Here is a 72,089-nt window from a genome sequence, read left to right as displayed (position 1 = left end):
CAGATTATGATGTTTATCTCTACTTTTCATGATTCACTTTTCAAAGTACATTCATTCCCTAGGTTGGAAACTAGATGATTCCCCTCAAATTCTTTTAGTCCCAGTAGGTTTCATGAGGGGAAGTGATGGGCTATTGGATTTTCCTGTTAGACCTCCTGCAAGGGCTGGCTTAGCCCATTATCTGTCTTCCATTCAAGAATTGAGAGAATCCATATGTGACACTGAGCAAACCATTTTCTCTTCTGTGGTTGAGTTTCTGAATTTCTAAATTAGATAATTATGCTTCTCTTACTTAATTCATGGTTATATGTAGAATCAAATGACAAGTAAAACTACACTGTAAGCTGTATTTATGTGAGACATTGAAATTACTAGCACCAACCTCTTATTGACTTCTAATATTTTGCCTCAAATATTTGACTAAACTGGTGTTTATATAGGTTGGGTTCATAAAGTCATGCCCTTATCAATCTATAAATTTTATTTAATATTTTGTTAATATTTAACATGAGATGACATCTTTGTTGGCATCTTGGTAGCTAATACTTCTAGAAAATAAGTACCATGAGAATGGAGACATCTCTGCCTCATTCTCCATTTTATTTTTATTGCTCAGCATAAGATATTGCATACAGTATTTGCTTGATAAATATTTATTAAATTAATCCATCATTTAACTTGTTAATACTTGGATGAGATTGTCATTACATCCTCATTTTTAACTGCCTTCACCTTGAAATTCATGCTGCATTCATGCTAAACTGTTTGTATTTCCAAGAACACATCTTTTGTTAACATCTCTGCATTTTGGCTATACTGTTTTATCTGCAGAGTTTTACATCTGTATTTCCAATGGCAAAATTCTCCTTTTTTTGTAAAGGATGGCCCTAAAATAATTCCATGTTTTGGGGAAACTTTGTCTTTTTCCTCATTAAAACTTAATTGCTTTTTGCTTTTCCTCTCCAATACATTCTGTACAGTAATGTTCAATCATGATGTCATATTATAATGGGAGATTAAGTGTTTTACTGATATATAGTTGCTTAGTGGTGGAAGAAGATGAATCTTTTTTTTTTTTTTTTTGGTACCAGAACTAACGTTCTTGCACTTGCCAAGAAGCTGCGTATGCCACTGAACTAACTCCCTGGCCAAAGAAGATGAATCTTATAATCGTGCTTCAATGACTAGTGCAGTACCTCAAAAGTAGAACATACCCAAGAAATGTTGGTTTGGTATTTAGGTTGTAGGAAATCTATGTATTGGGTCCAGGGATATAGCTGAGTGGCATAAGCGCCTGCCTGACAGGCACAAGGTTGTAAGTTCAATCCTTGGTACCAAAAAGGAAAACAAAAGGGGGGGGGGAGGAAATCTATGTATTATTTTACATGTACTATCTTTAAAACTATTTCAGAAGCATCCACTGGAGATAATTACTATTATTATTTTTTATTTACAGATGAGAAGAAAGATTCAAAGCATTTAATTTCTTGTCCAGCATCTGAGTAAGAGACAAATCTGTATTCAATCCTAGACAGTTGGACTCCAGAGCCCATACTCCTGAAAGTTCGGCTATTAAAATAAAGATTTAAAAAGCAGAACTCTCATCTTCAGCATCTCTATTTCATGTTTCAAGATGCCAACTTTGCAGAACATTTTGTGAAAAGTAGTATTATATACAGCTAAATTACATAGAAATATTCTAGGCAGATGGATCTAGGGACCTCAAGGGAGTCAGTGCAGAAGATGAGAGCACATCACAACTGTGGCTGGAGGCACCTCCTTCAAAGGGCAGGCCTCAAGATAAAGATGGAATAACCAGGCCCACAGGCCTCCTCATATTAAGCAATAAATTGAAGGTTATACTATTATCACCATCATCTGGTCCAATAAAGTCTAGATAGACATCAGTCACCCAGGTGGGTGACCAGGACCTCCTGACCCATCCTTTCCTAAAAAGGTCTTTTTTCTTTCTTGAGCATTTAAATAACAATCTGCTTTGAATATGGTTCATGATGATTTTGCCTTATAACAAATTCCCCTTAAAGTGGCTTCCATGAATTATTGCCAAATAAATTTTAGCATTTTTTGTTGTTTGCTGTTAGAGTATAAACCCAGCAGAAATATTAAAGAAAAATTTTCAATTTGTGGTTCTGTTTACTAAATTTCTCACATGGTAAGGTTTGCAAGTTTAGGTAAACAAACTTCTACTATTGACTACGGGGAGCAATTTTCATTGTGTGACAAATATACTTTGGTTTTCTCCTGAGTTAAGAATGAGATAGTTTATTTCCATAAACTCTAGATATGTGTTAGTCCTTAACTTACACTGAAGGATAGCATGAGCAGTCCAGTGGAAAAATCTAGGACCAGAATATCTGAATGCAATTAAAGTGTGAGCCCCACAGCTACGTTGCTTCTTAATATTTGGCTGAAGGTAGTTCTGTAGTCATTGCCCTTCCTCTCCCTTAAATGGAAGTAATGAGGCTTGAACCTCTCCCTTGCCTCTAGGGAGCACTGGAGTGATGAGTGGAAATGCCCTTTGCAAACTGCTGTGAGTCTTTTACTAGGGAGATATTTAAGAAACAAAGCAGCCTCATCAGAGTACAGTCAGCTATTGCTAGGGACAAGCCAGCACTCAGGGACTGAATCTTTTCATAAAATGACGAAGATAGTTGAGAATGAAGAAAGGATTAGATTACTTCACTCTCCTCCACTGGTTATTCTTTATGAATTTTTTTATTTTTTATAGTCCCTGTAAGCTATATGAACTAATTCAAACTATTTGTTACTTAGTTGCACTTTAAGAAAACAAGTTCAAGGAAGGCAATAATCTAGTCTACTTTGTTGTTTCTATGTTCTCTGACAGATAGTAGGGACTCAGTAAAGACTTACTTGATGATAAATGAATGAATTATAAAATTTATGACACAATCTTGACTTTCCTTTATGTCAAGAGTTGACCACATTTGCTAATATAATTCCCCATGAGCTTCTGAATTTCCATAGTCAAGGAGATAATTTCTTACAGTGATTTTTAAAATCCCAACTATGGACAAAAAATAAGTCAGTTTACCTGTGATCTCATAAATCAAAATGAACTTCTTAAGGAACCTCTGCAGGCTGCTGGCAGCAGTGAAATGGGGAATGAGAATTGCTTTCAGGCTTAGAACATAATTTGTATATTTCTTTATTTTTCTTGCGACTGTGTGGCTACCCTCTCATATTTTTTGATATGTAAGTTCTATGCTAGAAAAAAAAGCTAAGAAATCATGCCATTGAGGGCAGAAAAGAAATGAGGTGCCAGTGAGAGTGCATTTTGGGTTTAATCACTTACATAGATAATTCTCATACTACCTCTAAGTATAATTGATTTTACTACCATATAAATTTAAAAGCTGAGGCAATTTTAGTATTAAGCTTCCCAGTAGCCACCTGTAGGTATTTGAGTCACCCTTCCCTTTATCCTTCTTTGGACTAGGGCCCCATAGCCTTTGATCTGGAGATGTTCATGAATTGGGTGGGAGAGATAGAGTCTGTCTCTTATTGACTGTACGTGTTCTTCCATGGTATTGAAGTGGGAAAATAGCCTTTACTCTTGAAAGATATGCGTGTAGTTTTTCTGTTTTTACTTTTTGTGAGGCTTCCAGGAAAGTATCTTTGCATACATTTAGTTGCATGATCTATATGGTCATTGTATTGCCTTTGGCCTTTCCAAGAATGACATTGATTATGTCATCCTCATTATTCAACACCCTTCCCAAGCCTCTCTATTCTTGTGGAATGAAGCCACACTTATTTTTATTGGTAATCTAACTCGAGGAGAGTGTTGTGGTTATAATCATAGGTTGTGGGGTTAAATGCCTGATTCTAATTCTTCGGTGACCTTGAGCAAATTGCTTAATCATTTTAAGCCTCCAGTTTCTTAATGCATAAAATGGGGAAAAAGTCTATTTTGCAGTTATTTTCAGATTAAATGAAATGAAAAGCACTCACTAGTGTGCCTGTAACGTTGTCAAGGCTCAGTAAAAGTTTATTTTTAGCACCTCATTCCCCAGATTGAGCAACTGAATTATCAATGTAACTCCATGCCCAACATCTTATATTTTTCTTTGGATGGTTTTTGCTCTTATTATTCCTCTCTTTTCCAAGTCCAAAATTTTCTCCATTCTATGAAGCTATGCTGCAGTGTTTCCTTTTGTAAAAATCTGCACAAAAACTAATTCTTTTTCTTTTCTCCCATAGTTCTAAGTGATTGCCTATTTCTCTAAATTCCTTAAAGAATTTTCCTGATGTGAAAGCAGCAGCCACTTGAATTGAAGATGCACTCCTGGATTCCTATTTAGGTTACTGAGCTCTGAGGACTGTTTCTTCCTCTTCTCTCCTCATTTGGCATGAGACAACTCATCTTTATACTGCTGCTTGCCCTGACCAATAAATAGAACCACCTTGCAATCATGTGGTACACATGATGCTCCATGAATATTTATTCAGTGAAAGGACATCTCTGTGTGACTACCATATATATCATTCCATTAGTTTCTTCCTAAATTGAAATGTTTCTAAAAGCATGACAGTGAGATTCCAGGATCTGTGAGCTTTGGGCATTGAAGGGATTTGGTTATATGTTAATATATTTTATGATAAATGAATTTTAGTTGGATTTGGGGATTGTAAGTGTGAGAGTGGAGACTTTAAAACCAGTAGTTCTTTTCTCCTTGATAGCTATCATTTATGGCAAATGGTAAAAATTATTGCATAAGAACCACAGTATTTTAGTATTTGTGTAGATTATGATGAATTATTTCTATCTTGCCATTATCTTCCCTTATAAGAAGGCAGGAAAAAGATCAAGTCCATCATATCTTGAAGGAAATCAAAATCTTTTTAAAAGAAGAATAAAAATGGGCTGGGAAGTTAGTTATTTACTGTAACACATGGGGAATTCCTTTCTGTATTTATCCCCAACACTCTGCCCAGATCAGTTGTACTGAACCATCAGTTTGAGGCACCCCCATGTAAAACGAAGAAAGTAGAATTCATTTTGTATGTCATTGTGAGGACTGTACTCTGTGGGCTAACAATGGTAGCACCACATCCTGCTTATCCAAGCAGGTTCTCAAGCAGGACAGCAATGGACTGAATTAGCTACCCTATGTACACAGTATATAAACCTGGTACTTCAGAATGTTATTGTCTTTGGAGAGAGTTTCTTCACGTAGGTAATCAAGTTAGAATGTTTAAGGTGGGCTCTAATACATTATGACTATGCTTATAAGGATATAAAAGCTTATAAGGAGATAAAAGACATACACAGGAGGACAGACATCCATCCTTTTACAAGCAAGGAGAGAGGTTACAGAGGAAACCCTTTCAAAATCTTGCCTTGAACTTCAAGCTTCCATAACTGTGAGGAAAAGAACTTTCTGTTGTTTAAGCCACCCAGTCTGCACCATTCTCTTATGGAAGTTATGTTGTATCTAGATATCCTCTCCAAGCCTCATGTGCTCATAGGTGGGACTTTGGGGAAAGATACTTAATGCCGACTTGCTGTTAGGAGGTGGGAGAGGTGCATTGCTGGGTGTCAGAGGTGGTGGGTCAGCTAGTGTATGTGGCTGAAGTGTGTCTCTTCCTAGCCGCTCCTTTGCTTTCTTTCTCTGCTTCTTACTGTCATTCATGAGCAGTTCTCTACCATGCCTTGGAGCCAACCAACTATTGATGAAAACCCTACAAACTGTGAACCAAAATAAACTTTTACTTCATTACACTGTAGGTGTTGAGTACTATATCTTGGAATTTAGAAAGTAGCTAAGACAGATTTTGTTACCAGAGACGTGGGATTATTGCTGTGATGTGACCTGACCAGGTGGTTCAGAAGTCTTTGGAACCAGCTTGTGGGAGGATTTTGGAAAGGTTTGAAAATACCTGCTGGAGAAGCAGCCTAGCTTGGTGGGAGATGCTGGTCAAAACTCGTAAGACTAGAATATTGAAGCTAATACAACCAGTGGAGACTAGGGTCACGATGTTTCTGTTTGGGTAGTGTTGGGGTCTTTTAGTCAGCTCTACCTTGAGAATCAAGGTAGACATAATGTGATATAATGTGAATGTATCAAGTTCACATGTGACAAAATGTGAATGACATAAAATTTTTTATTTCACATGAATTTTAGAATTATTTTGTGGAAGGGAGGGAAAGAGTAAGGGATAAAAAAATAAATTAGAATGTGTTATGTACATGTACCAACTCCACACAAGGAATATAAACATCATGTACTGCACACATACTAATAAACTTCAAAAAGAAAGAAAGAAAGAAAGAAAGAAAGAAAGAAAGAAAAAAAAAGTCTTCAATTTGGCCTGAAAGGACACTCTGGTAAAGTTCATGCCAGCAAAATGGAGCAAAGGAGAGCTTGGTTGCTAAAAAGATTAGTGTTATTTAGAAATCAAGTAGTTTACAACCGTGCAATAGGAAGGAAGTATTCTTTTATGGTTTGTGACTAGATGTTCGCCCAAAGTCATGCAGTCATGGATTGCGAACTTTTCAGAACTGACTGAATCTAGAGTTTGTGATTGATTCATGGTCCAAGAGTAGAATTAAATGGGTAAATGTGGAGGTGGGTATCCTGACTTTGGGAGTCAAGTATTTTATCTTGGCAATGAGGAAAGTAACTAAGACAGATGCTTTGAGGGTGTATGAGCAATCTGAAAAGTTCTGCTCTTTGAGGCTCAGAATCCAAAAAGTAAAAGATTGCTTTGAGAAAAAGCCCTAGGGTGTCATTCTCCAGAATGGCAGTCTTCTAGGAAACTTGCTAGTAGGATTTAGTTCACAATGCTCAACCATTAAAGTACTTGGAGGTATCTTCACCCACTTGCAAGATGCAAAAGGCTTCATCTGCTGCTCTAACTGGCAGCAAATGTTGGTGTCATCTGAGTGGTATTGGTTTTAGGTGTGTGCAGAATGGAAGAGTTGTGGGGTCTGGCACATTTCTATTCAAATCTCAAAAGACTCCCTGGAAGCACAGTTCGTGTTCCTCTAGGAGGGCAATGTGTGAAGATGTGAGTGTGAAGCTGAAAGTGCAACGATGCCAGGGTATTAGAAAGGAAGATGGAACGTCTAAGCAAAGTTGCCCAGAATGAGGAAAGCCAGTCCAAGTGAAACCACGAGGGCCATAACCATTGGTAGTTCCATAAGAGGAAGGGCACTCAAGCACTTTGAGTTCACATCTCATTGCACATGGTTCCAGGTGCTGGGCAAGGAACTACAGGACTTAATATTTGCCCTATTGGTTTATGTTTTGCTTTGTTCTCTTTCTTTTTATAGCTATTTTGGAGTGAAAAAGTCTGTCTTGTACCATTGTATGTTGCAATTGTTTAACTTTTCATTTTCATTAGGATCATTGCTAAGAGTTTGCCTTCAATGTCAGAAGAGATGTTGGAATTTTCAAAATTCTGAAACTGCGGGGAGGTGGGCTTTTGGGAAATGATTGGTTCATGTGAGCATGATACTCATTTGTGGATTAGCCCACTGATGAGTTTATAACTTAATGTGACGTTGTGGGGTACAGCCTGGTGGGAAGAGGTGAATCAAAGGGATGTGACCTGGAAAGATGTGTCTCCTTTCTTCCTCTTTTGGTCTCTCTCTGCTTCCTGCAGCCATGTCAGGAGCTCTTTGTTCTCTGCCATGCCCCTCTGCCTTGGAGCTAGTCAACAATGAACTGAAACCTCTACAAACTGTGAGCCAAAATAAATCTTTGCTCCTTAAAATTATGAATGTCAGGGATTGTGCCCCAATAATGAGAAAATAACTAAGACAGCAGTGCTGGAAATCCAATATATGTGCTCTCTAATGAAAAGTAGAAGCTCAATTGTGGTGACACCAAATACCAGGAAAGAATCAGAGTGAGGGTTGGGAAGGCTACATTTAAACAGTTTGTTTCCTAGCTCCCAGTGCCAAGGTCAGCAGTTGAACATACATTCATTCAACCTTTGAGGTCTGAAGAAAAAACAGCAGTTAAGAAGTTATGTGGGCCAAGTTCTGTTTTAGACTTTGAATATGCAGTGATGAATAAGGTAAGTATAGAGCCTCTCCTGTTATCTTCTGGTAATGAGTGATGATAATGGGTAAAGTCACCAGTCATGAGAGTTGGTAAGAAGGAATGAAGAGCCTAAAGAGAGAAGATGTAAACCAGACTAACTTCGTCTGGGGTTTGAGAAGGCTCATCTAAGAAATGCCAAGGAAAGAGAGGATGAAGCTGGGGAAGGACGGGAGGTGTGAAAGTGCAGAGATATGATGAGGATTTGAAAAGCAGCCTGCTATGACTGCAGTGGAGAGAACAAGAAGGCAAGGTGTGGAAACTGGAGGTAGTGAGTTAGAAAACAGAAGTAGCTTAATACTTTTTGTGGAGGAAGATATCAACACTAGAGCTTTCACTGAATCATCATACACATGTGGCTGGCACTGTTGACTATTATACACCCTATTAAACATTCCTTCACCTTTAAGATGAATAACAAAGAAATTTCCAAACCCATAATAGTCAGTTTTTCAGAACTTATGAATAGGACATCCACTCTTGTACTTTTTTTTTTTCCATGTTACCTGGGGAACTAGCCAGGATGATTTGAAAGAAAACTGAAACCTAGGATCTTTAGAGTCTAGGATCCTGGTTCTAAGCCTCTGGGTCCAAGTTCTTTTCCCCAGATTTGATCTTGCCTATAGGGTAGAAAAGAGATTAGGACTGATTATAGGAATTCCAGGCAATTTTGCTAATAGAAAATGAGACAAAGAGAGGGAAGAGAAATGGATAAACAAAAGCCTATCTTAAAAGGCTTTTCTGTAAGCAAACTTTGAGTTGTATGTAGTTTTCTTATTCATAATTGCCAAGGGCTTATGTTCTAGATCTTTTAGAGACAGAGCTGTGTGTCACTCTTCCCCTAAGCAGCATTTTGTTTCTAAACTGTCCCACTGTTTGGTATTTCACTTCTCTTCTAATATCATTTTTCTTTCCACAGACTCCCCCCCCCACCCCATCAACCTAGGCTTTGGTAATTGTATAACACTAGGGAGATTGTGTGTTAATTAACATTAGTCATCTCTCAAGTGCAGGATTTACTGGAGTCAAAAAAAGAGAGACAAGTGTACTATTCGGAATAGGATTTCTAGAGTCGGGGCAATTATGAGCATATTTTACATGACTATAAAGAATACATACTCAGCTGCATGGGAGTATTCTTGACCACCAAATCCGAGAAGAATTGCATAGGCCCAGAAAATCTAAGCTGCTTTGTCAGATGTTCAGTGAAGCACAAATCCATACAATCCCAGAGGATGAGCACAAATCCATACAATCCCAGATCACAAATGGCTAAGACCAGACAGATGTCCCAGGATGAATGATTTCAACAAACTTGGAAGGAAGTTAAGGCAAAGTTTCAAGGCTTCAACATGCAAGGAAAGAAAAGGAAAGGGAAGGAAAATGTAGGGAAGGGAAGGGAAGAGAAAAGAAGGGAAGGAAAGGGAAGAAAGGTGATGTAATATGTAAATTTAGATGGATAAAGTCAAATTATAGCTTGTTCTTAATTACTATTCCTAGATCAAACCCTTCATTGACACTATACTAAAAAACTAGAGCTTTATCTAAGCAAGTGAACAAGAAATATTTACACTTAGTGGGCAAGAAACAAGTTGAAGAGATGATTAATTTGTGCTTTAATCCTTCATTATCGATTGCAAATTTCCAAATGTATATTTCCTATTTTAAGACACCACGGGAAATGTATATTAACTACAGGACACTGTCTGGGCTTAAGTAATTAGGGCAATCTCACATCTGCTTAATGCTTGAGTCTTGAGTATTACCACAGCTGAGATTCCACGTTGAGGCCTGGGGCTTAGAAAGGTTTATGGACCTGTTCTTACAATCTTCTCTTATCTCACCAGGAAGGCACTTTCACCAGAAATTATTTTGAATGGCTTTTTAAAAAATGTAAATTGAAAGTAAAGCTTCATCTAGGACCCAGGCTTCTCCTCTTCTCTTTACACAAAAACCTGCTATACTTTCTCTCCTATTTCAGCTTTTATTTAGTATCCTCATTCCCTTCTTTAAAAGGCCTCCAAATTCCCCAAATCCTCTGAGAAATATTCCAAAATCTCCGTATGCTAAATGTTTGCCTGCTGGTCTGTGGCCCTACTGGGAAACAGTGGAACCCTTACAAGGTAAGGTTATTGGAAGAGGTCTGCCCTTGGAGGGGACATTAGATACAATATACGATCAAGCAATAGAGTAAATGTTTACGTTTTAAAAAATATTACCATATAAGATGTATTGCCATTAATCTTCCTCATAAAACCCTACCCCAATTCAAATATACTTACCCCATAATTCTTGTCACTTTCTGAAGCAGTTCTGAAAGTCTTCTTTTACGAGCAACTTTAATTGAAATGCTTTAGATGCCTTGAGGTATTAAATCAATTCAAAGCATTTACCTTTCATAGGCATTTTGAATTTATAGAGAAGCCAGAAGTCTAACAGTACCAAATCTAGCGAATAAGGTATATGGAGACCCCACTCCATGTTTTTGTGAACCTGTCTTCTGTTGCATGGCACTCGTATTTTTGATCACATCATGTAAAAACATGAAAAAGGACTTTGGAACTACTTCAGGGAGTGCAATAATAACACTTTGTATGTCAGGCCTTGCTTCTCTTTCTGTTTCTGGCAGCCACGAAGTGAGCAGCTTTGTTCCTTGGTTCCTGCCCCAAACCAATGGAACTATGTAAGCAATGACTGAGATTTATGAAACCATGGACCATATAGATCTTTCCTCTTTATAAGTTGATTATCTTGGTTATTTTGTCATAACAAAGGAAAACTGACTAATATACACAGCAATTTGTTTCCTCCTCCGAGAGTGTGAATGTTTTCTTGAGGAACTTTTACCTTACCTTTTAACTCTGAATATTGAAATTTGAAGCTTGAGGTCACCAAATGAACCAGGGAATCTTCCTCCCTACCTTTTCATTATCTTGGTGTAGTGATGACAGGTCTTTAGGTAGACATCTAATTTCTTCTATGATTGAGTTGTTGAGAGTATGGGGAACAGAAGTTCATATTATGCCCTTAGTGCTTGGCAAGAAAGAAATAAGATGCCTCCAAAAAAAGGGATTTTTCAATTACTAAATATCCATATAATAGATGAATATTAATGAACCTTTAATATCATTGTTCCAGGAAGATGTGGTAATATGAAAAAATGCTTACCTTTTATATGACAGAAAAACATACATAAACCATAAATAATTAAATAATCATTCTGTTCTCTATATAGGTATATTATAAAGAGGAAAAAGGCTAGAAAGTAGTACAACAAAATCTGACCTGTGTTTCTGAGCCATACAATTAGATGCCTTTTAAATTAATACATATGTTTTCTGCAGATTCTCCATGATAAGGGTATATTACTATTAAAACTGAAAGAAAAAAGGTCATGATTAAATGAATATCAGTTAGGAACCATCTTAAAAGGTGGAAAACACACCCAAGTCAGTTACAATAAAAGTGAAGCCAAGCATTATTAATGAGTTTGTGATATTTGGAGAAGAAAAAGAAGAACAAGGAGGAGGAGGAGGAGGAGGAGGAGGAGAAGAAGTAGGGTTCATAATGTTTTCAATAGCAGAAAAAATATTAAACTGATTTTCCTCTAAAAGATAGAATGGAATGTATTTTAAATTAAGGAGTATTGAAATCATACACGTGCAGTATTAAGCGTAAAACTCTTCATTAGGGTTTCTCTAGGATGTTTATCCCTCTACCTTTCAAATATTTTACAGGAAAAGATTAGACTAAGAGGATCAGAACAAGTCTTTGTTTTGGGTGTTGATGTGGTCAATCTTTTTGACGAAGGTTCTTTCAAGGTCATAAAGTATATTTTTTCCCCTTGCTCCACACTGTAAGGAACGAATTGAATCAATCTTGGTAATGCCCATATAGTTATCCCTTGATATTCAGAGAATTGGTTCCAGAACTCCTAGTAAATGTCAGACTCTGCAGGTATTCAAGTTTTTATATAAAATGGCAAAGCATTTATGTGTAATCTATATACATGCTTCTGTTCACATCATCCTTAAATTACTTATACCTAACAAATGGAAGTGTTGTGCAAGTATTTGTAATATTATGTTGTTTAAAGAATAATGACAAGAAATCTGTATGTATTTAGCACAGAAACAATATTTTTCATGTATGGGCTAATCTTGCCTAGTCCAAAGATTTGACCAAAAGTTTTTGAGCATAATATCAGTCCTCAAAAGTGTCATAAACACTGATATCATGCTTTTTCAGATTTTGGTGGTTTGAATTCTGAAATAAAGATTCTCAGTAAAGTCTGTGCAAAAAATATCCTATAATATGAAAAAAACTCTGAAACTCTTCTGTTTGGGCTTTTCATATAATGGATACTCAATCTATATTTTCTGTCTAGGGTTAGTTGAAGCCATAGATGCAGAACCAGCAGACAGGGAAACTCAAATATATTGGTCCCAAGTCTGAGTCTTAAATTACTCCATGTACTCAGGAAGCCTCATGACTGAGCATTGATTTCATCTGCTTCGTTCTTGCTGCCTCAAGTTCAACCTGTGCTTTTGGGCTACATGTTCTATACTCCTTATGTACATTTAGCTCATGAATTGTTTATGTAGTTGAAAAGCTACAAGTTTTAGTCATACAGATCTGAGTGGAAATCCTAGTTCTGTTTCTTACCCGTTGAATGAGTTTGCTTTACTTTGAAGCTAAGTGTACACTCGTTACTAACGTAGGGCCAATGGTACTTATGTCTCAGGTGACTCAGAGAATTCAGTGTAAATATTGTCTGACATTCCTAGTACAGAACTGGATACATACTGTCTCTCCTCATTTTCTCTCAGAAATCTTTGCTGTAAAAATATAGTTTTGCCTGCAAAATGGTTTTCTGTGTCTACTAGTAAGACAGACAGATATGCAGGCTTATGCATTAAAATGCCACCATAATTCAGGATACTCTCCGTTTTGAAATTCATGCTCATTCTGTCAGGGTTCAGGCTGAAATTCACTGTCAGTCTGACTGGATAGGAATAAAAGATTAAGGAAAGGGAAGCAATGACATGATCTAATTCAATTTGTATTTAGAAATACATTCATGAGTATCACTGGTTTTACTTTATTTGAAGTAGTATATAACTGACAAAATTGGGTATGTTGAGAGGATAGTTACATTATTTAAAGAAATATCGATGATATTTTAATGTCTTAGAATAGCCATATAGATTTTGGGGAAAAAAAGGACAGTATTTTCTAAATACAATTACACGTGCAAATTTGGTGATTATGCAAGAGCTATTTGTGTTTCTGATGCCAGATACCACCCTCAGAATTGCTCAGGTGTATAGCCACTTCACATTTTCTTATTTAAATGTTGGAATTTGTCATACTTTTATGTGACACTTTCATGGTTTCTTCCTAAGCAAAAAATGACCTTGGGATTTCAAAAAAAAAAAATAATAAGCAAAAAATTTTAAAAGTTTTACAAGTGTGTAACAAGGAGGACAGTTTGGGGGAGCTGAACATTAGAATTAAAATTTAGTCTGATATAAACAGTCTTGAAGCATATCTCCCAGATTCCTTGCATAATGTTTCTTAAAATAACAATTTTAAGACATAGAGCTCTTAGTGTCATTTTCCATTAACAATACTTTGTTCATTTGCTTGGTCTTTTCTCATATTCCCAGTGACTTCTAGCATCTGTCCTTCAATAGATGTTCCTTCTTCTGCTTTAGAAGGGACTGATTGGAGGGAGAGAAAACCAGAAATGAGGGAACTCCATCTTACAGAGCTATATTATCAGGCAAATTCTTATTCCTGGGGTCTTAGTATTTTTTCAGCTATAGACTGGAAAGAATAACTTCCAATTTACTGTACTAGTTTTGGGATTAAATTAAATCTTCAGTTTCCCAGTACCTGAGCAACACAATGGTCAAATACTATATACTTTTATTAGTACTAACAAGTATCTGCAAAGTTGTGTGTAAAAGAAACCCATTTAGTTCTATTAACTTGTGTTGGAATATGCTGAGCCGGTAAGGATTAAGGTGCATGAGTAGGAGTCGGGACCAGCAGATTAATCATGTCCCCACCAAATTAGATCAAGTCCTACAGAGGTTCTGGGTTTGAATCGTTCAAAACTCCAGATGGTGATTCTAAAACTTTGCTTTAAAAAAACAATTTCTACCAGGTAATCTCTTTTGAATTAAAAAAAAGCAAAAAGAAAAAGGGTCTGTTTGCAAACAGGATGAGAATGGAAGGACTGAGGTGAAGAAAGCATTTTCAGTTGCACTTAGAATGCATCAGAAGGAGTTACACTCTCCTTTACAGTGAACAGAAAGGCAGAAAATATGGTTTTCCCAGGCAAGTGTTAAAAATACAAAACGTTTTCCCCTATAGTTAAAAACAGTAACGAAGACAAAGTGCTTTGGAAAAAAAATAGCGATTGAAAACAAACACTAAGTACAGGATGGACTGTGGTTTCCCTAACTAATAAATGAATGAATAAAAAGCAAGTGAGAGAACATAGGGAGTTTGGTGCATTCACAGCAGAATGGAAATGGTTTCTTTTTGCCAGTCACAGTCACATTAGAAGCACTGATAATAACACATTGCATTTTTTATATCAGTTTGATTGTCATTTAATTGTAGGGTAAACTAGGGAGTGACTGTTAAGAAACTGCTCCTAAAATAGCCTTATGAAATCAGTTTAGATATACATTGTATCTCCTGAGCACAGAAGGAAGGAAAGGAAAATGTGAAAGTAGAATGTGATCCTTAATTAATCAGGGCCTAGTTTGATGTCTAATTTCACTGACAGTATTACCAAAGTAAGTACAAATAAGGAAATACCTGGCTAGGGAAAAAAGTGCTCTGCTGTCTTCTTTCCTATCAAAACCAACCCATTAGCATGGATTGGGAAAAATAAGCTTCAGTACTTTTTAAAGTAAAAGAAAATTCCCCAAACTGACTTGACAAAAGCACTCAGATATGCTTCTGCTTGCTATATATTCAGAATGAAGAAATGGGTGGGTTGCTTTCCTTCTTTTATCTATGAGTATTTAAGTGTTCATTCTGTGCTAGCTTCAAATCATCACTTTATGGGATGAAAGATGCTTCTTCCCTCAGCTGTAAGCTGTTATGGGTCATGGTTTGCAGATTTAGTAGAGAATTTCCTGGATGGCCTGTGAAGGTAAAGAATTCCCTCATAGGAAATTACCATTATTACGTCTAAAGCATATCTAATTCCATTTCTCACATATCTGTACTTGAAAGCACCAACAATATATACACTTTCCTGGTCTCTGGTCTACTCTTGTGCTGTAGTTCACCCTGAGTATATAAGAACTTGAGGATAAGCTGCATTTTTGACACAGAGGCACCAGAGGTTGTTTAGAACTGTAGAAGAGATCTGCACACAGTTCTAGGAGGCTGCTGGGCTTGAAGCAATCAACAAAATACAGAATTCTAAATGGGCAGGAGAATTTCACCTGGACCAGTGATAAGCTCTCCCTGGCATCACAAAAGTGAAACATCTAACTCAGATACTCACTGCTTTTCTATTGCATCTTGCAATAGTATCTGAAATTCTCTCCCTAGGCCCCTTAGAAATGAGGAGAAAAGTGCATTTGTGTTTCATAAAACAGGGAATTTGACAAAGAACTCACTCAGCCTGATCATATGGACTTTCTTTCTGTTTTCTTTTCCTTGATCCTGCTCATCTGGCACCTGTTTCCTCGTAGTCTCCTTTTACAATCTCATCATTTCTTGTCTGACAACATGTCCATGGTGGCAGCTGCCATCTGGAACAGGCTTTCCTTATTTCTCTGCCTCACCAAAACAAATTTTCAAGAGACTTTTGTCCTTCTATCTATATATTTAAATCTCCTCCCTCAACTCTTTGTGGAAATAGTCTTATACCTAAACTTAGTTCCTTCTATTCTAAAATTCACATATGCATATCTTACGTAGTCTTGAAACATTTAATTCTGCCAAAATTTGTATGTAATATTTGGATCAAAAATGCCAACCATACAGAAGTCATCATGTTTTCTATTAATCATTTACTTGTCTCAGCAGATATATCCACACTGATATACAGACTAGTACGAGTCTAAGCATATGGACAGCAGTTAAAAAGGAAAAATGTAATAATACACTTTGAAACACTCTTTGTTTTATATTTGGATAGGAAATGTAGAAATTATAAGAAAAATCATGTCTCAAACCTTATGGAAAAGGACTGATACTGTATCACCTAATATATGTAATATCATATTCTGTTACACATGGGATAAAGTAATATAGTTTTTTTCTTTATATGAACCCCCTATTAGATTCTGGTCTATAATATTTAAAATATAGAAATAATATTTGTTAAAATGTATCAATTAAAATAAATATCTGTTCCCTTAGAAATAGAATTCAAAACTTTTAGGACCTAACTTTCAAAGGCAACATGCTTTGATCGATTTATTGATTGCTGTTTCCATTGATGTGAAAAATATTACCACTGCAATTAGCAAGAACTATAAATGATACATTATTGCAAGTGTTCTAAAAAATCAGAACAAAACTAATTTATTATAGTTCTGTCTTCTTTGTACACCACATGTTGCTGAGTTAAACACAACAAAATTATCATCTTTTTTTAAAAGTGTCTACTAAAGATAAAAAGAATAAAGTAACAATTAACATGTAGTTTGTTACATTAAAAAATCTGATATACATGTTTCTATTGCCTGTTAGCTTGTTCTAAGCCTCTTTAACTATTACAAAAAAAGAGGAAGAACTAAAGTCATTGCTGAAAGGCGAACATTCAATTCAGTTGATACAACATTACAGTACAGTCAACTAACATCATTCAACAAAGGTAACAAGTCTAGTCTTAGCTTCTTGAATTAAAAGTCTGTAGACTAGATTGCTACAAAAGGTTCAGTGCTGCTTCAAAACTGTATGTTAGCTTGTTGGAGGACACGGTACTTTCTATTGATGGCTTCTGAAGAAGGGGTCATGCTACTGGTAAAAGCAGAGGGGAACCCCAACCTGTCATTAATCATTTTATTGAGCATTATAGTTAGGACAGCATTATTGAATTTAGCACAACAACTAAAATAAAATAATAATAATATAATAATCATAATAATGATAAGAATAAAAACCAAACACCAACTGGAAGCCTAGAGTTGCTGCCAGCCGTGTCAAACCCTTGCGATACGCTATACTAAAAAAAATTTGAAATATCCACCCATCCTCTCCACTCTGCCACAAACTAGCAAAGTCAGAAATACAAAAGTCTCCAACTTGTTACTTTTGCAGAATAAAGCAAAAATGTCTTTGTGCTCCTTACTACCAGAAGCAAAATATTCACTGAGTTACCACATGTAATAGCTTCTGGACGTGTCAACCTGGGTTGGCTTGGTGTCTGCAGAACCATCTTTGTCTTTCTCGCTGTCTCCTTCCCAGAGGTTAATGAGTGGTGGGTACAACTCATTTAGTGGGATTGAAGATGTTTTTTGCATATACTTTTTTAGTGAATGGTGATAGTTTTTCCTCTTAAATCTTTTGGCAATGAACACTGCAATAGATGCCAGGCTAATAACTGCGAACATGGACCCCATTACTGCAGCAAGGGCTGTACTGGTTTCTTGATCAGAGATATCCAGTGCAAAGGCCGCATTTTTGGTTGTTACATTTACGCATGACTTTTGAGTCTGCTGATGAATATTGGACACTATAAGACATACTTCATAATCTGTAGAAGGCTGTAGATGTGTCAAGTTGTATTCGTGAACATCTACTGGGACCCTGGCTGTGTACGTTATGTGGGTGTTGTCAATCTTCATGGTAGCAGATGACCATTTTAAGTTTGATGTCATGACGTTGGAATTAACTTTCCAGGACACTAAAATGGAGTGGGATTCTGTCTGCTTGACATATATTTTTAGTACCTGGGTGCCATCCAGAAGAGTTCCGTTAACTTTAATTGTTGCCACTCTAGTGTCTGCCCCTTGGACATTCTGGGCAACACATGTGTACCGTCCCGAGTCCTCAATCTGTATGTTAGATATTTCCAAAGTACCTTCACTACTTAGTTTGTATTTATCTGAAAGGGTTTCAACAGTTATTTTATTTCCAATTGGAGTGACCCAATAAATTTCAGGTTCTGGTTCAGCCATGGCCCGACAGTCTAGTAGAAGTGTTGTGCCAATATCCATGTTTAAATGATTTGGGAATGTGTCATGAGATATCATCGGGAGGCACTGTTCGCTTGAATCCTGGATTAAAACTTCCTTCACCTGTTGCCCTCTGTATTCAGGGGGCATAGCACAGAACATGGACAAGGGCTCCATGAAACGGATGTTTGTTTTGTTGGAGTTAATCCAGTGGATGACACAGTCACACCTGAGGGGATTACTATGGATACTGATCTCACGCAAATTGGGAAGGGATTCTACTGTCTTTTGGTAAACAGCATTCAAAGCATTGTTATTTAACATTAAACTTTCTAGGGCAGGCACACTTCGAAAAGCCAACCGATGGATGTAAGATAGTTTGGGGTTATTGGTAGCTTCTAATTTTGTGAGTTCAGGCAGGTTATCCAAGGCATAGCGGTCCACAGAAATGAGTTCTCCCATATTATTTATTCCTAGTTCTTTTAACCGAAGCATGTTTTTGAAGTCCCCCTCTTGGATTTTGTGAATGGGGTTTTTGTTGAGGTCTAAGAATTTCAAATTTGGAACTTTTTGCAGGGCAAGTTGAGGAACTTTGACCAGTTTGTTATCATAAAAAGAAAGGCTCTCAAGGCTATCCAGGCCCACCAAAGCATTTCCAGGAATATCAGTGAGAAACATTCCTGCCAAAACTAAGCTTCTCAAATTTGAGAGAGGTTTGAAGTTCATATCCAGAATTCCAATCACAGGGTTTTCCCCAATCATTAGAATTTCCAGGTTGGGTGTAGAATCAAACCAGCGACTATCAATAACTTTCAATTTGTTGGAATTCAGGTGAAGCCTTAACAGATTTTTTAAGCCTGAAAAGGCATTAGCGGAAATAGTACTAATCTGGTTATGGTTGATGTAGAGTTCTTGAAGGTTACTGAGGTCCTGCAGACAGTAATCAGTCATTTCTGTAATCTGATTTTCCTCCAAATGCAGAGTAGTAAGCTGGGTCAAATTTGCCAGTCCTACCTCCTTAATATTTGTAAAGTTGTTTTGGGAGAAATCTAGTTCAGTCAAGTTGAAAAGCTGCTGAAGTTCATCCACAGTTTTTGCAATGTTATTGCTCTGTAGGAGAAGCACTTGTGTGTCACTAGAAAGGTTGCTAGGAATTCTTGTTAAGCGGAGGTCATTACAATCAACGGTGGTGGCCTCTCTGTATGTGGACTGTGGAGTAAACCAGGGACGAATTTCACAAACACAAAGTTGTGGGCACTCATTGTTCAATACGGAAGACTCAGTTAGAGAAGTCATTAGCACACTCAGCACCAATTGGCAAACTGCTGTTACTATGCTTATCCTAGCCATACTGTAGGCTTACAGAACAAGCTCAACTCCTGACACTTGTGAGTTTTATCAGAATGTGGGCACTATACAGTGAGAAGCACTACAGCAAGGAGAAAATGTAAACATTCAAGCAATGTCTTGGTTGAAATGTACAGAATTCCAGAGTCCAAAGGGATAGTTTCCTGGACTTTTCAAGAGGCAGGAATCAACTTGAAGTCCTCTAACTCTGTTTCTCTATTCCAGGTATATACACAAGTCTTCATGTGAGTTACTTCAGCCAGATCCAAGTTCAGAGATGTGTCTGAAAATGAGATTAGGAAAAATGTTATGTTTATTCCATATCTTTTCTACATCATTACTTTTCTTTTTGCTAAAATGGCATAGTCACTCACAAATCTAATGTGTCTCAAATGCATTCAAAATAACCAAATGGGCTTCTAAATGTTTTTTATAGTACTGAGCTACATTCCCCATCTACTCCCTCGCCCTTTTAAAGACAAGATCTTGCTAAAGTATTTTAGCCAAAGCTAGGTTTTAACGTGTGACCTCCTATCTCAGCTTTCTAGAGTACTAAGATTATGTGCATATACCTTCATGCCTATTTTACATAAGCTTTTAAAATTTTGGGCCATCTTGTATATTTCACTATACTAAAATTAGTGACACTTTTACAATTGGGACAACATATACTAGTGGGCAAAGTCAGTGAACACACACATACATGCATACATACATGGACACTCATTAGCAATACACAGAAAAGCTTGCTGATGTCATTTCTTTAAAAACAAAGGTGATTTTAAAAACTATATATTTGTGATTCCGAAAACTTAAGGGTCATTCCTAGTGAAAGTAAACCATGATAATTTATTAAAGTCTCAGTGTATTATTAATTATTTACATGCTAGTTAATACTTCATTTGTCTCCAGGAAATTTGCTTTTTCCAAATGGTACATTTTGTTGACATATTCAGCCAAATCTTTCTAGCTCTTTTTTGGTTAAAAAGTTAATGTAAGTTAACATAACTATAAAAAGAAGACATTAGTTTTTCCTACATTCTAACAGCTGAATCTAATCTTGACTGAATAAATAAAAGAATTCTATTCTATCATACTACTAGTTTTCATTAAAAACACAAATCTATGTGATACAGGAATATATGTACATAAATATACCTTACATACATGGTTTCATTAGTCTCATGGGATTGTCACTGACAACAGCTATAAATCATGGCTATGTCACTTAATTTCTTGAAGCCATAATTTCTTCAATTTAGAAAATAAGATTGGTCAAAAGGGACCTCTCTCACAGGATTACTGAAAATTAAAGGAATCTATGTAATGCTCTTGGCATAGACTGACTGGCATACATTAAATGCTTATAAACATTAATTATATTTATTAGTATCTTATTATTGTATTTCTCATCCCTTGTATTTTAGCTAAGTATTGATTGTCAGAGGATAACTAAAGAAGGAGAGCTGAAGATATTTGATTTTTATTGCCCATCATCTATTGGTTTTATTGATTGTCTGAGCTCAAATTTGTGTAATTCACTGACTTGTAAAGAATTGATAGTTAATGCTTCCAGTTTTCTAAAAGCAATCGAGTATAAAAAATCAGGCATGGTAGTACATACCTATAATCTCAGCACTCTGGGTGTCTGGGGCAGACGGATGGCAAATTTGAGCCCAGCATGGGCAACTTACTGACTTAACAAGAACCTGCCTCAAAATGAAAAATAAAAAGGGCTGGGGTTGCAGCTTAGTGCAAAGGTCTTGGGTTCAATCTCTATTACCAAGAAAACAAAAGGAATAATATATCCAGGATTAGGACAGTCACTTGCTAACTATTAAAAGTAGAGTTAATGTGGGTTTTTCTTTTGTCATAACACACTTCATTTTTGAGTAATGAAAGAGCTTCAATCAGTAGTATTTTCTAGAAAGATTCAATTAAACAGTGCATATAATGTATTTAAAGCCCAATGTTGGACACATAAAAATCTCTCACTTTGTTATCTTTTTATTCTGCAAAATACAGTTACCTTGTGATTGACTGAAAACTATAATACAAATAACCAGTACTAAAAGTTATATAGTTTTGTCATCTTTTAGTGGAAATCAACATCATACAGTTTTTTGTTATTTTTAAAAAATATGCAGACTTTGTAACTAGTCTGAGACAAAAATCATTTATCAAGATTTAGGTAAGTCTGAGATAAAATGAATGTGTTGCACAATGCTGAATCTTTCTAGTCTTGGTGGGAAAGAAATATTTGATGATCCTCTCTTCCCCCTTCACCTCTAAATCTGATTATTTTGCCATCTATTATGTAATTGAAAAACTTTTAAATAATATAAAACTACCTAATTCCTTTATCAACAATTCTATAAAGTGAAAACATACTTCAGAGCATAGCATTTTGGAAATATCGTTGCTCTATAAATTTATTCCAGTATGTTTCTATTTAGACTAATCCTAAAGCAAGTCAAAGGGCCACAGTAAACATTATGAAAATTTCTGTCACAGATTATTCTTTCATCTTAATTCAAAATAGAAAGCCAAAAGAATTATTCTACCTTTCAAACTCTTGTGATGGAATTTCAACTAATTTTAATGTTTTGATCAAATTTAAGGAATGTCTCAGGAAGTCAAATAGATATTCAAGGTATATGAGAGACTCTTAAGACAGTTTATTACTATTGAAAAGTAGCATTTGTAGGGCTATAATTTTAATATTATCATGGTAATGCTCTATTTTAGTTTAAATTATATGATTTGAGATAGCTATCTTGGAGTATTTATGTCTTTGACACATATACACACCTTAACAAACAAATCAACTAACCAGGATAGAAACTCAGACTATCAGACTATCTTATCAATAGAGAAAGAAGACATTTTTCTCTCTCAAATCTGAAATTGACTCCTTTGGAAACAGGGAATCAAACTTGGTACACAAAAGGAGGTTTTTAAAGAAATACAGACAAATGGAACAGAGAATTCCAAAATAAATCTTGTCATATATTGATCTTTGTTAAAATGGTCTTTGACAAGGATGACAAAGTATATAATAAAGAAGGGGCAGTGTCTTCCACATACAGTGTTAGGAAAAGTAAATCCACATGAAAAGTTAATATTGGACCCTTAGCTCATAACATATACTAACATGAATTCAAAATGTATGAATGGTGTAGCCATTACAGAAAATACTAGGGAGTTTTCTGACAGAGAGAGAGAGAGAGAGAGAGAGAGAGAGAGAGAGAGAGAGAGCGAGAGAGAGAGAGAGAAATTAAAAATACAGTGTCTATATGATCCAGCAATTCCACCTTTAGGTATAAATCCAAAATAATTTAACAAAACTCAAAGTGATATTTGTATGCCCATGTTTAGTGTGACATTATTCACAATAAAAAGAGGTGAAAGTAATTCAGATACAGTATTTACTGTCAAATGAGTGGATTAAAAAATGTGGTGTGTATATATAGTTAGCTCTTGGTATGTGTGCATTTTAATTCTGCAAATTCATACAACCTGTGATAGAAAATATTCAGAAAAAATTGTACTGAACATGTATCGATGGTTCGTTTGTCATTATTATTCCCTTAACATTAAATAATTACTTAAACAGAATTTACATCATTGTATTCAGTATTATAAGTAATTTAGAAATGATTACAGTATTCTGTGCATAGATTATGTGCAGTTGCACCATTTCATATAAGGGACTCAAGCAGGTTGGAGAGGAGGAGTTCTTGCTAGATACAACCCCAAGGATACAGAGGGATGAAAGTCCATAAAATAGAATATTGTGCAGGTTTCTTAAAGGATATCTGGTCATATGCTACAATATGGATGAAGCTTTAAAAGACTACAAAATAAGCTAGTCACAAAAGAATAAATACTGTATGATTCTATTTTTATGAAGTACATGAAATTGTCAATATCATAGAAAAAGTTGCTAAATTTGGGGGAGAGTGAATTATTGTCTGATGAATATAGCTTCAGTTCTGAAAGATGAAAAATTTCTACTGACCTGTTGCACAACAATGTGAATATACTTGGCACAGTTCAACTCTATACTTAAACATGGGAGATGGGAATTTACTGTTAGGTATTTTTTATCAAAGTAAAAAATAAGTAAAACTATTATAATTCAGGACAACTTTTATTTTATTTTATTTGGCTTTTTTGAAGACGGGTCTCACTATGCAGTTCAGGCTGGCCTTGAGCTCACTTTGTAGCCAAGACTGATCTCAAATTTGCCATAATTTTCTTGCCTCAGCCTCCCAAGTGCTGGGATTACAGGCATGTGCCACCACACCTGGCTATTTAGGTCAACTTTTATCACACATAATTATATTAAACTTTGCAACAAATGAAAATTTGCTGTAATAGGGTGTTTTTTTTTTTTTTTTTAAGTGAAATGGCTTTATTTTAGGGCTGACTGGCTAAATCTGTCAAATGCAAGAAAATAAGGTTCTGGTAATTACCAAAATGATGCTCTACAAACAAGTCTGACAGTTGTAAGAAACAATCCCTCCTAAAGAATTCTCCAGGAAGACTAAATGATTTTATTGAAACTCTGACTTGTCTATTTAGTGGCTCTGCTACCTTTTAGAAACTACTTAAATTCCTACTTTGCACAACTAATGTTAAGGTGAATTATATTATTATTTAGCCATGAAAATTATAACTAAAGTCACCTAGGACTTTGGAAAGAGTCCAGCCTAGAGGGAGGCCTCAAACACTTATAAAAATCTCTGGAACTTCGTCAAGTTTGAGGATCATTGGGAGATAGGGAATGTGCCTTTGGCTTTGGCAGATATTTTGAAAGGTCATTATTATTAATCATTTTGATTATATTTTCAACTAGTTTTATTGGAATGATAGGGTCAGAAATCCAAAGATCAAATATTGCATTAGAATCAAAATAAAATCCCTGTGTAGACAAGCAAAGCATAAAACACAAAGCTCAGCTGTGAATGAAGCTCGGTGGTTCAGTACTTACCTAACAGGTATGAGGTTTGAGGCTCAGTGCTTAGCACGGCAGAAATAAAACCTCATGAAGTTCCAGCCTAGAAGTTAGCACTGTTTAATTGACAGTGTAATAATAGCAACGAAGGGCTATTTTTTTAAAATCTCAAAATAAACAAAAATACCTTTAGACATCTGTTTTTACCTGCACTCTCTGATGAACAAATTCATACCATATAGAATATGTTTTGAAATACCAGTCTTTTAAATCTCTCAGAATTCAAGCAAATACAATGCTAACATAGGATTCAAATTTGCCTATTTTCATTAGGGAATAACTTCAACTCACCATCTTCTGAGCCATAAGGTTTTTTTTTGTTTTTTTTTTTTTTTTAAATGCACTGTCTTAGTATCAGTTTTCCCTGTAGCCTCTGACATGGGGAACACTGTGGAGCCAAACTCCACCCTGTGAACTGAATTCTCAAAAGACTTCCTCCTGTCTGAGAAGCCACTCTGACTTCAGCTGTGCATGTAAGCTCTGATTGTTAATACTTGCAAGGGCTTCAAGCTTTTTTTTTTTTTTTTTTGGCTTCAAGCTTTTGAAACATAATAGCTTGGAGTTAAGAGGAATGTGGCTCCTGAAGACAGATTTGGTTTCAAATTTAGCTCTGTGACCTTGGACAACTTACTGAAATCTTATGCTTCTGTCCCCCCCCCCCCCAGAAAACAAAGATCATAAAACCTGCTTTGCAAAAGTGGTAAGAATTAGAATGAGGTATCAAACATAAAGCTTTTGGCATAGAATCTGACATATAACAAGTGCCCTAAAGATGTTACAATTATTACTTACAGTTCTGTTGTTTCATATTGAATGAATCTTTTATGGATGTTGAGAATAAAAGCATGCAGTAAGGTAGTTGAGATCAGGACAGAATGACTGTTGTGGTATAATTAACGAGTCGTGAACTTTTAGATGGTAATTGCAGGTGGAGCCAGATAAGATTAGAGCAGATTCTTTTTTTTTTTTTTTTTTTGTCTTTTTCATTTTTATCCGGTACCAGGAATCGAACTCATGACTCCCTGCTTGCAAGACAGGCTAGAGCAGATTCTTTATGGAGAGTATATTTTCCTTGGGAAGGAAGAAGGCTTTGCAAGTACATTCTGAATCCTGAACCTGCATAGACTTTTGTTTGTCTGTCTGTGTTTTTTTATTTTGGTTTTTTAAAAATTTACCTTAGGTGTACTTTATTCTTAATATTTTAAAATTAGTACATGTTTGCAGTAAACTTGATTCAAATGAGAAGAGAAACAAGAGACAGGGAAGGAAGGCAGGAGAGAAGGGAAAAGGGATGCATGAAAAACTTGAAGAAATAAATGACAATAGAGCTTTTGTAAATGGGAAGGGGAACAAGAATTAGAGAGAGCAGAGAGGGATAGAGGGGAAGAGGACAGAAAAAGAAGATACACAGACTATTCTAAAAAAAATTGTTTCTCAGATTTTTGTCCTTGATGCTTTCTGACAATTTAGATTTTTTTGTCTGATCATTTTTCAAGATTATGCTCCTGGATCACACATTTCCAAAGTCAAACATCATGTTGTGTATGTTAATGGTTGGTGATGCAGGGTCTGGATGGGAGAAAGAGCTATAAGAGTCTCCATAATTCATAAAGAGTAGAGTAAAATGTATCCCTTTACAGGCTGCTGAGGCTCTTTACATAAAAAATTGAGAACTCACATTACTCATCAGCAAGCAGTACAAAACATGTCTGAGAGGGCCAAGCAACAGAATTAGCTTGTCTAATAGGGAAGGGATTCTTAATTTTGGTTTCACCCCAGATTTTCAGGGTGACCTTGAACAAGTCAGATAACTTTTCATCCTATTTTTGTTACCCTGTGATTATACTGATAGGAAAGGTAGTTATACCTTCCAACATTAGTAGTCATATCTATCCAGACCTTGTGTCATGGAAAATTCTACTTGCAGATATTTTTTAAAGAAGCAAGTCTTCCTTCTTTCCTTTTCTTCTTTATTGTTATTGATATATTATATAAGGATGAAGTTTGATGATTCCAAAGATCTTAAACTACTTGGCCAAGCAGGTGAGTCTAGCAAAGTAGGAAGCAGTGGTTGTGAAGAAATCTAGAGAGGCAGGCAGGTGGGCACACACTGTCCCTGGAGCCCAGCCTGTTTGGGACTCTCGCACCATCGGGGTGTAGAGTAAGGGCTGGGAGGATCTGGGGTGCCTGCATCTGCCTTTGCATGTGTCTGGATGACTGTGGAATTCTAAGCAAGCAGGCGAGCATCACCAGTTCCAAAGGCCCTGCAGCCTGCGGTAAGTGCCCAGTGCACTCTGCACCAAGCGCAGCCTGCTCGGGACCCTTGAGCCTTCCAGGTGCAGTGAAGTGGCTGAGTGGGTCCGAGGCGCCCACATCCAACTCCCCATTCCAGCCACGCTCGGAGAACTGTGGAGTTCCAAGCAAGCAGGTGGGCGCACATTGTTCGTGGAGCCCAGCCTACCTGGAACTACGGAGTTCTAAGCAGGCAGAAGACCGCCACTGGTTCCAGAGGCCCAGTGACCTGGGGGAACTGGGTGCCAGCATCCCAGGAGCTGCGAACATAGAAGTGGATTTCCAACAGACCCTGAGGAAGCTTTCGAATAACACTTGAAACACAGAAATATAGGAAAATGACAAAACGAAAGACCAAATTACAACCTCAAACCTCCAGCCCATCTCAAGAAACCCTAGGAGCGATGTATACAGAAGAAAACATATGCAATACACCTCAAATATTGGACATAATAGCTACTGAAATAAACAAGCAACTCCAGGAAGCTTTAAAGGAATTCAAACGTGAAATAATCTCCCAGGTAAAAGAAGAAATGATAAAAGAAATGAAAGAAATTCTGAATGTATCTAAAGAAAACACAGTTAAAAAATTGGAGGAACTAAAAAAAAAAAAAAAAGATAGAATCCCTAGATGAGCAATATAAAAAACAAACAGAATACATAAAGCAGATGCACAGAGATATACAGGAAATCAAAAACTCCACTGAAAGCTATAAAAACCGCCTCAATGAAAGTGAAGATAGAATTTCAGATCTTGAGGACAGGATTGCAGTCAGTGAACAGGAAAGGAAAGATCTTTTAAAAATAACAAGGAATCAGGAAATAACAATTGAACAACTGCAAGATGACACAAAGAAAAACAACATAAGATTGAAAGGGATTAATGAAAAAGAAGAGGACAACATAAAGGATGTCAAGAGGATATTTAGAGAAGTAATAGCTGAAAACTTCCCAAGCATGAGATCAGAAACCTACATCAGGTTCAGTGAAGCCTACAGAACCCCAAATGGTCAAAACCAAAATGAAACTACACCCAGACTTATCATAATCACCATCCCAGAAATCCAACACAAGAATAGATTATTAAAACCTATCAGAGAAAAAAGACAGATCACTTATAAAGGAAAACCTATCAGAATCACAGCAGACTTCTCAGCACAAACAATAAAGTCAAGAAGAGCATGGAGTGAAGTATTCCAGATCCTAAAGCAAATGATATACCCTGAAAAACTATCATTAAAAATCGATGGTGAAATATGATACTTCCATGACAAAGAACAGCTGAAGAACTTCATGAACACCAAGCAACCCTGCAAAAAATATTGAGAGACAGTTTAGATACACAAAGGAAAAAATCACTAAGCAAAGCAGATAATTAAACAGAATAGAAAGATAAAGATGCAACAACAGAGAGATAACATGCCAACAATAAACCAGCATATAACAGTTATAACCATTAATGTAAATGGTCTCAATGCACCAATCAAAAGAAACAGACTGGCAGCATGGATCAAGAAACAAAATCCAACCATATGCTTTTTACAGAAACCCATCTAACCCAGAAGGATACTCACAGATTGAAAGTCAAAGGATGGAAAACAATACTTCACACAACAGGAATCCAAAAAAAAGCAGGAGTAGCCATTCTGTTTGCAGACAACGTGAACTTTAAACCAACAATGATCATAAAGGACAAAGAAGGTCACTATGTACTCATTAGGGAAAAACTCCAAGAAGAAGAGATAACTAGTTAAATAAATATGCACCAAACTCCAGAGCATCCAGTTATATAAAATAACTATTAACAGAAATGAAAAATCGTCTGGTTCCTGTTTGCTCTTCCTAGTCACCATGAACTGCAGTCCAGCCATGCCCACCTGCCTTGGAGCCAACTGAGTGTGGACTGAACCCTTCAAAAACTGTGGGTGCCATATCCCAAGTCAGAGAGAAATCACAAGTACAACCTCAGAACTAGAACTGCTGACTTCCCAGTGGAGTCGTGGAACTGTCCTTTTCGCCTGGGGGCCAGGCTCCTCTGGCTCCCTATTGGTCCAGTAAGACCAGTGGAGGTAGGGACCCCTGCCCTAGGCCAGCAAAATGTTTTGTTTGCCTGGGGCCCAGGATCCAGCTTCTTGTCGAAATCAGTGAGTAAGGAGGGAGCAGGGACTTCTGTCCCACCTGGCTGACCTCTCTACCTCACTTGGAACAAAACTTGAGGAGCAAAAATATAGGAAAATGACAAAACAAAAGACCAAAATGCAGTCTCAAACATCCAGCCCATCCCAAGAAAGCCTAGGAGCCATGTGCATAGAAGAAAATATATGCCACATACCTGAAATACCTGAAATAATAGTAACTGAAGTAAAGAAGCAACTCTGGGAAGCCTTAAAGGAAATCAAACTAGAAGTAATCTCTCAGGTAAAAGAAGAAATGATAAAAGAAATGAAGGAGATGCTGAACATATCTAAAGAAGACACAGTTAAAAAACTTGAGATAAACAAAAAGATAGAATCCCTGGATGAACAATATAAGAAACAAACAGAATATATAAAGCAGAAGCAAAGAGATATACAGGATTTCAAAAACTCCATCAAAAGTTGTAAAAACCGCCTGAATGAATGTGAAGATAGAATTTCAGACCTTGAAGACAAGATTGCAGCCAATGAACAGGAAAGGAAAGATCTTTTAAAAATAACAAGCAATCAGGAAATAACAATTCAACACCTGCAAGATGATGCAAACAAAACAAAACAAAACAAAACAACGTAAGGTTAATAGGGATAAATGAAAAATGAGGGAACAACATAAAGGATGTCAAGAGGATATTTAGAGAAGTAATAGCTCAAAATTTCCCAAACATGAGACTGGAAACCGATATCAAGATCAGTGAAGCATATAGAACTCCAAATAGCCATAACCAAAATAAAACTACACCCAGACACATAGTAATGGCCATCCCAGAAATCGAATAAAAGAATAGAGTATTAAAAGCTGTAAGAGAGAAAAGACAGATCACCTATAAAGGAAAACCTATCAGAATCACAGCAGACTTCTCAGCACAAACAATAAAGTCAAGAAGAGCACGGAGCGAAGTATTTCAGATCCTAAAGGAAAATGATTTCCAACCTAGGCTGATGTATCCTGCAAAACTGTCCTTCAAAATAGATGGAGAAATAAGATACTTCCATGACAAAGAACAGCTGAAAAACTACATGATCACCAAGCCAATCCTGCAAAGAATACTGAAAGACAGCCTAAATGAATCTAGGAAAAAACCACTAAACAAAGCAGACAATTAAACAGAACCGAAAGACAAAGATGCAACAGCAGAAAGACAACATGTCAACAATAATCCAGTATATAACAGTTATAACCATTAATGTAAATGGTCTCAATGCACCAATTAAAAGAAACAGAATGGCTGAATGGATCAAGAAATAAAGTCCAAACATATATTGTCTACATGAAACCCATCTAACCCAAAAAGATACCCACAGACTGAAAGTCAAAGGATGGAAAACAATACTTCATGCAACAGGAACCCAAAAAAAGCGGGGGTGGCTATTCTGTTTGCAGACAATGTGAACTTCAAGCCAATAATGATCAGAAGGGATAAAGAAGGTCACTACATACTGGTTAGGGGAAAACTCCAAGAGGAAGAGATAACTATCTTAAATATATATGCACCAAATTCCAGAGCACCCAGTTATATAAAACAAGTACTAACAGAAATGAAAAACCAAGTTAACAGTGACACAATCCTAATAGGAAATCTTAACACACCATTGACACCAATGGACAGATCAACCAGACAGAAAATCAGCAAAGAAATAAAAGAACTAAATTGCACCTGTGAACAAATGGACCTAATAGACATATACAGAGTATTCCACCCAACAAAAACAGAATACATATTCTTCTCAGCAGTACATGGGTCATTTTCTAAAATAGACCATATATTAATTCACAAAATATATCTAAATAAATGCAAAAGGGTTGAAATCATCCCCTGCATGCTATTGGACCATAGCGGAATGAAATTAGAAATTAATGATAAAACATAGTACAAAATTCCCACAAACACATGGAAACTGATTAACACACTCTTGAGTAATCAGTGGGTCACAGAGGAAATCAAAAAAATTAAACATTACCTACCAGAAAATGAAAACACAAATACAACTTACTGGAAGCTGTGGGATGCAATGAAAGCTGTCCTCAGAGGAAAATTTATAGCACTGAGTTCACACATCAGGAAAACAGAATGAATACAAATAAATAACCTGATGTTACACCTCAAACATCTAGAAAAAGAAGAGCAAGTCAAGCTCAAAGCCAAAAGAAGAGAAAAAATTATAACAATCAGAGCAGAAATCCATGCAACAGAGATTTAAAAAAATCCAAAAAAATCAATGAATCAAAGTGTTGGTTCTTTGAAAGAATAAATAAAATTGATAAGCCCCTCGCCAACCTTATTTAAAAAAGGGAAGAAAAAGCCCAAATTTATGCAATAAGGAATGAAAGAGGAGAAATCACTACAGACACTATAGAAATACAGAAAATCATCAACACCGATTTCAAAAACCTCTACTCTCAAAGGTTTGATAACACAGAGGAAATGGACAGATTCCTATGAGCATAGGAAGTACCAAAGCTAGGTCATGAAGATGTAAAACTATGAAATAACCCAATTTCTATTAATGAAATTGAAAATGTAACTAAATCCTTACCTACAAAGAAGAGTCCAGGCCCAGACGGATTCACTGCAGAATTCTACAAGAAATACAAAGAACACCTAATGCCAACACTCCTCAAACTCTTCAATGAAATTGAAAGGGAAGCAATCATTCCTAAGTCATTCCTGGAAGCAAATATTACTCTAGTACCAAAACCTGAGAAAGACCCAACTAAAAAAGAGAACTACAGGCCAATCTCCCTAATGAACACATGCAAAATCCTCAATAAAATATTGGCAAATAGGATGCAGCAAATCATCAAGAAGATTATACATCATGACCAAGTGGGATTCATCCCAGGCATGCAGGGATGGTTCAAGATACTTAAATCAATAAATGTAATACTCCATATCAATAGAGCCAAAAGTAAGAATGACATGATCATTTCTATAGATGCAGAAAGCTTTTGGTAAGGTCCAACATTCATTCACAATAAGAAACCTGCAGAAAATTGGAACAGATGGTCTTTAACTCAATATAATAAAGGCCATCTATGACAAACCAACAGCCAGTATCATACTAAATGGCCAAAAATTGAAGGCCTTTACTTTAAAATCAGGCATGAGACGTGGATGTCCCTTATCACCACTCCTACTTAATATAGTACTGGAAATACTAGCCAGAGCAATTAGACAAGAGAGAGAAATAAAAGGCATAAAGATAGGAAAAGAAGAAGTTAAGCTATCATTATTTGCAGATGACATGATACTCTATATGGAAGAGCCCCAAAACTCCATTGAAAGACTGCTAGATATAATAAATAAATTTAGTAATGTAGCTGGCTATAAAATCAATAATCAAAAATCAATAGCATTCCTATAGACTAACAACAAAGTCACAGAAAAAGAAATAAGAGAAGCCATACCCTTCACACTAGCAACCAAAAAAATGAAATATCTAGGAATTACTTTCATGAAAGAAGTGAAAGACTTGTACAGGGAAAATTATATTACACTGAAAAATGAAATTGAAGATGATTTCAGAAAATGGAAAAACATCCCTTGCTCATGGATAGTAAGAATAAATATTGTGAAAATGGCCATTCTCCCAAAACTGTTATGCAGATTCAATGCAATCCTGATAAAAATACCTTCAACATACCTCTAGAACTCGAGAAATCACTCCTAAAATTCATGTGGAGTGAGAAGAGACCTAGAATAGCAAGGACAGTTCTAAGCAGCAAAGGCAAGGCAGGAGGTATCACAATCCCTGACTTGAAATTATACTACAAAGTAACCGTAGTAAAATCAACATGGTACTGGAACCAAAACAGAGCTGAAGATCAGTGGAATAGATTAGAAGATACAACCACAACTACAAACACACTCAACCACCTTATCTTTGATAAAGGGGCCAAACATGTTCACTGGGAGTACGACAGTCTCTTTAATAAATGGTGCTGGAAAAACTGGCTCTCCATATGTCAAAAACTAAAACTAGACCCATGCCTATCATCATGTACTAAAGTAAAATCTAAATGGATCAAAGATCTAAATATTAAAACAGAAACTATATCTATTAGAAGAAAAATTGGGTAAAAACCTTGAAGATATAGGAGTTCGAAGAGAATTCATAAACAGGACTCAAACCACACAGGAAATACTTTCCAGAATCAATAACTGGGATCACTTCTTATTAAAAAGTTTTTGCACGCCAAAAGAAGTCTCCAGCGTGGTGAGAAGAAAACCCACAAACTGGGAAAAAATCTTAGTGAACTTCCCCTCAGACAAGAGACTTTTGTCTAAAACATATAAAGAATTAAAAAAACTCAGACCCCCAAAATTCAAAGATCCAATCCAAAAATGGACATCTGAGATGAATACGCACTTCTCAGATGAAGAAATACAAATGGAAAATAAATACATGAAAAAATGTTCAGCAGTATTGGTCATTAGAGAAATGCAAATTTAAACCACACTGAGATTCCATCTCACTCCTAAAAGAATGGCCAGGATCAAGAAAACCAACAACAACAAATGCTGGAGAGGCTGTGGGGAAAAAGGAACTCTCCTACACTGTTGGTGGGAGTGTAGACTGATACAACCTTTGTGGAGGTCAGTGTGGAGATTTTTCAAAAAGCTGGGATTGGAAGTCCCATTTGTTCCAGCTATTCCGCTTCTAGGCATATTCCCAGAAGAACTGAAGGCATCATATCACAGTGATATATGTGCACCTATGTTTATAGCAGCACAATTTGTAATCGCCAGATCTTGGAAACAACCCAAGTGTCCATCAACTGAGGAATGGATAAAAAAGTTGTGGTATTTCTATACAATGGAGTACTACTCAGCTATAAAGAAGTATCACATTGAGATATTTATCAATAAATGGGCGCAGCTTGAGACCATACTCCTAAATGAAATAAATCAATCTCGCATGTGTGAATACCGAATAGTTTCCCTAATATAAGAAATGATTCAAATATATAAAAGTATGTGATAATCATGATTCCCCATTAGGCAGCCTTGAAGCCTTATAAAGTTTTCACTTACTAATTGGAATGACTTTATTATGAGCTGCTTGATATTATGGCCTGTGATGAAATGAACGGCTATTTTGAAGAAAACAAGTCATCATAATAGCTAGTGCTGATTTACTATGATCTTGTTTTGAAGCCCCACCAAACTATGGCTCTTCTGTCTCCATCGGTCTTATCATGATGCATCTTGCTGGATTTCATTACATGTGATAGTATAAACAAAAATTGTTATAGGCAAGAGATAATATAGAAACCATTGTTCGTTTTCTGTTAGCTGGTTCTAAATATCCTACAATGCTTTCATCCACTTGAATGGTTTTACACTAACTTGATATGTTTGATGCTATAGCATATGAAGTTATATTCAAATATTTCAAGGAAAAAGACACTATGGTAACTACTATTAAGTTGGGTTATTTGTTGGTGAAACACTAGGTTGCTGAAACACTCAGGCTTTGACCTGCATTGTAATGTTGCTATGTCCTCTTTTATCTCAACCTCTCCCTTATTCATTAAAAAAATTAGTTATTTTTTTAATTAAGGGGAAAAATGTGAAAAATTAGCAGGATATACTATAGTAACTTTTTTGATTTCCTATTAACTTGATTTGAAGTCCTGTAATATCCCATCTTGTTTTGACTGATTAGACTCTGTTCAGTTCTATATGATAGTATCAAATTTGAGGGTATAGGCAACTACTTTGAAGGCAATAAGATTAACTATGATGCCCATTCTTGTTTGACTATTATCCTCTTTTGAAGTCTTGTAATGTTTACCAGGTTTAGGGTTTATTGGTCTTGTTCTCTACTGTTTTGTTCAACTTTATAATACCTAATGAGATAGACAATTCTTTTTAAAGAAGCAAGTGGCATTATGGTAACCATTGTTGATAACCTTATACTCTGTTTTTACATCATGTACTATGTTTATCCTTGGTTTTGACTGACAGCTTTGTTTTGCCCTATTTGACTTTATTCTCTTCCAAAAAAAAGTAATAAGAACTATGGAATAATAAAACCCAAAATGTGTAAATTTTGTTGTAAATAAGAGAGGGAAAAACAGTGCTCTAAAGGATACAACTGCAAGTGTGTTTAGGAGTGTTAAATAGATGACCATATTAATGTTTTTGGTTGAATCATTGAACACAACTGTTTTCAGTCTCACTGTTTGAATGTCCACTTTGTATGCTTTGATCCTGTGACTTGAGCAACTATCTCTAAGATGATAATGTGTAATCTATTAACTGGTGATTTCTTACTTTTTTTTTTTTTTGGAGTTCAGTATTACTTGTACCCTTACACCGTTTTGTTTTGTTTTTTCTCTTTTTCCTTTTAAATAAAAAAAAAAAAAGAAATCTAGAGTGCATGTATCCCAAAGGGCATTCAAAAATGTATTAACTCTGTGAGCCAAGCAAAATCCATCTGCTTTGTGAAGACTTTCACAGCCTGTGGTCAGTGTGTAACTTCTGAATTATGTAAGTGTATGATATGATCATTTATAAGGCTGTGCTAAAGAATTTGATAACTAGACAATTAGATATAAATTTAAACAATGGGCAAATATTCTACATGCAAAAGTGTATAATTATACATTTTGAAGGTGAGTCTTTTCTCTGAAGAAAACTTCACTACTACTTTTTAAAAAGTCAAATCATAAAAATTCATTTTATTACCTTTCTTTTGGAAAACCTACTTCTAAAGGCAGATAGAAATTTAGACTTTGTAGGTGATCTAAATAGCCCCAGTTAACTGGGAAAAAAGCAAAATAAATTCCACATGCCTTCATTCCCAATTAAAATGTTTCTAATTTCACTTTAAATTTCTGTGTGATTTTTATAATTCCCACAGAAAAATGATTGTTCTTTCCCTCATTTTACTTCCTGTCTGTTGTATTTCTTATTATTTTTATGATTTAATAGACTCCAAAACTCTCTGGTTTGCTTAATGTAAACGTACTAGTGGGCTAAGAGGGATAGATACAAACACTCTTTGATTCACCCTCGCTTTCTTTCCTCTTTCAGGGCAGGGAAAATGTATCACACTGCAGGTGCAGTCTCAGCCAAAATTTTAGAAAAGCCCAAAGGCACGGCTGACCTCCAAACTGAGCATAAAAGCTAAGGTCACGATTCATTCAGTTCCTGAGGAGAACTGAGCATGGCCAGTGCATTAGCACTTTCAAGGAGGTTGGCTAGTCATGGTAAAAAGGGCAGGGCGGAACTCGATGGACTGAAGAAATATCAATCAAAATTTTAAAAACAAAAAACAACAAAAAAAATGAAAATCCAAATACCAGTGCCAATTGGCATGAATTCAAATCCAAATAAGTGACTTGGCATGGTTAGAAAGGGTGCTCGTGGAAGAGCCTTGATGACAAACATCAACTTTAGATTCAAATGAAATGAAAGGCAAGTGGCTGCCTCCCAGTAAGATGTGCAGGAACACAAAACCAGAGAAGGTTGAGAGATCACCAGGCATGTGTAAAACATCCTCACATTTTATAGACAACATCTCACAAAGCTAAGGTCTCGTATTTGGAGGTCAATCTTTAGCTTATTTCCAATCTCCTGCCACATTACTTTTACAGACTACTACACTTACTTAATTAGCCTTAGGTTACTTTAAATTTGTATTTTTTATCACTTGGGTAAGGTAGAAAATTCTTTCAAGGCAATGAACCTTTGTCAGCCATTTTCATTTCATTTATTATTAGTATAGAAAACATTATTCCATTTAGAAATAGTATAATGGCTTATTTTCTTTGGAAACCTGCATCTTGAGCTTTACTTTGGTAAGTTAGGGGCTGGGGAAATAGCTCAGTCAACCATGTTGATGGCCAACTTACCCAGAAAATGAATCAGTTCAGCTAAACAATGTGCATTGTTTAAAAAAAGAACATGGCAATGAATTGATCATAGTGGTTGATCTATTCAAAAAAGTGCAACCAGATTTCAAATTTAATTTCCAAAATGCATAAATTAAACTTCTCTTAATTTGTTGGGGAGAGGGATTGTACCTGGAATTGAACTCAGGACCTCACACTTGCTTAAGCAGGCACTGTGATGCTGAGTTATATCTCTGGTCCAAACTTTCTTTACTTTGGTGATAGATTATGTACTGCAAAAGTGTTAAGAGTGTAGAAATCCACATTAAAGAAGCATAAAGTCAATCTGAAAAATGACTTGAAAGCATCTTTTCTGTTTCTTAGGTATTTTAAGAAATAAGGTGGCACAAAGACAGGAATATGAAATAAGAATTACAGAACCTGAGTTCTTATAATGGGATTTGCCTTCAATTTAGAGCACAATAGCTATTCTTCTGGTCTATAAATGATGAAGTTGGACGGAAGCTAAATGTTGAGGAAGGATGTCTCCAGCATGTGATTCTAAGGGTTTGATACTTTTTTTTAATACCCAAATAAACATTACTCTTTAGAACTGTGAGAAAGAAAGAACAAAAGAAAGAAAGAATGAAAGAAAGAAGGAAAGAGAAAGAAAGAAAGGAAGGAAGAAAGAAAGGGCAGGCAGGCATATAGTCCTCAGGAGCAGATAGACCTGGGCTCATAGACTGGCACCATCATTGCACCTGAGACAAACTGCTCCATTTCTGCGGGCCTTGGTTTCCTCCTCTGTTAGAAGGCCATATTGTATTTGATTCTTAGGTATGTTGTATTAAGTGAAAGGATATGTCTTGAGCAGTGTCCGAGGCACAGCAGGATCTCAGACATAAATGACTTGGAATCCTCAACTTACAGCATTAGAGCTGGGAGTTGAAAATTTTAGCTTATTATTTACTCTTCCAACAAGGATATTATATTTCCTGAAAATTATCTGGAACAACTTTCTTCTTTTTAACCTAAAACTTATTTGGTGGTTTATTTCCTTCCAATATCCCCAGGAGATAGGTACTATGACTGTTCCCTTTTTATATTGAAGAAAATGATGCATGGAGATATATACTGTGTACTCTGCTCAAGAGACAGAGCTAGCAAGCTATGGAGGCCGAATTCAAATTGAATTGGCTTCACTCTAAACCCCGGGATCTGAATATCACTTCTTACACGGCATATGATCTGTTCAAAAAAATCCCTGATTTTGAGTCAGAACTATCTTGAAGTATCTGAAGTATAGTTTGGCTGCCTGAGAGCATTTATAGCTTGTGAACACAACACAGATTCTTCTTAAGTGATTTTAGCTCAGTGTATCACAGTGAAAATCTAGAGATGGTTCATCTTTACTGAGTAGTTTGGATACCACAGAGATAATTTATATCTGTGAAGTAAATTTCTAGAATACTAGAAAGATTTTAGAGCAAAGGCAATTTAGTTTTCATTGAAATTTGGATGAGAATATGGCAGGTTTCAGATTTTTAAATTCATTATGATATACATCTATATAAGTACATGCCTTCTTGAGCAGGTCTCAGGAAGACGCAATCTACAAAAGCTCCTCAAATCAGGATTGCTTTCAAATTCAACTGTTAGTCTTGCAATTCATTCCAGAATGTATTTTTAAAACCAATATTAAAAGAAGTCATATATTTATTTTCATGAGAAAATGCTAATTAAATTTTTGTCTAGCTTTTTAGGATTTCAACTAAATGGGAAGCCTGTTTTAAAAAAATTCCCCTTGCTAAGCATTATGCTAAAATGTCCATTATTACACTTAAAGATTAAATGACACAGTGATCATTTCTACATTTTTAACTGTCTTGGAAAAGTAGGGTTCCAAACAAGTTACACCTTCAGAAAACCAAAATAAAACAAAACTCAACCAACATCGGAATAAAATATAGAACAAACCAACCAACAAAACTCAAGAGATGGGCATTTATCAAAACATGTGTGTGTGTGTGTGTGTGTGTGTGTGTGTGTGTGTGTCTGATATGTTGGGGATTGAATTTAGGAACTTCACACTGAGATGTATCCTAGCCCTTTACAGTTTTTTTTTTTTTTTTTTCCAAAGAGTCTCTGAGTTGTTAAGTTGCCCTGGCAGTGTTTGAACTTGCAATTCTCCTGCCTTGGTCTCTCTGAGTATGAGTATTACAGGAGTGAACCACTATCCTCACTCAAAGATGTAAACAGTAAACTAAGAAAATTAAACTGCTACACCAAGAAAGACAAAAAATTCTTTGAAATAATGCAGTATTTTTTAACCTGGTAGACACTACTAATTTTCTGTGCCTTTTAGTTCACGGCAGGGTAGTCTCGGCGACTGAGTGGTAGTTCTAAGAATAACAGTGGTTAGTGGTTATTAAGTTTTATTATACAACATGCACTATACCAAGGTTTCCATCAATTATTTTATTTAATATTCATAATCCCGTTAGGTGGATACCATTATTTATACTATTTTTATGGATGAAAAAGTAGACCTTTGGAAAATGAAGTTACCTGATCAAAGTCTTAGAGCCAGTAGGGTGGTTAAGGTTCTATGTGAATCTGAGCATTGGAGCCCAGAGCCCAGACTTTCCTCTATCCCATCTTGTTTAGGCAGAGTCCTTGCCAATATTTCAATCTACCAGTATGAGACTGAGTCTCATAGAACAAAGAAACTGCTTCTGTCTTGCTCACCATTTGTCACTCAAGCCAGGCACTGGGCGTGGCATGTAGTATTGGGAATTCAATAAATCCTTACCAGGTGCCCAAACATGAGAAAGGTTTAAGCTTGCAAACATTTGTAATCATAATGTATACTTTTTTCTATTTGACCTGGTATAAGCCCTAAGCTCTTACAAGCCTTATTTTAGAAGAAGAAGAAGAAAAAAAAAAATTGCAACTTAACACAAACCTGCTCCCCATCTATGGTAATGCTTGTGGTCAAGAAAAATCTATCCTCTGACTCATCCTCTTTAGATTCTACTGAAATCTGGAATCAGTGTCTATGCAAGAGATCCAAAAAAGAGGTGCTGACTGATAATTAAATCAGATTAATTTAATGAAAAGCACACTCATTAAGTGTTCATGTTATCATATGGCCGGCCGTCTCCTGAAAGAGCCTGTATTATGTACATCACAGCCGGCTGTTTGTTATCACTGAAAGCACTAAAAGGTTTAACATCACAGCCTATAATCCTAGGAGAAGAGGGTAAGACAAAAACACAAGGAACTCTGTGAGAAAGGACGCTTGTCAAAAGGGAGGAATGAAGGGAGGAGGATTCTTAGAAGGAGACATCAGATTTGCCCTGCTACATCAGTGCTACCCAACACAACTTCCCATGATGACAGCGACATTCTGTGTTTGCACTGCCCAGTAGGGTAGCTCTTGAGTGGCTATTTCATACTTGAAATGCAGCTGGTGGGAACAGAAATGGGATTTTTACATGTTATTTTATTTCAATTGATTTCAATTAAATTTAAATAGCCAGATGTGACCAGCAGCTACTGTATCAGACAGCACAGCTGTAGATCTCTAAAGTCAGCGCTTCATTAACCAGAGAATCTTTTTAAGAATGCAGTTTCTTGTATCATGGAGATTTTGATGAAGTAGTTCTGAGAAGGGGTCTGAGAATGTACGCATATTTTAAAACCTTAGATGGTGTAGCAGGCATGTTGGCTTGGGTCTTGCAAAGACACAGTGAGATGAGGCTTTTCTATAAGTTGCTTGTCTGTGTCTATCCTTCACTCACTCAGAGGCACTCGTATACAAGTGAAGTCTGTGCCAGTTCATCTTAATCATCAGTTTAAATGTATTAAAAGACTCTTGGAGAGGTAACTGGACCATAGGTCTGCTATGGTTATGAGTGGATTAGTCCACTGATGCTCATAGTTGGATATGCTGTTAGGAGGGGTTTCCAGTTGGAGCAGGGTCACTGTGGGTATCCCTCTATAGCATGTATCTCTCCCTGGCTCACTTTCCCTGGGTGTTCTGCTTCCTGGCAACACTGAAGTTAGCTGCATTGTTCCACTCAGTGCTTCCACCATGATGTTTCTGCCTTGGAGCTATGGACTGAGACCATGGAATGAGACTTTTGAAACCATGAGCCAAATTAAATCTGTCCTCTATTAGGTATCAGGTATTTTGTACTAGTAATAGGAAGACTAATCACTACAAGGTCCAAGGTTATGTTTTATACAGTTTAGCAGATAGTATTCTTAGCACAGTGACTAGTCTGTAAATGTTCTGTGAATACAAGGTATGGCACAATATACATTTAGACCAGAATGCATTCTTCAGAATGAGTACATGCTTTGGAGTCAACAGATTAACATTAAAATCTACATCTGCGTGTGCACTGCTCTTCTAATTCTTCTGGGTTCCTTTAGAGTTTGATGGTGTCATTTCTTCAAGGGGTTATCGAGAGGAAGAAGACAAGAGCTAATACATGAAAGCTTTCTGAGATACTCGGTGCCCCATGGTTTGGAAAAACATATTTATTTTAGATTGAATTGTGTGCTCTCTCTAAACAAATGTTGAAGTCCCAATACTAAGATTCTCAGATTGCAATCTTGTTTGAAGTAGGATTGTTGCAATGTAATTAAAAGAGGAGGTCATGCTACAGAAGACTATGCCCCTAATCCAATATGACAGTATTCTAAAAAGAAAAGAGAAAATGATGTGAAGTCAGGAACAAACATGTGAAGGCCATGTGACAGTGAAGACAGAGATAGATGAGGCAGCTGCAAATCAAGGACGTCAGAGGTTGCTAACAAACCCCAGAAACTAGGAAAAGACATAGGAACAGGACACTGCTGGCATCCTGATACCTTCATCTTGGACTTCTACCCTCCAGAGCCATGAACTGGTAAGTTTCTGTTGGTTTAAAACATCCAGTTTGGGGCACTTTGTTACAGCTGGCTCTAGGAAACCAATCATATATGGTTTTAATGCATATAATAACCAGCGAACAACCTTGTAAATTATTTTTACATGCATAGTTTATTACTTAGTGACTCCTTACCCTCCTCCTCTCACATTGTACTCCTGATACACATAACTGATTATGAAATGAGGTTGTTTTCTATTATTGCCTGTGAATCTTATTGGTTGAAGGATAGAGATATCTATTTCTTACTTTAAAAAGCTAAGGATAAACTCTATGATCTCTGTAGCTTCTTCTTTGAGGACCTAGTACCCTAGACCCTAGACTAATACTTATTCATGAACTATCTGAGTTCTGTGCTAAAATCATTTTTCATCCAATCTTTTAAAAGTCACACTCCATGTACATTTAGTTTGAAGAATTCTTGAACTTTTGGTCTTTCATATCTCTTTTAAACTTGAGAGTCTATAATAGGAAATGGAAGTAGGGCAGGGAAAAAAGCATTTTTTTCTGTTTAAATCACTTGTTTGATCGAGTGTATTTTTTTATTCTTTAAAAGAAATGGGCTATTTGCATAGCAGGAATCATAAAATGCCAGTTTAAGATTGTTGAACAGAGAAACTAACAAGAGGCTAAACAGAACAAGGCAGCAACCAACAACTGTCCTATTTTTACTATTCCTGTTTTGCATCATCAAGTGCAGTGATATAAAACTACCCTTGAAACCAATTAATTTTTGTCTTTTACAGGTTACTTTAATTCTATTCTTGTAACGTGTCCATATGAAAGAGTTGGTTAGTAATTAAATGTTAAATGCTAAGTCTTTAGTTTGGCAATCTTACTGTATCTAGAAGGCCCAGTTTTGTTACTTCTTTTTAAGTACTTTATAGCATACTGCTCAGTATTTTCACATCGGACATGAATTTCACCATGCTGTGTTAATAAATGTTGCACAGAGCTGGTTGCTATAGTGGCTATGGATTGTACACTCAACCCTGTAGATAGGCCTGTGAAGAATTAGACTCATCATGATTGGTACCAAAAGTACCAGTATGTAGGCTGTTAATACCAAGCCCTCAATTTGTGGATGCTAACCATTTCCATTGTACTGTATCAGATTTTATGTTGCTCTCAGACCAAATTAAAGTTTAGTTTGTAATAATGAAAATAACTTTCTTATCAAAATATGCCAACCATTTTCACAATATTTACATATTTTTCTTTGCTTGACTAGGGTTCTGTGCATTTTTTGATACATTTAGTTATTACTGATTAATAATATATATTTTTAAATCCAATGTCTTTAAGATGGGAACTTAATCTCTGATCTAATGACATTTCTCTAGAGTCTGGCTGCTTAGAATTTGCCAATTAGAAGACTTATGCTGTTTAAACTTTAGACTAAGAAAATGTCAAGAACATATCCCTTCCACATTAAAATGTTCCTTTAAAATTTGAAGACAGATTTATGAAAAGGTACATATTTTTAGCATAAAATTTGCTGTTAGTCAAGGTTAAAGACAGTCATGTTCAGGTGAATGATAGTACTTGTCCTTTGACTTGGTAGAACTCAAACACATTGAATGCTATGCTATCTATATTTTAAAGCAGAAAAATAAAGCCATCTTTCTCTGAACTTTTTAAATATACTTGGTTTCAAGTTTCTTTTCTGGACTATTTTTATATAATAATTTTTCTACTAAGAAATTTAAATAACTTGGTTTTCTTAATCATTTAAGTAAATGTGTATCTGCCTATTCAAACCTTCCCAATATAGGGGCCTCTATAGATCCAAAGAAAAGAATGTCACAATAGGCAAAGACTGGGATGGTGAGCTGGATATAAACCAAAAACTATAATAGGTGCTTTACTATGCAACACTGGGACTGAACATTAGCATTCCAGGTTTTATAGCATGCAAGGCAGATGTAAAGATTTGTTCCCATAGTCACAGGAGGTACCCCCCGCAATAATCTCTATTTTATCATGTTTGTTCATCCATCCATCCATCCATCCATCCATCCATCCAACCTTTTGGTTCTCATTCTTTGGAGAACCGTGACTAGTAACTGACTTGTTATAATTCCTATGGCTAATAGGAAAAAGAGCTGAGATTAAAGCAAAGTTTGACACATCCTGAAGTTAAGGATTTCTGTGGTATCAGTTGGCTCAACTATCTAATTGGACAATTAGACAAGTATTAGGAACTCACTGACTCATTCTCTTAGATACAGAGAAGAAAATTAACTTGTTTTCTTTTTGGTTGATCTGAAGAATTGGCTCAGGAAATTTGTAGGCTTAATTTCCTGGTTAGCTGAAGGTTTCCCAGAAAGCTTTAGTTTCAGACTTTCAAACTTTAAATTTTCTTGCCTTTAATAAGGATTTTTTAAAAAGACTTTTTCAAGGCCCTGATAATGAGCTCATATTGGAAATCTCTTTGTCTCAATCTAAAGCCCTGATTTTCTTCCAATTTTCCCTTTTCTCTTGAAAATGGACTCCAGGGGTGAAAATCTAGTTAATTAGGATTTCTGTTAATCAGGGTTTTAAATTGGTTTAGTAAATTCCAATCAGGTGAAAACTACCTCTCTGAACTTGAAATAGTTTCTTATTTTAGTGTCTCCTTGATGCCAATGTGTTTCCCTGTGTTAGTATGCATTTGAAACTAATGGTCCAGTACTCAAAAGTACACAGAGCACCAATGACCGAGACACCATAAATCCGGCAGTGCACATTAGTGAGCTGGTCCTTAATTACAGAGTTCAGGCCTTAGGTAATCAAATGGTAGAAGGGAACAGGCAATGACATTAAAATGCCAGCAAACATTATAAATCAGAATACCTTCTACAATTTTTCTTCAACTTGATTTTAAAAGTAAAAATAATAATTTTAGTTGACTATCCACATTGTTATTCATAACCTTAAGATATAAGTCAATGCTATTACAAAGATCGTCTTTATTACTTACCTAACTCCGCTTTCTTAATAGAAATTGTACCTATATTATGAAGTTTAAATTTAGGAGTCATTTTTAATGAAGAAAATTAAAGTTATCTCTTAGCAAGACACTAAAATTGTTCTTTATTTTTAAAATGCAATGTTGAATAAATGGAAGACACTTCTCTCTCCCTTTCTCGGCCATTGCTGTATCTCATAAATCTAATTGCCATCTTAGGGTGATATTTCTGGGCTATAAATATTACTATCAATATGTGGCTAGTGATTAGGCTTTTGTTCCATTCCAAATGTCCATGAGAGTGACGGAAATGAAGTTTATTCAGCAACTGTAGCTGCAGGGAATCCTGGTAGAGGGTAGGGTGCATGTGAAGCAGTTGTATCTAGAGGTCATTGTAATCATTTCTTTCCAAATCCAACTTCTAGAACAACATGGTTCCAGCCTACAATTGGTCCTATCAGGTTTTCTTTTTGTAAGGCCAACTGTTAACAGTTTATCAGCATAGCAAACTATAAAGGCACCACGCAGCAGACCTGCTTTTCAAGAGAAAAGGTGGATAAAGTAGGAATGGAATTTAAGTTATACCAGGACAGCAACAGAAATCAAGACAGAAGTGTAGCATAGTGCCTAGATATACAGGACACTTAATGGCTCGTTCAACTTGTTTTTCATTTCTTATCTTTATCAGAGAGCTATAAGAAAGCAGACAGCATATTCAAAAGGGAGCAAATAAAAGAAAAGGGTTTAAAAAGGGACAATTACTAGGTGAGTTATTCTAGTCTTGCAGTTACCAAAACATATGAGATAGCAATTTATTAAGAGCAGAAAGTAAATGCTGGAAATTCAACAAGTTTCCAGCGCTCGGGAGAGGACTGTACACTGTTTCAAAGATGGTGCCTTCTTGCTGTATCCTTCCATGGTAAAAGAAATAGAGGGGCCAAAGGGGTACTGAAGCATGCCTCCCAACCTCTTCTACAAGAATGCCAATCTACATATGAAGACAAAGTCCCCATGACTTAATCACATCTTCACAGACCCTACCTCTTAAAATCATTACTTTGGTGTTTAGATTCTAGCATAACAATTTTGGTGGAAAAATACATTCAAAACACAGGAAAGACTTTCTCCAAGGTGTGCCTTTTGTTCTTAGGGGTCGGTTCAAACATGTCAAGATGCTGGCATGTCACGCAGTGAGTTAAGACTAAATTTAGTTGTTCAAGTGATTCCATCTGCATGAATTCAAGATTTTTGGTTGCCTTTCCTCTCCCAATACCACACATAGCACCTCTGTTTTGTACACCTCCAGTTCTCTTTTAGTTCAACTTCATATAAATTCTGCTCTCTCATAGCTACTCCAAGTGATTTTGAAAGCAGAGGGAAAAGAAACTTTCCCTTTCCAGCTATTCTAAGCCACAGTAGTCTCCTGCTGTCCCTGAAAGCCACAACCTCCTTCCAAACTTTTGGGCTTTGGCTTGGAAAACTCTCCTCTCTTCATGCCCTTTACCTGGCTCTCACTTGTCCTTTAGATTTTGGTTTAAATATCCTTTTGAGGGAATTTTAGAAACCTCCATATTATATTCTTCTGGCCAAATGTATTTCTCATTCACTGCACATAATACAGCCACAACTTCATATTTACTTCTGTAATAATTGGATTTTAGCATTTATCTCTCATCAGATGGCAGGCTCCATGTGGGAAGGAATCCAAATCAATCAGTTTTGGTCTGCATTGTATCCTGAGCTCATAGAAAAATATCTGCCAAGTGACTGAACTAAATGGCTGTCATATTCTACCAAGTGCTTTTCCTGTATATTCTCATAGCAGCCTTGTAAGCAGCTATTATTCTTCCAATCTAAAATTAAGAGAGTTAGGGGTCAAAAATTTGAGTCTTTTAATCAAGACTGCAGATCTGTGATCTGAGTCGCTGACTTTTCTGCTTTGCTGGGGAGTTCAACAGATGATCATTTCATTATTCTATATTGCCTCTACTCACTGAATCACCGTAAGGAATCTGGAAACTCATTTGGGACAGAAATAATGCCATGTACATTTTGTCTTCCCACATCCCTCTTCTAAGAGCAGTTGATAGTCTACATTATACATGATAAATGCTTTTGGATTAATAACTTTCTTGGCAATAGCATAAAAACATTACCAAATTATTTCTATAATAAGCTTTCTAAAACAACACACTAACATTTAAGTATAATACATAAGTATACCACTCAATTTCTACAGAACTATAGAGGAAATAACTATGTAGAAATTGTTTGAAAGATCTGAACTTAGCAAAATCAACAAGACATATGACATGGAAATCTCTTTCATCCAATGAATATTTGTTAAGTGAATTTTCCACATACCAACTACTTTTACAGGTGCTAGAGACTTAAGTGTAAATCATAATGTTTTTCTCTTAAGGAGCTGTTTGGTGGTGATGGCATTACAGTTGTGGAAATAAAAAAGCCTAAATTAAGATAGCATATTCTACATTTGCAGCAAAGTTAAGAAGATGGGTGAAAATCAAACAAAGTGGGTGTAAGAGTACATACCCATTTCAACATATTTATTGCATGAAAAATATTGAGTAAATTCCTTATCTCAGGTTTTCTTATATCTTCAAAATTGAGATAAGTTAAACCTCAGGATTGCTATGTGCTCCTCTCAGCACTTAGAAAATAATATTCATTGCAATATTTATTCCAGTAACCTGCAAGGTTATTAGCCAGCTGATTGGCTTGGTGGTAAGAGCTAAGAGAATGGATATCTCCAATTATCCATAAATGCATTCCCCTGTCAAATGGAATGCAATGAATTTAAGGCTGAACAAGAAAAAGAATATGAAGTTCTCTGTGTAAATAAATATTTCTACCTCACAAAGAATACAAAAATGTTCTTCACTCACCCTGTCATCTGCAAATGAAAATCTAGGTGATACAGGGTATGGACTGCAGAGGTCAGCTCCTGAGTCAGTCCACCAGGGGTCTCTAGCCTAAGGGGTAATATCTAATTTGGATTGCCTTATGACTGTCTTGCTTCGTGATTAACTGCTCCTGAAGTGCTCTGACCTTTTGTTCGAGAAGATGATGGTATGTATAGGTGATGATACTAAGAATTAACAATAGCAACGGGAGCAGCATTATTTACAGAACACTTATAAGATGCTCAGAATTGTTACAAGGGTTTCACATGCTCCAACAACTTTATTATCACAATGGATATAGAGAAGTGAAGTTTTGGGGAGTTGTAATGCCTTGAATTTGGATCCTTTGCATGGAATGATAACTCTACATTTAACTTTTTCTGTCTGGTTGGGAATTACCACTTAGGGATTGCTACTGTTTGGACATTGCCAGAAGTTCATATGTTGGAAGCTTAGCCCCCAGTTTTGGCAACTTTAAGGTGGTGGGACATTTGGGAGGTGGGCCTGGTGGAAGGTGATTAGATACTGAAAAGATTAATGTATTTGTAGAAGAAACTCAGTATTTCCTGTGCTCATGGATTGTTAACAAATTGTTTTAGCTAATGTTTTTCCTCATTCACTATTTTTCCTCATGACTATTTGCTGTGTCTTCAGTTCCCTGTCTGCGTTCCCATCACACTGTAACACAGCCAGGAGACCCTCTCAAACACTGGGCCTACTCTAGACTTTAGCTACTGTGATAATGGGCCAACTAAATGCCATTTCTTTGTTTCTTTTCTTTTCCTTTTTTTTTTTTTTTTCTTTTTGTCTTCTTGAGATAGGATCTCCCTATGCAGTTCATGTTGGTTTTGGGTTCACTTTATAGCCCAGGATGGTCTTGAATTTGCAAAGATCCTCCTGCCTCAACCTCTTGAGTGCTGGGTTTATATGAGTGCACCACCACACCTAGCTACAATGCCATTTCTTTATAAAGTACAGACCTTCGGGTATTTTACTATGGTAACAAAAATAGACTTAGAAGCATTTTAACAATTTTTGGGGCGAGAGTGTAGATACAGTAGAAAATCTGGAAACAAAATAGGCTCGAATAAATTCATCTATCTTCTACCTTTAAACACATCAGCTGACACAGATCACTTGCATGTCTGGACAAATATAAGTGCTCACTTGGCATATACCAGAAAATGTGGCAACCATGTGAATTATTGATTTCATAAACACTTAGTCTGAATTTCTGTCATTCAATATTTCTCCATTTGTCTCAAATTAGAAGCTTCAAAATGAAGATACAATCACATAATAAATGTTAGATGTCAACAAAATACCACTTCTACTTATTAGTAGTTCGTACTGAGTACTTAGGTTAGTCCACAGACTGTGCTAAAGGATGTATATGTGTGTTGACATTGAACAATTCCAGTGATTCCAGAGAGTAGGTTCCCACTCTTACTCTCCCCATTTTGCAGATGAGGAAATAGAGGTTCTGGGAAAGCATATCAGATCACAAAGCTGAGATGCACTGTTAAAACTAGTCCTTCCCAACTCTAAAACCTAGCTTGTTATCACTCTATTTTCTCTGCTTTAAGCTGCAGAGCCTGTAACACTACTGTAGTGACTGGAACATTTTTTTTTTAATGACATCAATTTCATGTCAGAAGGATACTTTAAAGCAAAACAATCTTTAGTAACAAATTTCAAGACTTTTCTTTAACACTGCTGGAGGCTTAAAGCTCTTGTAAAAATCATTTAATGCTTTTCATAAGATTCAACAATCTACTTATCTCTGAAAATACTAGACAATACTAATTTTAAAAATGAATCATTTTACTTGTTTTTTAACAGAAAGATGCTTTTAAATTTTTAGAAACCTAAACTTAAACACTGATAACATAATATTCAGTGTGTAATAGCAGAATGTAATATTTTAGAATGCATTTTACTCAATTTAAAATTATTTGCCTTAAATATTTTTTAAAATTATGCTATATTAATAATTCCAATAATTAGTCAATAATTAGTTAAATAAAAATGCTAAATTAGATTTCAAAATTTAAAGTAGTAAAAATGATTTATTTTGCATAAATATTCCTTTAAAATAGAATTATAAATATAGATGGGCTATGGTGTCTAATCTGGTCTTTTTGTTTTTTAGCTGCATTTAAAGAGGAAGAAACAAAGCTAAGAGCTTTAAATGTGCAGGTTTAAAATCAAATAGACCCAACTCACATCTCTACTTTGCCTCTTAACCAACTTTTCACCTACATTCACAAGTAACAGAGGCAATTCTAAGTGCCCTGCCTGGAAAGCAGAACCACTAAAACCGAGAATTAAGAATTTGCCCTTGAAAACAAAAATGTGTTAATTTGCCCATTTAACAATGTTTAGTAGTACATACTACTGGAATGACTTTGGGCAAGTTACTTAATTGCTTTCTGCCTTACTTTCCCGAGCTGTAAAATGGGAATCGACATGTTACAAGGACTAAATGGGTTAAATGCATATAACATGTTTTTGATGGTTCCCAGCACCCTGGAAAGGTTGAGAACTAATGCTGGAGATCATTACATTCTCCTAGTGCTACTACTATGCTATATTAGGAAAAATAATGGGCCCATGGGGCCTACTTTGGGAGCCCTATGTAATATTTTCCTTCCAATTACTAAAGCATCTCATCTCTCTGCATTGCTCAGTTCTGGTAGTGAAGCTATTTGGAAACTACTTGGTTAGATTTTTGTTTTGATAGTGTTAGCCTTCACAGTATCACGCTAGCATTTTTCACTTCTGTTTTTCCTTCAGATGTCTTTAACATTTCACCTGGTCTCTAGGTAACAATGAGTTTCTGAGTGTGTGAAGAGGCAACTGTGTCCCCACAGAACACAGCACAACTAACTGTTCTCTCCAGGGAGTTAAGTCTTACACATAGTCAGGTGGAATAACAAGTCAGAGAGATCCAGTAATTACTGCTCCACTGTTTTAGTTGTTCTGTGATGATTCAGTGAGTTAGTGAGTTATGTAGATTCCATAACTCATGTCTGATGAGTTAATGTGAATTCCAGTCATGCCCTAGAAATTCAAGATATGGCTGAACTTCTGCATATCTCTCTCATGATTCTGAAAATCACACATGAGGAAAAAAGAGGGGTTGTACAGCTTCTCGGTCTTACTGCTAAGAAATTGTGATACCATCTCTGAGAAGTTAACATAGCTTCAAGTCCTTGAAAATAAAGCTTTCTCCAAAATTCATTTTGATGTCTTATTAAAGAAACATAAACTTCTCAGTATAGAATTTCTCTCCCGTTTTGTGTGTGTGCGTGTGTGTGTGTACACATGTGTGCATGCATGTGCATGAATGTTTTCACTGGTCATCATTCTCAGGCAGGAAAGTAAAATATTCATCCTAGAGGAAAATGCTAAAACATGTCACCACAGCATCTTTTGTAAGGTGAAACTCCTCTGTTCTTTCCTAACACTCTAGGTTAACTTAATTGCTAGCCGTAACATCACCATCCTTTGAACCTTTTCAGCTTGTCAAAGTGAAATTAAGAATAAGAGACAGGGCTTCACTTGTTCTTAGGAAACCCAGCTTAAGTTTCTTCTGCATGAAACTTTTTCTTTCACTGATGCATCCCAAGTTCTTGCTGACTTTGGTAACCCAAAAGCTAGGACAGTGACTATCATGTTAACCTGCTCTAACTCCACAGCCCAGGAAGCAACTATGTCTGAATATAACAGGCAGTGGGTCTGAGAACTAGGAAGACTAGAGTCATAGTTCAAGCTCCACTCTTTCAATAGGTGCTAAATGTTAGACAAATTCAACTTGTGCTAGGAAGAGGAATTTTGCAGCCCCTCTTCTTTTAATTAATGTCTTAGTTGAGACATTAGGTTACTTGTTCAGAGTCATAAGGAACTGCTCCATGACTCTGGTCCCTTAGTCACTGAAAAAGGGAATAGTAATATTTGATGTCTTTGTAATACTAATGTTGCAAGTAAAATGAGATACATATTTAAGGATTCTGCAAAGTTTAAAATTCTTAAACATGAAACATTGTTAGTGTTCTTAATCAAGTTTGCTATGTCCTTCCTTTAGGAAGCTTGTGCTCTTCCATTTCTTGCTACTGGCTTTCTGTCTCTAGTTTTTCCTGTGTCCTCAAAATGCATTGATATTGATAGCGTTGTGTAAGGGATGAACAGTTCCTTTCCTTGTGTTAAGTTCTAGACAAATTTAAGGAGTGCACCTCTCTCTTCTCGAGCAATCATTCAAGCACTTACGATCAGTAAGACTAAATCTAAAATTATCTCCTGCTGAACACTTGTGCTCCCAGTGGTAGCCTGTTCTGTGTGTTAGTCATGACATTTCTTAAAACCTTTGTTGACTATCTGAATTAACTCTTTCTTCAGTGACTGTATAAGTTCACTTTCCCCATAATAGGATACCATACTGCCCCTGTCACTCTCCTTTCTGTAACCTCCACTAGATATGAGCTCACTGAGGGCAAAGGTACTGCCTATAAGGAGAGGGTTTTTCATTCTTGCATTATTGACATGTGGACCAGATAATTTTTTGGGAGACTGTCTTACACATTTTAGTATGTTTAGCATCACCCCTGGCTTTTATCCACTAGACGACTATGGTGCCCTCCCCGATCGCAACTGTTTTAACTGACAAATGAAAAAACAGATGGAGATGTAGCTGAGTGAAAAGACCCTGAGCTCAGTACCCAGAGCCACTAATGAAAAGAGCCTCCAAATATTGCCAAATAACCCCCGAGAAAGGGTGGATGCGCATATAAAGTCACTCCTGGTTAAAAACCTTTGTTCAGAGTGCTTTGCTGATAGTTGACATTCAATACATTTTTATAAGAATACGTGGATTGACAGAAATAAAACACAATAGATATAATGTACAAGCTGCTGAAATAAAAAGCAAGCTAACTTCTCTTGGTGTTTTGTGCCTGCTGGAATTCCTGGAATTCAGCTGTTGCTTAGTTTGTATTTATTGGGCAAAAAAAAAAATGTTCAATGGTCATAAACAGCTCATTGTAATAAACAGCTTCCTGTACTCCCCAAAAAAATTCTTTGGCCAAAGAGGCCTCAGGTAAGGAGGTAGGGAACTGTTGATATTAGAGAAAAAAAGAATCTTTAAGAGAACAGAAATGTTTCTTAGTTGTAAGATTAAGAATTTTAAAAATCACTTTCCAGTGAAGATAAGCCGCTGTACTCACAGACTTTTAGGTCCCTATATAATCATAGGCGGAGGCAGAAATCAGGCTTTGCAGTGGTAATACCAGAAACACCTACCTGCACACCTGGATCATTTAAAACACAATGCCGGCAGTGATGGGAAGCATCAAGAGGATTATAGGACATCTAGAAGGTCACATATTTAGTCATTAATGGCATAGATGGGAACTGAAGTTGAATATCACTCTCTGCACAGTACTTGATTACACTGACTATTATGGATGCAAATTAAGACTTATTACTATTGTGAAATAACAATGCAGGTTAATGATATTCTTTATTGCCATGCTAACATTTTTTTAAAGACAGGATAATTATAGGCATGAAACCAACTAAGTCACCTTTCTTTCTTTGTGAAGCTTTTATACTTTTCCTTAACAAATATTCTCTCATTATACATGCTGCTTGATACTACAAACTTAGTTTTTGTTGTCTCTTAGGTATTCCTGAGATAGACGTAAATATTGGGGATGTCCAGGTTTCTTGTAGGAATTAAAAAAATGACTACACTAATACATTATCCCACAAAGGGCAGTCATAAATAAGAAGAGCAAACACTTTGAAATTAAAATTTCAAAATATTTGCAAAACAAGTATTGCAAATCCTTTCTTTGGAAATCTTTGTCAGTTAAATGCTCATGGTTGCCCTTTGCTAGACATTCCTGTGATTTAAAAAATGGCTCCACAGAACAATAGCAGCCTCAATTATGTGTTCCCAAACTTTAAATAATACGATTCACCCCAGATCTACAATATATCTGCCACAAAAAATCTTTCATTAAGATATCATGTCACATGTATATTGTCAATGTAACTATGGTAACCAAAAATGCTACCAGTGTGTCTATTTCATACACAAATGAGGGGACAGCTGTGGAGTCCACATGTCTGCCAGTGGTATAATAGATGTGAGTCAGGACAGCCTGGGTCAGAAAATTACAATCATTTATATTAATCAGAGCTTTCAAGTAACGTTCCAACTCCCGAGCTATAAAGAGTGTAAATGAAGGCAATAAGGCACCATAAAAGCCGTTTTCACCCCACAGATTTCAAAATGAGGTATCTCAAGCTAATATACTGGTGCCATTAGAAGGTACTCTGAAGTCATGGTGGACAGGACCTTCGATGTGTATCAATGCATACTTAAGCCTAGATTACTGCATTTCAGGGGGGATTTACAGTGCATTAGGTATAATGGTTCCATCCAAGTTTAATGTTTATGTTGTGTATTGGAGGTATAGCTTTTATAAACCTTTTAGCAATCTGACTGTGACAGTTCTTTCAAACCCACTATCCCAACTCTGCCATGTTACAGTTGAGGAATGTGAATCTTAGCAGATTAAGGAAATGATCCAACATACATACCTATGACTGGGTGATAGCTTGTTCAACCAAATAACTGGTAAAATTGCTAATAATATCCTAACTTTGTTACAACTTTTAAAAACATTCAAAAAGTTAAAAACATGAAATTGTTTATATTGTCTTTTAAAAATATAAAATGGTTGGGGCTGGGGATTTAGCTCAGTGGCATAAGTGCCTGCTTTGCAAGCACATGGTCGTGAGTTCGATCACCTGTACCAATAAAAAAATACATATATAAAATTATTAAGTAATATGTTTACGAGTTCTACAATGTGGCACGAAGTCTGGAAATATATATCATTTTATGGGTAATAATGCAACATTAATTTATTATGCATTTATCTCTTTTGAGATTTGGAGGCTGTACTCTAGAATATGTCCATTAATAAGATGAATGTCAATGTGCTTAAACTAGAAACTTTTGAAAACTTTACTTAGAATAGCCTTAGAACAAATGGTGTCCTTGGTCACTAAAAATACTGAGTTTAATAGTATGTATCTTTTCTCTCTCTTCTGTGCTTTGAGCCAAAATAAGAGAGTATGTTTTTTCTGACTTCATCTATATAATTATAATTTTATGCTTAATAAAATATTAATCAAAGCTGTATTCATGAGTTAAAGATACTTCTGTTGTTCCCAGAAGTGAAAATGGTTCCAAAATGGAATTTGCTTTTTCTCCAGATTGTCTTACCCAAAAATAGATGTTCAGCATAATTTAAAAAAATTAAATACAATATTTGAGCATCCTTACAGTAGTATACAAATGAATCATTCTGAGAACTATTATTTTGCAGCTTAAATATAAATTTTAAAAAACATTGTGAAAGTCTAGTGAAAAATAGCATCTATATCTTATAATTTATCATATTTTGCTAATGGCTTATTTAAGGTGGCACAAAATGCCCAATGTTCTGATTATTTATAATTATGTACAAATAATTTACAGTCAATTGGATTACACAGTCACAATCTAACTTTGAATAGACAGATTCAAAAAGTATGTGATATATCCCTTGAGTGACACTGCTCCAGTGTATGTGGTAATGGCTCTAAGAGTTCCAGGACAAGAATCTAGGGTTGTAGATTCTTGTACAAGGTGTACAGGAGGTAGATCAATGGTTGCGTTTTTGTTTGGTTTTCCAAAGAATTTCAGATACTAACCAAAATCACTTATGATTATTTGTCAGAACCACAGCATGCAGTTAGATCTAGTCTGACACCTTTTTCTTTTTTTTTTTTAGCAAGTGATCCTTTATAATAATAAGCTACTTACTGCTTTTATTTACCAAAGAATGACCTTGCTAGTCTTTCATTGGAGTTGCAGAATAAAGATCTCACACAGGCAGGATAATGTCCAAAGACAAAATTTCAAAGTGAGGCCTTGGTACTTTAGGTTTGTTTCTAAAATATAGTACTTAGTTAATTTTTAAACAAAATGAGTGTAATTTTACTTTTAAAATGCTATTTTTATTTTATAGTTATACTTCTACTCCATCAGGAAGCCAGAATACTAGGTTTAACAGACATATAAGAGTTTGTTATTTTGTTACTTTCGGACTTCTATATAACTGTAAGACAAAATGCACATTTGGCTGTAACATTTTCTTACTGAAACTGGACTTAATTCATTTTATTTTTCCCTTCTGCAAAATACTGCCTTACATGGAAAAGGCACTGAGCCAGGAAAATGAACTTCAGGAAACATGTAAAATAGTAAACTAACATCTGCTGTGGACCTTCCCCCCAAACCATGTTATCTTCTTTGGGGAGGGGTTGTATTTTAATGCTCTTAGAGTGAATATATAAATGGGGGCAAATGCTGTTCAATGAATAGGTTTTTTTTCTTTCTTTCTTTTCAACAGTGTTTGACACTGACAAAAGAAGAGGCCACTGGTGCTGGTTTGGCAGGAGGTATAATCGCCAGCCTCACGTGTGGCCCACACTGCCCACCCTTTGTTTAGTGACTCACATTGCCAGGAGGTGAACAGGGCAGTGTGGCCGATCAGCTAACCTTACACAAGGCAGGGCGGTCCTTGCTCTGGGGATCCACCGGTGAGTGCTTCCCTGTTCATTGTTCTCTTCTATGGCCCAACCTCCATCTGAGTCCGTTACTAGGAGTGGGATGATTTCATTGATAGCAGTTCTACCAAGTTTGATGCCCTGAACTCAAACGATTTTCACTGAACAGAGAATGTTCTCTTGAGATCTTCATGTTGGTCACCAGGAGCTCTCTTCTTTACTACTTATCTCTAAGTTAGAGGACACATATGAACAAGAGGTAGAATTGTTCAGAGAAAAAGAAACTTCAAAAGTTGAGGACTCCATTCAAAATCACTTCAGGCCACCAGAAGTGGGCTAAAGTTACTGTCTCCTTCATCAAATACTTTCCTATCTAGCTCAGAATACCCAGCTTAAATGTTTCACCAATACATGCAGTCAGGGAAAGAGCAAGTGGACTTTGAGCTTTCAATAAAACACACTCAAAGAATTTGGCTCCTGGATATAGGTGTCAGCAAGCCATGGAATTCTAGAACAGAAAAACTCACACTTGTGCCTTTATTCCATTTTCTTAAGGTCTATTGTTAACTGAAGACTCCTTGTCTTTTCAAATTCCTTCATGTGAATGGATGAGGCCAGACATCTGCCAGGATCCGCTCACATTTGCATGCAAATCAGACACTTGGGGACACAAATGGCCCTGGAGCCAATAACACCACTTTTTAGATTTATGCTGATAGAAGTATAAATCTTCCTGAACTTTTATTCTTTGAGTCCTAGCTTTTAAAAATGAAGTAATGATCATATTTGGATAATATTAATTGTCTAGATTGTTGTGACAAAACAATTTGAAAAAAAAAAAAAAAAAAAAGCAGAAAATCCTACAAGCAAAAGCCCAAGTCAGTAGCACTTGTTTCCTCACCGACTTCCAATTACTCCCTTTATTATCTGAGTCTGGGAATGAAAATACTAGCGGAGAGATGGGATTTAAGAGTCCATATTCTGGATTTTTGACCTTTGCTTGTGGGTCCAAGCAACTTAACACTGTTTAGAGGGTCATTCATTCATTCATTCATTCACTGTGGCTCTGTCTTTGGCACCGGGGCCATAACGGTGAATATGGTACCAAGGACCCCTCTCCCTGGAGCAGGTGTCACCGCCTGACTTTCCAGTCGGCGTGTCCCCGGTGCTCTCCCGCCTGCTCCCCCTGGGCAGTCCCGGGACGGACTTCCCGGTCAGTCCTCGGTGCTCCGGCCCCAGCCAGCCAGCCAGCCCAGGACTCCTTCTGCAGTAGGCGGTTGCCCTGCGAACCAAGGAGCGCGGACCGAGGCGGCGCACTCACAGCCGTCTCCATGTCACGCAGCACAAAGGACGCTGGCTGCAAACTTTCCCTGGCCCTGACCTCCTCTGGGCGAGGACCCGCACTCGGGCTGTGCTGCTGGGGGACACTAGGGTTCCCTGACACTTCAGCATCCCGGCCAGCCTCGGGAGGCTGCTGCCCCTTCTGGACTCAACAAGGACAGGCTGACTCCCGCGCCCCACACCACCACGAGAGAATTCCGTAGTTCTTCCTAATTCTGTCACTCAACACCCGAATGCTGGGTAAATCACGCCTCGTGCCCTTTTCTTTCACCAACCAGGCCACGGCCAAGACCTCGTCTCTCCCCTCCGAAGCTGCCCCCTCCTTCCCGAGTCTTGCTCCCTTTCCAACTCCCCGGGCTCTTTCCCACGCTCTTCTTCGGCCCCAGTTATCTTCCTGAGCCCACACTGCTCATGGCATCTCCCTCCTTCCCGTCCCCGGTTCCGTCCCCGAACCCCGCGGTTTAGCCTTCTCGTCCTGCTTTGGGCGTCTGTCTGGCTTCCCCCCGCTGTCCTTCTCCCCGCCCTGCTGCTCTGTTGGAGGAGTAACTGGATTCTCGCTTGCCGACTTGGTCGTTTTCCTGGGCTCGCAGAGCCGCACCCCCTGGTCCTCCCGAGGCCCGCGATCTTATCTCGTGGTCCCCAAACCCTCTGGGGTTCACCACCCCGCAAGTTTGCTCTTGCTTCCCCTCCCGCCACCCGGGGCTCCCCCCGCGGTGGGCTGCCCGCGCACTTACCCCGAGGCCCGGCTGCTGGGGGTGTTGGGGTGCATGCGGACCGGGCACCCGCGGCCACAGCAGGAGGAGCAGGAGGAGGTGGAAAAGAGCAGGAGGAGGAGGAGCAGGAGGAGGACAAGCCGAGCGGCGCCTCCCTCTCAGCCCGCAGCCAGCGCTGGCTCCTGGGGGACCCGCGGCAGAGCACCAAGATCCGAGGCGAGGCAGCTGCCGGGCGGTACTGGGCTAAATCCGCTTTTGTGGGCCGGGGAAGGCAGGCAAATCGGAAAAGAGGGCAAGAGAACAGAGGTGCCGAGGGCGGGGCAGCGGGAGGTCGGGTCCCCGGGAAGGCACTCGGGCGCCGGGGCTGCCGCCGCCAGGGCAGGGCTGACACGGCCGCGCTGTCCCCACCCGGCAGGCTGCAGCGCGGGCGCACGGGCCCCCCTCGTTCCCAGGCTCGCTGCCCGCGCCCTCTGTGCGCCCCGCTTTGTGCTCCCCGCAGCCGGCGTGCACCTGGTGTAAGCAAAAGTGGTCAGCTGATGGGCCGCGCGCCGATTGGTCGCTCGGCCGAGTCCTCCCTCCGGGCCGACCCCCTCCAGGCTTCTGTCTCCCCGCCTCCCGCCTCCCGACCCGCCCTCAGCTCAGCCGCGTGCTGGGGCACCATCTGTAGCCCACCCAACAAAGCCGCAGCGCGGCGGGCCCGGGTGGCCTGGCTGCGTGGTGCCGCCGCTGCGGGGAGCAACTGGCCACCGATTGTTGTCTAGGGGACAAGGTTAGAAAGGCAAGGTTAATAAAGAGGCACGACGTTCTGCTGTTTCTTAGCAAAAAGACCAAACACAGTATCAGTAAATAAATAATACTGTACATGAAGGCCAGCGCAGCACAGAGCGGGCTACATAAATTCTGTGCAATGCACAACTCAGTTTCGGGGTTGAGAAGCAGACTAAATGCAACGCGAGCCAGCCAGATTTCAGTATGAGATCTGACTGATTCTTGGCGTTAATATATGTGAGGAATCATCGTTGGGCTGGGTGTGTAATCCCAGGTGGGCAAGCCCTGGCGGAGGTGGAAAGGCGCCCTTGCCGCAGGAAGCAATACTGGGACACTTCATAGAATGGCAACGCTGCTTCCTCTTAAGGAAGCTGTCAGAAAACGTTCTTGAAACTTCAGCATTAGAGCTTTCCAATCTGTAACCCTGAAAGTTGTGCTCAAATATGGGGGGTAATCGAGAATGCAAGTGTTTGCTGTGGAGATTTTCTGAGAGCAAGGGCAGAAGAAGGGCTGGAAATAAGCCTTTGGAAACTGAGATGAACTTTATGAGATAAACTTCGGTCTTAACTTCAAAGTGGCAGCTCAGAGAAGTGCTCAAAAAAACCCCTCCATACTAGTAGAGGAAGTAGCTTTAAGAGTGTTAGTCTGTCAGCACTGAGTGACTTCGGGCTAGAGAATGTAGTTGCATTTCCTTTCAGTATCAGACCTTTTAGGACTTTTATGTCAATTTGAAGAATACATTATTACAGTATCAACTTCTGAATGCTTTGAAACGGGAAGAAATGGCAATAATCTTATATTCTTAATTCCTATAGCATATTTTGATGCTTGCATGTATATTTGATACATTTGATGTCTTTTGGTGTCTTTCTGTTTCATGTCATCCTGAAATTGTCTGCTAAATACCAATGGGTCACTGAGTGTAGCTTAGAAGGCTCGTGGCACTTTTAAGATTCAGTTTAAAAGGCAGGTGAAGAGTTGAGGGACAGCTAGACAGAAAGGGCCATGCTGCCCTTATGTAAATAAGATCTAAGAACTTTCAAAGCAATTTGAATCTAGAATCTTACCCCAGTTTCAACATATCCTTTTGTCTTTTCTTGCTTTTTCGTTCAGAATGCATGTAGCATATAATTTGTGAAAGAGGGTGGGCCAGTGGTGGAAATACAGAACCTGAGTCTTAGCGCTCAAGGAATTAGGGTGTCTTCTCTGTTCTACAGCTTACCTTCCTGGGCATGGAAGAGACATGATATTTAATCCTGTGTGGTGGAGTTTTATGGAGTTAGGTCTTGGGTTAGGAAGCAGTTGAAGCAATGAATAATGCCAAGAAGTTACTAGGAGACAGAATCTAGCAGCCCCCAGGTTTTGAAGGAGGTTCCATGGGAATGGTATGAATCAGGCACCAAAGTACGAGCTTTGACACCAGGCCAACACTGCTTAAACCTCAATACTACAATTTATGAGTTGTGTCTCTGTGGGAAAGTCACTTTACCTCTTTAAACCTTAGTTTCCTTGATTTTAAAGTGGCATTAATAACAGTACCTATCCCAAAGGATTATGCTGGTTAAATGAGAGTAAGATCATTAGAGCACTGGTTGTTATATAGTAAGAATTTGTCAAGTATAAGCACTAGATGTCTTTAGCCAGGCTTCGAAGACCAACACAAGATATCAGGTCAGGTGGGTATGATGATTACTCTATAACTGACTCATGTGATAGAATACCTTAAAGGCACTAACAGGTGCATGAAGGAAAGGACTTTGTCTCCCTGCTGTTCATTTCCCTTTAAATCAGCATATCATTTATTTAAACTACTTTTCTTCTTCCCCACAGCAAGAACAAAAATGAAAGCTCTCCCTGTTTCTACTTGATCACTACATTTATGGTTGTGTCAGAGATGGGTAAAGTGGTTCAGACAAGAGGATGGTTATTGCTCGGTGTTGGAAAAGATTGCTGTGGGGAAGGAGAGGACAAATGAGGCATAACAAGGCTAAGAGTCTGAAATGTATCTAGTTACTGGAGCTATGATAAATTGCCTAAATGATCAATTGGCCCAAATTTCAAAAAGTGTCATTTTCAACTTTTCAAAGGGGTTTCAGAAATATTGGATGAATTTTTACTTAAAAGTCCTTTGTTCTTGGGGTGAATGAAGAAGAAGTATACAATGAGCCAGCGTAGCAAGGCCAGATTCACTTGTTTCTTGGTTGAAGTCCTCAAATTTATCAGAATTATTGCTAATGAACCCACCCAGTCCTGAAATTCTGAATTAAAAACCAGTAAAAAAAGTGGGGGGATTTATCTTAAGATTTATTTCTTGAGGGTATTGCATTTTACAGACTTTGAAGAAGAATGGGGTTTAGAGAAGAAGGTTTGCAGAAGATCCAGGTCTTACTGTTAAAGTAAAGAGAGTTCTTGCCCCTAGAATTCACTGAGATCTACAAATCTCTCTGGATTCCCCAACAATACCCATTAGGTTCTTTAGCTTTGGTTTGAAGGAACATTATAATTGATGTTAACTTAATTGTACTGATTTATGTAGCAAATGGGAGGAAAAATGAAAGATGAAACTTTAAAGAATGATCGTATTTCAATAATATTTAAAAGAACAAAATTTTTGAGAATAAAATTATAATTTGCCATTTAAAAACACAATTTTTAAAAGCTGAAAATATGTCTCCCTCTCACTGAAATATTAATACAGCATTGGCAGTCAACATTCCTTACAATCTCTAAACTAATACTTCTACTTTTTAAATGATTGCCATCAAGCTCTTAGAGGCTAATGATTATGTAATTTATAATGATTTGGCTCTTTTGATCATGAAAAATATGTTGTTTCATTAAAAATTTCAACAGTTGTGTGGGTTTGCTACCTAAACTAGTCTATATTCCTGTAGTTTTGTATGGCATATGAAATTATTCCATCACAAAAAACTAAAACTAATTGAAATTAGTTTTAGCATTTAAGTCTAATGACTTGATATGGACCAAAGGTGACCCACCATCTCAGTTTACCTGAGACTTACTAAATTTTAGTCCTAAGACTCTCACATGTCAGGAAAACCTTTAGTCTTGGATAAATGAAACTAACATTAACAGGTTTATGATACTTTTATAATTTTAGTTGAATTACAACTTTGCATACAACTAATAATTTACCTGACTGAATAGGAGATCCTATTTCCATTTATAGAACTTAATTGCCTTAGAGACCTTACAGTGATCCAATACAACCTCCTTACTCTATGCACAGGAAACTAAGCTCTAGAAGAGGAGCTCTCCTGGCCTGTTGAGAATGCCTGCACTGAAAAACTAGACATGTGTCAGTGATGGCAAATGTTTTAGAGACAAATGCCCAAACTGCAACCCAAAACCCAGTTATTTATCAAGTGTCAACATTACAGTTAAACCTGAATGCTGAGGTTTCAGTATAGAAAAAAACCACTCATAAATTAACATCTTTTGTTTTAAAAAAACAAACAAACAAAATGTTTGCCATAAGTACCATTGACCTATACTCTTCAGAGGCAGAGACCGCACGGCCATCTCCTAGCTTAGCACTCAGCATGTAATTGGCACTCAGACAAAAATTTTTAATGAATGTATGGAATCAATTATGTAATTGAATTGGATTGCATCATGAGCATTTTCTTCATATCACTTGAAAATCCTCCGTACTATAATGCTAAATGATTGTGTAATTCCACCCATCTTATTTTGGAGAGAAATAAGAGCTTTTAAAATTCTTGTCTATAACATGTATCATAAGAACATATTGATGGGAAATGCCATTTTGATTATTGAACTATAAATATATAAACTATAGTTTCAATTATCAAAATAACATATACAACTTTTTATGTTTTCATTATTTTTCCTTTACTTGCTGACCTTACTGAAAAAAATAAAAGGCTATTTGTTTTCTTTTATTTATATTATAAAGATTTGAGAGGATAATTTTAGAATCAGTTTTCTTTGTTTTCCTGTGTGCTTCCCACTTGATTGCTCTATTGTCTCATAATAATAGCAAATGTAAATTAAGAACTAACTCCATGGCACATATTACACTGAGGAATGTTTCCTGTATTGAGAGAGGCAGTATCATTTAATAGTTATGAGCCAGGTAGGTTCGTACTACAGCTCAAGATAGCTTTGTGAATAGAGCAAGCTATTTAAACTCTCTGTGTCTAATTTCATTTCACAGAAATATCATGTGTCATATGAAGTTTAAAGAGGTGCATATGTGAGTAGCATAGAACAAGCATTCACTAAATAGAAATATATTTGTTAATATAATGCTAACTGCTGGAACAATAAAAGAATCTTAGTGGCTTAAATAATGCAAGTTTATTTCACACTTGTGTAACAATGAGTTCCTGGCCTGGTGCCTGCATTTACTCATTCCTGGCATGAGTGACTTTAGTCTTTTATTTCTTGCTTTTCTAAGTCAAAGGACTCCTTTCCCTCCATAGAGGAAAAGGAAAGAGTGAAAAGAAGATCACATAGAAAGACGCTATGGGCACAGAATGACTTATGTCATCTCCTACTAAATCCCACAGGTAAGAACTTGGTTACATAGCTACAACTAATATCAAAGGATGCCAGGGAATGCTCATTAGGTAGATACCTAGATGATATAGATAGAGATTTTCAAAACATAATAGTCTACATTTAAAATATAGTAGAAATCCAACCATTTCTCTACCATCTGCTATTATGTTACTTAGTCTCCATCACGAATTTGTAAGGTGGGAGACAGATATGACTAGCTCAGAATCATACAGGAAGTAAAAGAGCATTATTATAGCAAACAAAATGTATATGGAACAATCTCTAGAGCAGAGCTTTCCAATTCTCTGTTTCTCATCAAGCTTCATAGTTGATTGATAACCTGATTACCATAACACATTGCCTTCTGGAAGTTCCCAAATACTTCAAGCAGAAAGAAGAGGACTCTCAGCTGCTCTGTCACCAAGTTATACTCTTTTTCCTTCAGGGGCAGTGAAAATTTAAGGAAGTTCAGAGTTGTTCCTCATAAGAAAATGCTAAGAGACTCTTGGATTTCAGTGCCCCTAGTATCATAAATGTAATATCTACATTTTTAGTCTTAGGGGACTGTGAGGCTGTAAAGGAAAGATTGGCAGAGAGAATAGACAAAGTGGTTTACATGCATTTTACAGAAGCACTAAATGAGTAGAATTTCCTCTGGACTTCATCTAGTACTTTTGTCTATGAGGTTTGTTGACAGTTTGCTTATGCTTCGTTTTATTTTTATAACCAGAGAGCCTGGTACTTTTTATCTGAGTGTGTGAACATCATCTTCTGAGTCAGACATTGCCCATATTCCATTTTCATGGGTAACTAAGAGCTCACTTACCAGACTAATCATCTGTTGAAAGTCCTGTTTTCTTGAATTCAATTCACATTTTACCTTTTAGTCTGTATCCTTGCCTAAATGTTGCCATTACATATGTGTTATGTTTTGAAAATAGACTTAGTTTTTGAGCTTTGGGAGTGTGGAGAAAGCTACAGATAGATATGTGATATATAAATGGTGATTTACTTGGTTTCTAGAAGCAAGGTCATTGCAATTCAATTCAGCAAGCATCAGAGGATTTAAGAGCTGACGGGACTTTTGATATAATCTGCCTCAACTTTTTCACTTTATAGATGAACAAAGTGAAGTGTCAAGAAGGTTAACACTTCCATGAACTTCAGAGGATTTGAGAAACTTTGCTGGATTTAATCCTTATTCAAGGTCTCACTGCTAGTTAAGAGCAGACCTCAACCTAAAATTGAGTTCTCTTGATTTTCAGAGCACAGCTATTTCTTGTATATCAGTGTAACTTTAACTAGAATTCTCAAACTTCCAGAAATTTGTGCATGTATTCTTAAGAATCTGTGAGGTTGCTGTATATACACTCAAAATCAAGCAACAAAGGCAAAAATAGGCAAATAGGACTGAATCAGACTTAAAAGCTTCTGCATACCCAAGGAAATAATCAACAGGCTAGAGAAAAATCACAGGAGAAAATAGATACCTGACAGATACTCTACATCTGATAAGAGCTAATACCGAAAATATATAAGAAGCTAGGACAACTAAGTAGTGAGGAGATGAATGGATATGAAGAGATATTATTCAAAAGAAGATATACAAATGGTCAACAAGTATAGAGAAAATGATCATAGACACTAATTATCAGGAAAATGCAAGTTAAATCCAAAATAAAATAGACTGCACACCTGTTAGAATGGCTATTATCAAAAGGCAAAAAGATACTAAATATGGTGACAGATGCCTGTAAATACCAGCTACTTGTGAGGCTGAGGCAGGGGATCACAAATTTGAGGCCAGTGTGGACAATTTAGCAAGCTACTGTCTCAAAATGAAAGTAAAATGCACTGGGGATATTGGTCAGCATTAGAGCACATCTGAGATTACCCCAGTGCTGTACAGAAAAGATAAATGATAACAAATTTTGGTGAGGACGTAGAGGTAAGGGAACCCTTGAACACTATTGGTGGGAATGCATGTTATTGATACAGAGTTCACTATGTAGTCCAGGCTGGCCTAGAATTCACAGCGATCCTCCTGCCTCAGCCCTCCTGAGTGCAGGAACTACAGACAGGCATGTAGCACCAAACCCAAAGGGAATATGAATTAGTATGGAGAATAGTGTGGAGATCCTTCAAAAAATCAATAGTTGATGCTGAGCATGGTGGTGCATGCCTATCATCCCAGCACTCCAAGGGCAGAGGAAGGAGGATTTTGAAAAGTGTGAGGCCAGCCTGAACTACATAGTAAGTTCAGGGGCAGCCTGAACTACACAGTGAGACCCTCCTCAAAAAAAAAAAAAAAAAAAAAAAAATTAAATTAAAAGTTGAATTTTTCTGATCATCAGTCTTACTAGTAGATAGATGATTTTTATTCTTATTAAAATAATTTTAAAAATTAATATGAGCATATTTTGAATCATCTAGGTGTCCTTGTCATTAAATACACATAAATGACATCTACTGCCAGTGTCTGTGTTAGTGTTTGGAATGGTGTCAGAGCCACACAGTACTAAATAAGTTTCTGAGAGAAAAAAAGGTGTTACTTCAATGTGTAGATGATGCCTTCTCATCAGGTAAAAGTCACATGATGTCTTAATATATTCTAAGAAAGAAAATTCCACAGAAAATTCGTAAGTTAAAAATGACAGAAAAAGAGGTGAGAGTGCTCCTGAGTTATTTAATTGTGGCTATTGGTACTATCTTCACCCTTCAAGAGGTGAAATAACAGGAAAGGTTTGTCATTCATTACATAAAACTGATTATTGAATTTGAATTTAGCTAATTTGGTAGTTTTATAGGTTTTGGTCTCAAACTATCCTATTTAGGTATATTGCTGTTTTGAGTTAAATCATGTACTCCGCCGATCCATGTATTGAAGTCTTAACCTCAAGACTTCAGAATGTGACTCATTTTTACACAGGATCCTTTCAGATACAACGAATCAGGAGAACACTGGAGTAGGGTGGGCCCCTAATCCAATATGCAGGTAATTATAAAGAAGGGGAAATCAGACACAGTCAGGCAGTCAGGTAGGCACGCACACACACACGCACGCACACACAGAGAGAAATAAAGTCATATAGAGATAAAGACACAGATGAAGTTGATGCTTCTACAAGTCAAGGAACAGCAAAGATTAACAGTGAATACCAGAAGCGAGGAGGAAGGCATGTAACAGATCTTTCTGATAGCTGCAGAAGAAGCCAAATTCTTCATCTAGAACTTCTTGTCTCCATAACAGAGTGGAAATGAGTTTCTGTTCTTTAGGTTATTTAGTTTGTGATACTCTGCTATGGCATCCCTGGGCATCTGATACAATTGTCATACAATCAAATCTATATAAAGTGTATAATTTTAGCCCATTTATACACCCATGTAGCCATCATCAAAGCATAATAAACATATAATAACTTCAAATGTTTATGTCTTTTTAAATTTGTTTTCCTAATTTTCAGTCTTCCCACTTTCTGTTTATTCCTAGACAGTAAATTCATTATAGATTTGTTGCTATAATTTGTATTTCTTAGACTGCGTTTTATTCTACGTTTTATTCATAAAATTTATTTTGAAATTCACTCCTGCTGTTGAGTGTATTAGCAGTTTATTTTTGCTGATGAGTTAAATACCATTATATGGATACACCACAGCATGATTATATATTCACTTGTTGATGGACATCATTTTTGCCCTTTACATGCAATTCTTTGTTGAATATTTGTGTTCAAGTCTTGGTGTTTATGATTTCATGTCTCTTAGATAAATAATCAAATATAAAATGACTGGATTGTATAGTAGGCATATGTTATACTTTCTATAAAGCTCCCCACATTCATAAGTGCCATTTTTTATTCCTACCATCAGTGTGAGATATTACTGGTTTTGCACATCAAAAATTATTGAGTAGTTATTGGAAAAGAATAGCTAATACTCATATGATTAGATCTATATCTGTTAATCTAAGCAGCCTTCTTGAAGGTAACAATATACAATATTACAACCATTGTCAAATTCCTATCAGCTTGTTTTGTAAACCTATACTGCTATTGTATTTAGTTTCTTGTTTGTTTACTTACTTTTCTGTTTTTCTTTCCTGTATCATTTTAGTCTTAAACAAAAAATTCTTGAGGTGAATGTCATGTAAAAGTAGAACATCTGAATGACTTTTAATTACCTATAGCAGACTTAATTCACATAGCTGTATTACCCACTTATTTGGTGTTGAGTGTATGATCTCTGATTTATATGTAGTTCAGACATGATTAAGATATTTTAGTCACTGTTTGTTTTAGTTACTTGTCTTGTTGCTGAGACACAATACCTGACACTTGAAAATTAAAGAAGAAAAGACTTATTTTGCTTCACTGTTTGTAGATATTTCAGTCCAAGTCTGCTGGTTCCAAAGCAGGATGCAGTCACTGAGGGGGATGACAGAGGAGAAAAATCATGGCATGATAATCAAGAAACACAAAGAGATAAAAGAAAGAAAGGAGATAAATAACTCCTTCCAGGCCACGCCATCAATGACCCATCTCCTCAGACCAGGTTTTACCTCCCAGAATCATACTTAGCTAGAAATTGATGAGTATCATACTTTTGTGATCCAGTCACCTTGCAAAAGCTCCACCTATGAGTGCACAAGGCTCTGGATGGACATCTACCTCTGAACCATAACACTGCTATAATTTGAATTGTAATGTTACACAGAATGTATGCCTTTCCATTTATATCTGTGGTACTTCTGGGTTGCTAGATCAGAACTAGTCCCTATGCAAAAGAGGAAGCCAACTATAAAGTAGTTGGGTGGGCCATCTTGCAGTACCTGCCATCTGTGCTAATTGAAAATGGCCAGAACTGAAGCCCTTACATTGTTTTTCCTTATCACTGCTTCTTGGTGATGATGATTCTTGACTAGCTGGTCATTCATTGAACAGGTCCCTAAAACTGAGCAGACCGAAGATAGAAAACCACAAAACCTGTTTATTTCCAAGGTTCCCTAGAATGCTAAAAATACACAATGCTACAGATTTCCAAGGGCAATTTAAAGTAGAGGTGACTAAACAAGTATTTTTCTGTAGATCTTAGTTTATTTGAATATATTCTGTGTAATTACCAGTATTTAAGAATGTTTTACGCAGAGTATAGCTTTATTGACATTTGCATTTTAGTCAAATTCCTCATGTAGGCATGTGAATGCAACATCCAATTCACTCAAAGGAAAAGAAAGCGAGAGAAAGGGGGGAAAAGGAGGAACATTTGAGGAAGATGCTGTATAGGATTTCTTTTCAATGGGGTATATTTTGGGCCATTCAGGGGAAGCATTTTTAAGTCGAGAGTACCTCCAGATGCAAATATAGGAAAACTGCTTACAGAGTTTGGCAAATATTCAGATTTATGAGCCCCAAGCACAAACCTCAAAAAAAAAAAAAATCAGAAGAAAAAATACAAATTTAAACAACTTTATGTTACACAGAAATCTGTTTACATAATTATTAACTCTTTAATGTCTATCAATTATTAGAAAACAATATGTGATCATTAGGATAGCAAAGGCATCAGAAGTCAGCTAGGTACCATCTTATTGGGCATGGCATCTCTATCACTTGTTCGATAATTTGGGATAGAGCTATCATTGTACCACAAGCTTGGGCTCTGTATTCAATCCTTTGACCTTTGGAAACTTTCACTGATATATCCATAAAAATGGAATAATAATAGTAGCTGCATCATGTCGTTGCAAGGATTAAATAAAATAATGTGTATAAAAGCACATTGCTCCATATTAATTAGCTTAGGGTCATGATAACAAATACCTAAGATAATCAGTTTATAAAAAGAGAAGATTTACTTCAGCCCACAATTTTAGAAGTTCCATTTCATTGTTAGCTGACTGTTGCTTTTAGGTCTGTGTTGCATCTGCACATCATGGTGGGAGCACATGGCCTGCTTATGGCTGGGAAGCAAAAGCTGAGCTCCCACTGTTCCCTTTAAGGACACTACCCTATGACCTCCCAATAGTGTTTTTCTGGGGACCAAGCCTTTACTATATGGACTTGAGGACCAGTCCAAATCCGAACTATAGCAGACACCTACACTAGCTTTCGATCCTTTGGAAGTTCAAAGGGTATTGGCAACTAAGTAGTGACTTGGAAAAGCAGTTGCTATGACAGGAAAAGTGACGCCACCACTGCCCTTCTAGAGGAGAGAGATATGAAATTTATCAATGTACTGTCAGCTTACCAGTTCTCTACCCTTCCCAAGACATAGGAACAGGTAGATTTTTTTCTCTACCTTTAAGTCCTTCTGAAATCTTTAATCCTGTCCATACTCTATATTGTGAACAAGTTACAGCTACTCTATTTTATTTTGTAAACACTGATGAACATGAACATGTAAAGAGCTATGACCTATATGAACTGAGGAACTAGGCAGAAGCATGGACATTAATTCAAGAAGTATTCATGGTGCTTCTACTGTCTAACTTTCTGGTGTTTGAGTTTTACTGTGTAATAGTCTAAGAACTGCATTTGGGTCTGAGGTATAGCTAGCCTATAAAGGGTGGCATGTGGGCTATGGTGGCGATATGGAGAATGATGTTAAAGAAGCAGAAATTACAATTGACTCTGCCCAGACATATGTGGGAAAACCACAGGTATGGTGATGCCTATCTCAAGACTGAGGGATTGTCTGCAACATAAAACTTTTCCTTTTTTAAACCAGGACTAAGTGATTTCCTGGCATGTGGTATTTGGTAATAAAACTAAGAAGGTTCTGGCTTAACAGGGCAAGCTGGTCTTATTATGTGTTTTATATGCCCCTGTAGATAATCTTTCTTCTCTACCTTTGATAAATGTAATTCTCTGCCTTCAGAATGAAAAGTTTTGAGATGGAATTCAATGGTGATATGGTACAGAATGGAATGGAGTGGGATTACAGTAGAACTCTGACTCTTACTCTAGTTCTTGCTGTTGAGCTTAATGTCGACAAATTGATTACCTCTCTGAAGCTCAGTTCCTCATCTAAGTAGGATGGATACCCAACCCAGAAGAACTGGAATAGTTTAAATGGAATGGCATGCCTGACACATAAGAGTGCAATCAGTTTTTAGTTTTCTATTTTTATAAAATAAAAATAAGAAAAGAATATTACACTGATTTAAAAATGAGAAGAGTGATATGTACACATGCTTGTCTGTATTATCATTCCATCATTTATCTGTATTTGCCCTGGAATGCGATTTAAATACTTCAGTTGGGTATGTTTAAAATTACTAAGAAAATTGAAACTCCCCAAGTGCCAGCATTATTCTTTCATGTCTTGGGTGCCTCCTAAAGGTTTCTAGAATTTTGTATGGTCAGATTTTGAGAATACAAATTGCTGAGCTTGGTTTGTAATGCCCAGAGGATAAAATATTTCTTATCTGCATTTTAAGCCACAAGTCTACCACCATGAATGCTAATTTTATGTAGATAAAAGAAGTCAGCTCAGATAATATCCCTTTGAAACCCCTCTTTTGCTTAAACTATTACGTTTAAATCCCTTTATCTCTGTGATTCCTTGCCATGTGCAAATTCAGTGGCAGGAGAAGGTGGCAGAGACAGAATAGATATATACCTATATGCTAAGTAGGTAAAAATCCTTCTGTGACATGAGACCGAGAAAATGCAGCTGAAATGTCAAAGCTAACAGTATAAATCCTGGGATTTATAAGCAGCAACAAGCCATCCACATACAACCTCACATTAGCCATATAAAGGTAAACTTCTTCATAATTTCAATTTTTTTGAATATAAGATTAATCAGTCTGTTCATCTAGCAACTAGAGAGGTCTTTCTTTAAAAGTAAAGTTGGGAAAGAAAGTATCACCCATTACTCGCTAGCTTGATTTTTCCCATATTAATTCCTTAAATCTCCCCTTCCTGCTTCCCTCTGTCTCCTCCACATCAGGAAGTTTGTACAACTGACTTCATGCCAAGTATTCATCTGGTGTGTTTGACATATTGTGTGGTGGCTGCAATGGTCTTCGCATTAGGTCTCTTCTCTTGACAATTGAAGCAACTGAGCCAGGTCCTTTGATGGGGAAAGACACTGGTTCTGAGATGGCTTATCTCTGAGATGTTGGGATAAGTCCTAAACCAAGTTGGAGAGAGTTACTAAAAATGCATAATAAGATACATCTCTTCTGAGGCTTGAAGAATGTTCCTGAATTTTGGCCTATGGATTGTGAGGAAAGATTGCCAGAGTTTTATTTTTTGGGCAACAGCAGGGAGGAGAGAATAACTGTTTATAATTGTCCAAAGAACAAATGTGACCTCAAGTTTTATTAAAATAAG

The 72,089-nt window shown here is 36.9% G+C and overlaps 1 protein-coding gene across 1 annotated transcript; it reads right to left on the bottom strand.

The window, feature by feature from the left end:
- Positions 1-16,115: 16,115 nt before the first annotated feature.
- On the bottom strand, positions 16,116-58,622 carry Lrrn1 (leucine rich repeat neuronal 1). The gene is made up of 2 exons (XM_003473450.5): positions 58,456-58,622; positions 16,116-19,877 (listed from the first exon to the last, which is right to left on the bottom strand). Exon 2 carries the CDS (start codon positions 19,595-19,597, stop codon positions 17,447-17,449), a length of 2,151 nt encoding a protein of 716 aa, XP_003473498.2. The 5' UTR covers positions 19,598-19,877; positions 58,456-58,622; the 3' UTR covers positions 16,116-17,446.
- Between the last annotated feature and the right edge of the window lie 13,467 nt (positions 58,623-72,089).

This window comes from Cavia porcellus, unplaced genomic scaffold, assembly GCF_034190915.1.
Source record: "Cavia porcellus strain 051 isolate PalLab524CR breed Dunkin Hartley unplaced genomic scaffold, mCavPor4.1 scaffold_13, whole genome shotgun sequence".
Taxonomy (NCBI): Eukaryota; Metazoa; Chordata; class Mammalia; order Rodentia; family Caviidae; genus Cavia; species Cavia porcellus.
The sequence above is the reverse complement of the archived record's forward strand: the minus strand, read 5'-3'. Positions and strand labels throughout refer to the sequence as shown.

Excerpts from the sequence above, each read along its gene's own strand:
- Lrrn1 (XM_003473450.5), bottom strand. The coding sequence starts at position 19,597 with ATGGCTAGGATAAGCATAGTAACAGCAGTTTGCCAATTGGTGCTGAGT.